The sequence below is a fragment of the Oncorhynchus gorbuscha genome, linkage group LG17 (genome assembly GCF_021184085.1).
Source record: "Oncorhynchus gorbuscha isolate QuinsamMale2020 ecotype Even-year linkage group LG17, OgorEven_v1.0, whole genome shotgun sequence".
NCBI classification, from domain to species: Eukaryota; Metazoa; Chordata; class Actinopteri; order Salmoniformes; family Salmonidae; genus Oncorhynchus; species Oncorhynchus gorbuscha.
Window position 1 is genome coordinate 13874660 of NC_060189.1, and position 56994 is coordinate 13931653.

General features: G+C 43.1%; 1 protein-coding gene across 1 annotated transcript; it reads left to right on the forward strand.

Moving 5' to 3' along the window:
- Positions 1-472: 472 nt before the first annotated feature.
- On the forward strand, positions 473-38800 carry LOC124002300 (GTPase IMAP family member 8-like). Its single transcript, XM_046309684.1, is given in 15 exon segments — positions 473-496; positions 867-934; positions 1283-1375; positions 9514-10107; positions 20864-21278; positions 21280-21569; positions 24450-25145; positions 32604-32696; positions 32855-32987; positions 34852-34954; positions 36783-36847; positions 36937-37061; positions 37219-37437; positions 37568-37631; positions 38075-38800. Coding segments are annotated over 11 exon segments (2727 nt in total). The 5' UTR covers positions 473-496; positions 867-934; positions 1283-1344; the 3' UTR covers positions 37401-37437; positions 37568-37631; positions 38075-38800.
- Positions 38801-56994: the final 18194 nt, after the last annotated feature.

Consider the following 56994-nt stretch of genomic DNA (forward strand, 5'->3'; position numbering starts at 1 on the left):
TGTATTCTTTCTATGAAAGATCCATATGAACAAAGTGATTGTTGTCTTATGTCTTGGTTGTCTGCCTTCTTTAGTATGTTTCTGAGATGTACAGAGTCCATTAGCACTGTGTCATGTTGTAGATAAACAATCTGGTTTAAAAATAATTGTTTCTTGAAAACAAGTATTTAAATAAATTCAGATGATTGTTGATGGATGTGTATGCATCAACTCTCCTACCTGTAGTGAACATGTCATAATGTGAAACCAAAGGCAGAGAGAGCATGTATAGTATTTCCTGAGTTTTAAAAAATGAATGGAAGTATGGAGCCAGTTTTGCGCCTACCTAAAATAATTTCTACAACAACAACACTGATTGTAATGAAAGCAGTCTGAAGTCTGGTCTTCCTGTAGGGAATTGTGTCATAGAGTTGGATGGGAAGGGCCACAGAGGTAAATGTTGTTCCACATCTATTTTACTTTCACTTACTCATTTTGAAGAATGCCTGTAGAGACGGTATGTCATCTATTCTTGATCTTTTTAGAGTTTTTATTTAGTATTTGTTGGGAACCAGTAGGACAATTATGTTTGTCATAAACAATCAAATATATTTTAAACAATTAATTGTAGGCATTAGTCCGCTAGTCCAGTATGTGACAACTATATTATGTTCACTCTACGTAGAGATATGTTCACTCTACGTACAGAGCTATCTCTCCCATAGTTATTATTTTTAGGCCATGAAAATGTTTCTCAACTTTAAATGACTCATTATTTTGTTAAGTGTTTGATTAATAATGATGAGAGGGAAAATTAAGACAAGACAACTTATGTTTATCAAAGTAAGACTATGATAAGAACTGACTAGGGTACTGTGCAACAACAGGAAGTTGGACTCCAGATCATACCTGCTTCTCATTTGCTCATCTACAGAAACTACTTGACCCTCTGTGTGTAAGTTCAGCTATGTATTTTCTTTTTGTTGGTTATTTTGCTCAATAGTTTCTGTGAATTAACAGAAGTATTCGGCCCCTTGAGTCTTAAGTTCCAGTCTGTAAGACAGCCAGGTGGCGCCATTTACCCTTCAGATAGACTCTCCATACAGCACCCAGCCTTGTGTCATATGCCTTCTTTTCTGTCACGTGCTGACAGACGGCAGGTCAAATCTATAGGCTCTCTTTCTGTTTGATAAACCACTGTGTCCTCATGAGGATGTACTGGACACCTACTGTGTCTTTTCAGAAGGGTGTTTTTGACATGAGAAAATACAAATAAATAATTTTCCTATCCGATCTACTTCAGCTGCAGGAGTAAATGATGGTTCCAGGCTGGAGGGAGGCAGAAGGAGAGAAAGAGATGCAAAAATGGCTGCCAGTGGATTACACACACCGTCAGGTAATATCTACAAATTAAACATTATTTATTTTATTTATTTTCTACTCATCAAATGATGAATGGGAAATTCAGATTAGGAGCTAGGGATCACTGGGTGTAGAGACACACGGATGCCGACTATGCCCAATCTTACTGCAAATGATTCCAGAGGACATACAGTAGCTCTTTACTATAATCGTCAAAGGAGAGTAGATGATGAATGGAAAGTGTCTGAGATAGTTAGTTTCCTACAGAGGGAGGTTCAGAGTAGGGAGAGAGTAGGGCTGTTACAGTGACCTTATTACCGCCACACCGGCGGTCACGAATCATGATGGCAGTCAAATTCCATGTGACTGTTTAGTCACGGTAATTAGGCTTCTCTGATGCTGCTCATTAGTAGCCTACCAAACTTGCTAACTGCCTGGTACTCATCACTCTATTGTCCCTCTAATCACTCTGACAACAATGGAAATCTAATTGAAAATCGAATCAAAAACTTAATGAGAGCCCATTTCTATAGACTACGTAATTGTGTGAGAAAACAAAGTTTGATGACCTCTAATAAAAATAGGAGGACCTCATCAGCTTTCTATAGGCTAGGCCTACTACTGTATATTTATTTCTCAACTTTTTAAAATATTAAGCACATTGCTTCGCTTTACAACATTAGTAGAGTCTCCCTGCCTGGCATGAAAATCAACCACGGGAAAAGCGTCCCTCATTCGCTATTTAAGTGCATAGATGACATGCATTTTTCCCCATACCCCTTTTCGGAAACAGGTGCATGAAAATGGTCCATTCTATATCAAAACTTATTTCACAAATATATTACTTAGTATACTCTACCAGTCAAAATATTTAGAACACAACTCATTCAAGGTTTTTTCTTTATTTTTTACTATTTTGTACATTATAGAATAGTAGGGAAGACATCAACACTATGAAATAACACACATGGCATCAAATGTTGAATAAATCAAAACATATTTTATATTTGAGATTCTTCAAATAGCCACATTGATGACAACTTTGCACACTCTTGGCATTCAGCTTCACTTGGAATCCTTTTCCAACCGTCTTGAAAAAGTTCCCACATATGCTGAGCACTGGTTGGATGTTTCTCCTTCACTCTACGGTCCGACTCATCCCAAACCATCTCAATTTGGATGAGTCGGGGGATGAGTAGGTGTTCTAAAACTTTTGACTGGTAGTGTATATAAAGACAACATTAAATTAAGAATAGTCTGATGGGGGACGATATTAGCCTAAGGATGTTTTATCACTTGTGAAGGATGTTTTATCACTTGTGAAGGATGTCCAGCTTGTGCAGTAAGGCAAGAAAAGCCTTTTTTTGCAACTTTTTTACAAATCATGCAAAGAGAAACTGAAGAAGATGGGAAGATGCTTTGTGTGTTTAGTACAGAAACTTATGGCAAAATATAAGTCAAAGAAGGGCCATGTGTAAAATGTGGAAGCAGACAACAGTTTGCTGTGTGACTTGGTAACAAGAGTGAGGTGCAACCTCTCACTGTTTCTGAAGATGATGAGGTTTCCTCACTTATTCCCCATTCAGACACGATGAAACCAGATGGACAGAACACATTGTTGATATAAACTGCAAAGGCATGGGGGAGGGCCCATCAGGTAGGAAGATAGCTCTTGCTTCCTAGATGGGGGCAGTCAGAGAAAATTCCCTGATGAAAAAAAGACCAGCATACATTTCTAGCTGGTGTATGCTGGTCTATGCTGGTCAGTGCAGGTCTGATGCTGGTCAAACCTTTCTGATGCCATTCCATTCGCTCCGTCATGGCTATTATTTTGAGCCGTCCTCCCCTCAGCTATGCTCAGGGGCCTGATTGGTGTAACATTTTTGCCCCAGCCCCAGCTAACACACCTGACTTCAATAATCAACTAATCATGATCATCAGTTGGGGAATACAATTAGTTTAATCTATTGTGTTTCCTAGGGATGGGGGAAAGGTGTGACACCACTCCGTCAACCCGAGAACTGGGCTGCATTCCATACACTTAAAAGACACACCATCTCCCCTCAGCCTCCAAATTAAGTGGACACATCAGATGACGTACCATGACGTCTGACGTGTTTACACTTGCAGGGAAAAATTATTTTGAATTTCGGAAATTCATCACTCATTCCACCTGCGATGATTGTGATTTCAGCCACCGGTAAATTGTGGGTGTTTTATATGTGCTACAGTCAATTATGAGTGCATGTCTACTTATATTAACTACAGTACATGTAACATTTCCACACGCATATTATCTAGAAAGAAAACAATAACTTAACAGTCAAAAGAGTTACGTGCATTATCACGTAGCGCAGCGTGTACTTTGGTCTTGGGGATTTCAAACATGTTCTCAAATGGAATTGAAATGGCAGCAGCGGTATGAGAACCAGCATATTCTTGAGCATGCAATATGGCTTTCCTCAGTACAAAATCCTGGTCGACCCACTGTCCTGTCAGACTCAATGCTCATGGGGCTGACATCGCTGGTCCTAATGTCAGTCGTGAAGCTTAAAGCAGTGATGCCCATAGCAAGTAGCTCATAGATGTGCTTTTCAACAATACAGTGTAACTCCGGAAGGGCAATATCTGAAAAATAGCGCCTTCTTGCTCGACCAGTCGGTGAAAGCCAACATCATCCACGGCAGAGAACAGTTGATTGTCAAGGCCAATGAATTCAATTATCTTGGCATTAATGGATTTCACCTTTGATGATCATGAGGAAGGTGAGGGACACTGTAAAGTCCATGGAGAATAAGAGCACCTCCTCCCAGCTGCTCACTGCACTAGGCTAGGAAACAGTGTCACCACCAATAAAACCATTATAATTGAGAATTTCAGTAAGCATTTTTCTACAGCTGGTCATGCTTTCCACCTGGCTACCCCTACACCGGTCAACAGCCCTGTGCTCCACCCACAGCAACGCACCCAAACCTCCCCCACTACTCCTTCACCCAAATCCAGATAGCTGATGTTCTGAAAGAGCTTCAAAATCTGGACCCCTACAAATCAGTCGGGCTACAAAATCTGGACCCTCTCTTTCTAAAATTATCTGCTGAAATTGTTGCAACCCCAATTACTAGCCTGTTCAACCTCTCTTTCGTATAGTCTGAGATTCCCATAGATTGAAAAGCTGTAAAGCATCATTACTCTGGACGGTTCTGACATAGAATATGTGGAGAACTACAAATACCTAGGTGTCTGGTTAGACTGTAAACTCTCCTTCCAGACTCACATTAAACATATCCAATCCAAAATTAAATCTAGAATTGGCTTCCTATTTCAAAACAAAGCATCCTTCACTCATGCTGCCAAACATACCCTCGTAAAACTGACCATCCTACCAATCCTCGACTTCGGCGATGTCATTTACAAAATAGCCTCCAACACTCTACTCAGCAAATTGGATGCAGTCTATCACAGTGCCATCCGTTTTGTCACCAAAGCCCCATATACTACCCACCACTGCGACCTTTACGCTCTCATTGGCTGGCCCTCGCTTCATACTCGCCGCCAAACCCACTGACTCCAGGTCATTTACAAGTCTCTGCCTTATCAGCTCACTGGTCACCATAGCAGCACCCACACGCAGCATACGCTCCATCAGGTATATCTCACTGGTCACCCCCAAAGCCAATTCTTCCTTCGGCCGCCTCTCCTGCCAGTTCTCTGCTGCCAATGACTGGAACAAACTGCAAAAATCACTCAAGTATCTCAACTTGCACATTCATCTTCTGCACATTCTACCATTCCAGTGTTTAATTGCTATATTGTAATTACTTCGCCACCATGGCCTATTCATTGCCTTACCTCTCTTATCTCACCTCATTTGCACATGCTGTATATAGATTTTTCTACTGTATTATTGATTGTATGTTTGTTTTACTCCATGTGTAACTCTGTGTTGTTGTATGTGTCAAACTGCTTTGCTTTTTCTTGGCCAGGTCGCAGTTGCAAATGAGAACTTGTTCTCACCTAGCCTACCTGGTTAAATACATTTTTAAAAAATGACACAACAGTGGTAGGCCTGATTACCGACAACGATGAGACAGCCTACAGGGAGAGATCAGAGACCTGACTCTGTGGTGCAAGGACAGTTACTTCTCCCTCAACGTGATCAAGTCTAAGGAGATGATTGTGGACTACAGGAAAAGGAGGACCGAGCATGTCCCCTTTCTCATTGACGGGGCTACAGTGGAGCAGGTTGTGAGCTTCAAGTTCCTTGGCGTCCACATCAACAACAAATTAACATGGTCCAAGCACACCAAGACAGTCATGGAGAGGGCACAACAAAACCTATACCCCCTCAGGAGACTGAAAAGATTTGGCATGGGTCCTCAGATCCTCAAAAGGTTCTACAGCTGCACCATTGAGACCATCGTGACAGGTTGCATCACTGACTGGTACGGCAACAGCTCGGCATCCAACCGCAAGGCACTACAGAGGGTAGTGCGACAGCCCAGTACATCACAGGGGCCAAGCTTCCTGCCATCCAGGACCTCTATACCAGGCGGTGTCAGAGGAAGGCCCTAAAAATTGTCAAAGATTCCAGCCACCCTAGTCATAGACTGTTCTCTCTGCTATACCATTGCAAGCGGTGTACCGGAGCGCAAAGTCTAGGTCGAAGAGGCTTCTAAACAGATTCTAACCCCAAGCCATAAGACTCCTGAACATCTAATCAAATGACTACCCAGACTATTTGCATTGCCTCCTCCCCCTCTTCTACGATGCTGCTACTCTCTGATATTATTTATGCACAGCCACTTTAATAACTCTACCTACATGTACATATTACCTCAATTACCTCGACACCGGTGCCCCCGCACATTGACTCTGTACCGGTACCCCCCTGTATATAGCCTCCACATTGACTCTGTACCGGTACCCCCCTGTATATAGCCTCCACATTGACTCTGTACCGGTACCCCCCTGTATATAGCCCCATTATTGTTATTTACTGCAGCTCTTTAATTATATCTTATTCTTATCTCATACTTTTTAGGTATTTTCTTAAAACTGCACTGTTCGTTAAGGGCTTGTAAGTAAGCATTTCACTTTAAGGTCTACAGTTGTATTCGGCGCATGTGACAAATACAATGTGATTCGAATTGAAAATAATGGAATTAAGAAATATATCAATATTAGATCGAGCAACATTGGAGTGACATTGATTAAAATACAGTAGAATATAATACAGTATGAGATGAGTAAAGATGTAAACATGATTAAAGTGACTAGTGTTCCATTTTTAAAGTGACTAGTGTTCCATGATTAAAGTGACTAGTGTTCCATGATTAAAGTGACTAGTGTTCCATTATTAAAGTGACTAGTGTTCCATTATTAAAGTGGCCAATTTAAAGATTCCAAGTCAGTACAGTTGAAGTCAGAAGTTTATTTCAGCTTTTATTTAAATTTAAACTCAGTTTTTCACAATTCCTGACATTTAATCCTGGTATAAATTTCCTATTTTAGGTCAGTTAGGATCACCACTTTAAAGAATGTGCAATGTCAGAATAGTAGTAGAGAGAATGATTTATTTCAGCTTTTACGTCACGACTGTCGTATGAATGATTAGACCAAGGCGCAGCGTGAGTAGAGAGTTACACATTTGTACTATAGTGAAACTTCCAAAAACAACAAAACACGTAGCCCACATAGGCACTCACACAAAACAATATCCCACATCGCAGGTGGGAATAAGGACACACTAAGTATGATCCCCAATTAGAGGTAACAATTATCAGATGCCTCCAATTGGGAACCATACACACACCAACATAGAAATATAATACCTAGAAACCCCCTAGTCACACCCTGACCTAAAACACCATGGAGAACCCAGAGGGCTCTCTATGGTCAGGGCTTGACAGGCCCATTCCTCCTGACCGAGCTGGTGTAAATGAGTCAGGTTTGTAGGCCTCCATGCTCGCACATGCTTTTTCAGTTCAAATCAAATTTATTTATATAGCCCGTCGTACATCAGCTGATATCTCAAAGTGCTGTAGAGAAACCCAGCCTAAAAACCCAAACAGCAAGCAATGCAGGTGTAGAAGCATGGTGGCTAGGGAAAAACTCCCTAGAAAGGCCAAAACCTAGGAAGAAACCTAGAGAGGAACCAGGCTATGTGGGGGGGGCAGTCCTCTTCTGGCTGTGCCGGGTGGAGATTATATCAGAACATGGCCAAGATGTTCAAATGTTCATAAATGACCAGCATGGTCCAATAACAGTTGAAACTGGAGCAGCAGCACGGCCAGGTGGACTGGGGACAGCAAGGAGTCATCATGTCAGGTAGTCCTGAGGCATGGTCTAAGGGCTCAGGTCCTCCGAGAGAGAGAAAGAGAACATGAGAGAGAGCATACATAAAATTCACACAGGACACCGGATAGGACAGGAGAAGTACTCCAGATATAACAAACATTACATTACATTACATTTAAGTCATTTAGCAGACGCTCTTATCACACAAACTGACCCTAGTGCCCCAACACAAACTACTGCAGCATAAATACAGTTCTGCCCAAACATTTTCTATAGGATTTAGGTCAGGGCTTTGTGATGGCCACTCCAATACCTTGACTTTGTTGTCCTTAAGCCATTTTGCTACACCCATTTGATGTACCCAGAAGCTAAAGCCATGACATCTTTTTCACCTTCTGTGATGATACCACTGGAATTGTGGTACAGTGAATTATAAGTGAAATAATCTGTCTGTAAACAACTATTGGCCATGGCTCGAGGGACATTTGTTAAAAATGAGTTTTAATGACTCTTGTGTATGAAACCTCCGACTTTTTAGGCAGCAGCTTTCTGGGTGGAAGCAGTGAAGGCTATTTACCAGTCTGATTGCCTTAAGATAGAAACTGTTTGTCAGTCTCTCATCCCAGCTTTGATGCACCCGTACTGACCTCACCTTCTGGATGATAGCGGTGTGAACAGGCCATGGCTCGAGGGGTTAATGTCCTTGATGATCTTTTTGGCCTTTCTGTGACATCGGGTGCTGTAGGTGTCCTGGAGAGCAGGTAGTTTGCCCCCGGTGATGCGTTGGGCAGACCACACCACCCTCTGGAGAGCCCTGCGGTTGGCGCTGCAGTTGATGTACCAGGTGGTGATACAGCACGACACGATGCTCTCAATTGTGCATCTGTAAAAGTCTGTGAGGGTTTTTGGGGCCAAGCCAAATTTCTTCAGCCTCCTGAGGTTGAAGAGGCGCTGTTGTGCCTTCTTCACCAAACTGTCTGTATAGGTGGACCATTTCAGATCGTCAGTGATGTGTGCGCCGAGGAACTTGAAGCTTTACACCTTCTCCACTGTGGTCCCGTCCATGTGAATAGGGGCATGCTCCCTCTGCTGTTTCCTGAAATCCACAATCAGCTCCTTTGTTTTGTTGACGTTGAGTGAGAGGTTATTTTCCTGACACCACTCTCCCAGGGCTCTCACCTCCTCCCTGTAGGCTGTCTTATCATTGTTGGTAATCAGGCCTACTACTGTTGTCGTCTGCAAACTTGATGATTGAGTTGGAGGCATGCATGGCCACATAGTCACGGGTGAACAGGAAGTACAGGAGGGGCTGAGCACGCACCCTTGTGGGGTCCCTGTGTTGAGGATCAGCGAAGTGGAGGTGTTGTTTCCTACCTTCACCACCTAGGAGTGAATTGTCAGGAAGTCCATGACCCAGTTGCACATCCCAGGGTTCAGACCCAGGGCCCCAAGCTTAATGATGAGCTTAGAGGGTTTTATGGTGTTGAATGCTGAGCTATAGTCACTGAAAAGCATTCTTACATAGGTATCCCTCTTGTTCAGATGGAATAGGGCATGTGCAGTGCCATGGTGATTTTATCGTCTGTAGATCTATTGCAGATGGTAAGCAAATTGAAGAGGGTCTAGGATGTCAGGTAAGAGGGGATTGAGAATACAATCAGAAATACTGTTAGAATGTTTTGAAATTGACTGCCATAGCCCCAATTAAAAAAGTAAACATTTGCTGTTAATTACATAGTTTTTTTCACATGGTTGGGGTCACGAGAATTTTCAGATATCAAAATGGGGTCGTGGGCCAAAATGTTTTGTGATGAACGCTGTATGATTTCATTGTGCTTCAGTTTATTTAACGGTTTTTGTATTCCATAATGCCAGGTGACTACCTCGATCTCTCAGAGCTGAGGATTGTGCTGCTGGGATACAGAGTAGCTGGGAAGACTTCATCAGGAAACACCATCCTGGGCAGAGAGGAGTTTGACCTGAGGACAGCTGTTCAGTGTGTGAAGAGACAGGGAGAAGTAGCAGGGAGGCATCTAACTGTGGTCGACACTCCAGGCTGGTGGGCTAATCACCCCTTAGAGAATACTCATGAGCTGCTTAAACAGGAGATTGTACTCAGTGTGTCTCTGTGTCCCCCAGGACCCCACACGTTCCTCCTTGTCATAGATGTGGATGACTCATTCACTGAGGAATACAGAAAAGCAGTAGAGGAACACCTGGAGCTTCTCAGTGAGAAAGTCTGGAGTCATACAATAGTGCTGTTCACCCATGGGGACTTTCTAGGAGACACAGCCATTGATCAGCACATTGAGAGACAAGGGAAGGCCCTCCAGTGGCTTGTTGAGAAATGTGGAAACAGGTATCATGTCTTCAACAATAAAAGCAGGGGTGACAGCAAGCAGATCACAGAGCTGCTGAATAACATAGAGGAGACGGTGGCAGGAAACAGAGGAGGACATTATGAGATAAAAGGAGAGATATACTGGAGATAGAAGAGAAACGGAAAGCAGAGGAAGAGAGTGCAAAACAGAGACTGATGAAGGTTCAGGAACAGAGAAAGACCCTCAGATCACTAATGGGTGAGATTATTAAATGTTTTATATTTTTTTGTCTCTGCTCAGGGTCTTTGAATTATTCAACTGAAGGCATCTGGTATACACCAGGTACAGTTACCTAAGTTATAATACAGTATGGGGTTACTAAAGCTACAGTCTGCCATTGGTAGTTTATTGTAGTTTTACTAAGTCAAAACTGTTCCCAGGACAGATCTGCTCTAGGGGCAAAATTGATTTGATTGGTTTTTGAAAAATTGCGCACTGAAGCACGAAACTATAGCTACTTCAGAATATCTCCTACATTATACAATGCATTTGGAATGTATTCAGACCCCTTAACGTTTTCCACATTTTGTAACGTTACAGCCTTATTCTAAAATTGATTCAATTGTTTTTTTCCCTCATCAATCTACACACAATACCCTATAATTACAAAGAAGAAACTAAATATACATTTACATAAGTATTCAGACCCTTTAATCAGTACTTTATTCAAGCACCTTTGGCATTGATTACAGCTTCGAGTCTCCTTGGGTATGACGCTACAAGCTTGGCACACCTATATTTGGGGAGTTTCTCCCATTCTTTTCTGCAAATCCTCTCAATCTCTGTCAGGTTGATTGGGGAGTATCGCTGCCCAGCTAATTTCAGGTCACTAGAGATGTTCGTTCGGGTCCAAGTCAAGTCTGGGCTCTGGCTGAGCCTGTCAAGGACATTCAGAGACTTGTCCCGAAGACACTCCTGCATTGTATTGGCTGTGTGTTAGGGTTTTATCCTGTTGGAAGGTGGCCCTGAGCGCTCAGAAGTGGGTTTTCATCAAGGATCTCTCTGTACTTTGCTCCGTTCATCTTTCCATCAATCCTGAATAGTTTCCTGGTCCCTGCAGCTGAAAAATATCTCCACGGCATGATGCTGCCCCCCACGTGACGCTTGGCATTCAGGCCAAAGAAGAAAGATCTTGGTTTCATCAGACCAAAGAATCTTATTTCTCATGGTCTGTGAGTCCTTTAGGTGCCTTTTGGCTAACTCCAAGCAGGTAGTTATGTGCCTTTTACTGAGGCCACTCTACCATAAAATGCCTGATTGGTGGAGTGCTACGGAGATGGTTGTCCTTCTGGAAGGTTCTCCCATCTCCACAGAGAAACTCTGAGGCTCTGTCATAGTGTCCATCGGGTTCTTGGTCATCTCCCTGACCAAGGCCCTTCTTGCCGATTTTGCTCTGACATGCACTGTCAACTGTGGGACCTCATAGAGACAGGTATGTGCCTTTCCAAATCCTCTCCAATCAATTGAATTTACCACAGGTGGACTCCAGTCAAGTTGTAGAAACATCTCAAGCATGATCAATGGAAAGAGGATGCAACTGAGCTCAATTCTGAGTCTCATAGCAAAGGGTCTGAATACTTTAAAAAAAATACCTTACAGCTTTTAGATCTATGCTACTTTGTTAATAATCCATGTTCAACATGAACTAATCCCAAGCTTCTACTGCACTGGAATTGGGAGAATTTGCTTAAAGACCCAGTGCAGTATTTGTATGAATTAATCCCCATTAGCTGCTGCCAAGGCAGGAAATGTAATGTCATGAAGTATTTGAAACGGTATATAACTGCCTTATTGTTGCTGGAGCCCAGGAAGGCAACCTACCTAGGCAAGGCAGCAGCTTCTCTTCCTGGGGTCCAGCAACATTAAGGCAGTTATATAGCGTTTCAAATACTTCATGACATTACATTTTATAACATTTTTCACAACACATTAAGCCACTACTCTACTATCCCATATTTACAATACAAAATCCATGTGCACCCTGTGTAGAGTGCATGCCTTATCATGTGTATGTGCAGTCAAAAACGTGTGTTTTATATATTTAAGCTGATCAATTTCAGCCTTTTATTCTTTATTTCTTTTGCTTGTTTTGGTGGGATGGAGTTTTGGCCTGCCTGGCAACATCACCAGGCGCTATAATCCCTCCCACCAAACAATGTTACGATGAACTGACAACATAAGCTTTCGTAAGATAGTTACAAATCTACAACGTCAAAAACCCATTTTGGTTGGTACAATGTAAGTTGTCATGGTCAAAACATATTTCTCCTCCACATGCTCTGCCAGGCGCCTATCTTCATCAATCAGGTTTGTGCACAGTTTACACTTACAAGACAGAATATTGCATTGAAAATCAGAGCAAGCTAACGTTAGATAGCTAGCTACATACTGTACTCGTTCACTACGTTCCCTCCTACATCCTTCCATCAACCCAAGCTAGATGATTCTTGCAAAGAAGAAAATTGAAAATTGAAAAAGGCAGTTGAGAATGAGACGTAGATGTATTTCTCCATGGTGTGCACAGGCAGTATGGTTGCTGTCCTTTCAGCACCAAAGGCCTGTCACGTTTGATGTGACACTGTTGTTGTTGATAGTGTGATAGTGGTGTTAGGCTGCCATAGGTTGTGTAAACAGTGTGTTGTTTGTTTTGCAGGTCACATTATGTATGCTGTGTGTCACATGTTGTGTCCATGCCGGCGTGGAAGTATATGTGTGTGTAATAGGACTGCTCCTTCTCACTTCATTTGACCTGTCCTCATGATGAATTCCTCGCTCCTCCCTATCCATGACTGGCCTACCTTATCAGTGACTGAAACCAGGCTGTTGCCCTTTGCTTCCCTCCTTAGGATCCATGAGATTTAACAATAACATGTTAGACAGAATGTAGACTTCCTGCACTCCCCCTTGTCTCTCAGTAACTTTCAATACACCTAGTTCTTATCCACCCTCCATTGACCCCAACATTTACATTCCTTATACATTATACATTATACATGGATTTTTCTTTGTTAGTCTCTGGGTAGAAAAATCTAGCTAGGACAGCCTATTGGCTATGCATTCAGAAGCTGGACAGAAGGCCTATGTCATAGAGCTCGCCAGTTTGTAGTCCTAAAACCCAGATATTTGTTACCTCTGGTTCATTCAGGCATTTTTATGGTGAAAATGACTGGGAAAAGAGTAGGATTTTGGGATAAACCCCGAAACTAAGGTCTGAGGGTAACACAGACTTAGGAGATCTTATAAATTGTGTTCTATGAGATAACATCAGTCAGTTACATGACCTTTATAAATTAGGAAGCCTTTATGTGCTTTTTTTAAACATAAATGCTTCAAAATTCACAAAATGTGACGTTAGTTGATGAAGATTATCTCATCGAACAAAACGTATAAAATCTCCTAAGCCTGTGTTTACCACAGACCTTACTTTCAGCATTCATCGAAAAATTCTATAAAAACTAATAAAAAAAACATTAATTTGGCCATAGGCTAAGTCCAAAGAACCATGGCATGGATATTGCCAACAAAAAGACGCCCTTACTATTGCTCTGTATTCAACCGTATTAGAGCAGAATTTTGGAGTGACAGTGGAATAAACCAATCACATTTTGACTTGCAGTGGGTGGCACCATTAAAAACAGTGATGTCTCTCGACAGCTGTTATCAAGTTCAAGGTGGATGTTTTTGCTAATTTGTTAGCATCACCCTTTTCAAGATTAACGTTCAAATTTAGTTTACAAATTATCATAATCTGGTGAGTGGCACAGTTTTTTGCTGCAGCTCGCTTGCTGTTAGCTATCTGTCAGGACCCGGTTACGAACCCGGGTCTCCGGAGTGAGAAACAGTCACTTAACCAACTGATAATAATAATGGGGATCAAGGGAAAACAAAAGGTCAAAAGGCACAATGGGGGCATCTAGTGACCAAAAACCGGAACAACCCTGGCCAAATCCTGACAGAATCGCCCCCCCTAGGAACGGCTCCTGACGTTCCTACCAGCTCTCTCAGGGTGGAGGACCCTGAACTGACGAATGAGGTCAGGGTCCAGTATGTCTTTGGCAGGAACCCAGGAGCGCTCCTCGGGACCGTAGCCTTCCCAGTCCACCAGATACTGCCAGGACCGCTGCACCCGGCGGGAATTCAGTATCCGATGGACGGTATAAGCCGGCTGGCCTCCAATGACACGAGGCGGAGGGGGAGGTCTGTCTGCCGGGACAAGGGGAGAAAAAACAACAGGTTTTAATAAGGAAATGTGAAACGTGGGATTAATCTTAAGGGATCTGGGTAAGTGTAGGCGATAAGAAACTGGGTTAACTCTCCTGGCAACCTTAAAGGGACCGATGTATTTTTGGGACAGCTTGCGAGACTCCACCCATAGTGGTAAGTCTCTTGTGGAGAGCCAGACTCTCTGGCCGGGGCGCAGGGTAGGCCCGGGACGGCGACGTCTGTTGGCTTGTTGTTGGTACCTCTGTGAGGAACGCATAAGATTAAGACGGGTCTTCCTCCACATAAGCCGACAGCGTCTGACGAACTTCAAGGCTGAAGGCACTCTGACTTCTGCCTCCTGGTCCGGGAACAATGGAGGGGCATAGCCAAACTGACACTCGTGCGGGGACATACCAGTGGAGGAGGAGCGCAATGTGTTGTGCGCGTATTCGGCCCAAACAATGAAGGACGACCATGTGGACGGGTTGTTACGAGTCATACATCGGAGGGTGGTTTCCAGCTCTTGATTCATCCTCTCTGTTTGGCCGTTGGACTCCGGATGGTACTCTGAAGATAGATTGGCAGAAGACCCCATGAGTTGGCAGAAGGCCTTCCAAAACCTAGAGGCGAACTGGGGACCTCTGTCAGAAACCATATCTTGAGGAATGCCGAAGACTCGGAACACATGATTAATTACCAACTCAGCCGTTTCCTTGGCAGAAGGTAACTTAGTCAGAGGGACGAACCTGGCCGCCTTTGAAAACCTGTCGATTATGACTAGGATAGTAGTATTGCCATGGGATGGAGGAAGGCCAGTAATAAAGTCCAACGACATATGGGACCAGGGTCTGTGGGGAACAGGTAAAGGGTGAAGGAGTCCTTGCAGGCGGAGGTGAGAAGATTTGCCCTGGCAGCACACGGGGCAGGCATTGACGAAAGTGGCAACGTCTTCTCTTATGGTAGGCCACCAGAACTTACGCTGGATGAACTCCAAGGTGCGACCTATGCCCGGGTGACAGGTGAGGCGAGAAGATTGCCCCCACAGAAGGACCTGAGTCCTCACTGCCTTGGGGACAAACAACCGATTGGCAGGACCTCCTTTCGGGTCCGGTTCAATAGCTTGAGCTCGTCTCACGGTATCCTCAACTTGCCACGAGATCGGAGCCACGATCTTAGCAGCAGGAAGGACAGGCATGTCCGTGTCATCTCGAATGGCAGGAGCGTAGACTCGGGACAGGGCATCCGGTTTGAGATTCTTCGACCCGGGCCGATAGGTGAGGATAAACTGGAATCGATTGAAGAAAAGAGACCATCTAGCTTGTCTAGAGTTCAACCGCTTCGCCTGCTGGATATACTCCAGATTTTTGTGGTCCGTAAGCACTTGAAACGGGTGAGAAGCCCCCTCGAGCCAGTGTCTCGATTCCTTCAATGCCATCTTAACCGCTAGGAGTTCACGATCCCCCACATCGTAGTTCCTCTCAGCCAGGGTAAGCCGGTGTGAGAAGAAAGCGCACGGATGAAGCTTCTTGTCTTCACCCCTCTGAGACAGGACAGCTCCAACACCAACCTCTGAGGCGTCTACCTCCATCACAAACGGTTCATCCGTAGTCGGTAGTATCAGGATGGGAGCAGAGAGGACGCGCTGCTTGAGTCCTTGGAAGGCCGTGTCAGCTTCTCTTCCCCACAAAACCTTGCATTGCCACCCTTGGTTAAAGCTGAGAGAGGGGCTGCCACCAAGCTGAAGTTCTTGATGAACTTGCGGTAAAAGTTAGTGAAGCCCAGGAAACGCTGAACTTCCTTAACGGATTTGGGGGTGGGCCAATCCGCTACCGCCCCTACCTTCCTGGGGTCCATTTGGACTCGACCGGGTTCCACTACAAATCCCAGGAATTGTACTCGGGATGAATGGAATTCACATTTTTCCGGCTTAACGTACAGATGGCTGTCTAGGAGGCGTTTGAGTACTTGTCTGACATGCTTTGTGTGTTCTTGAAGAGAGCTCGAAAAGATGAGGATGTCATCCAAGTAAACGAACACAAATATGTTAAACATATTCCTAAGCACATCGTTTATGAGCGCTTGGAACACCGCTGGGGCGTTGGTCAGGCCGAAGGGCATCACCAAGTATTCATAGTGACCAGTAGGTGTGTTGAAAGCGGTCTTCCACTCGTCACCAGGTCTGATCCGCACAAGATGGTATGCGTTCCGCAGGTCAAGCTTAGTGAAAACAACTGCTTCCTGGAGCAGCTCGAAGGCTGTGGCCATAAGGGGTAGCGGGTAACGGTTACGGACGGTTATGGCATTGAGTCCCCGGTAGTCGATGCAAGGACGTAATCCACCGTCTTTCTTGGCCACAAAGAAAAACCCTGCTCCCGCCGGGGAGGTGGATGGACGCATGAGGCCTGCTTCCAGAGCGTCCTTGATGTAGGTATCCATAGCAGCTCGTTCGGGTGGAGATAGGGAAAAGATCCGACCCCTGGGGGGGCAAGTGCCCGGAAACAGTTCGATGGGGCAATCATAAGGTCTATGGGGTGGTAGCATGGTGGCCCTCTGTTTGCTAAATACCAGTTTGAGGTCATGGTAACACTCGGGAACTCGAGTCAGGTCGATGGATTCTAAAGACTCGGGAGTAGAACTCGGGGGAATTCGGGAAAATACAAGTAGCTTGGCACGTAGGACCCCACTGCTTGATAGTGCCCACAGACCAGTCGATGTGAGGGTTATGGCTGTGAAGCCAGGGGTATCCAAGGACGAGAGGGAACTCGGAACAGGAGATCAAATGAAAGTTAATCAATTCCTGGTGTTGTGAAACTGAAAGTCGCAAGGAGGTAGTGACATGAGTGACAAGTCCAGATCCCAAAGGGTTTCCATCCAATGTAGTAACCCTCATGGGGTCACTTAGAGGTTCAGAGGGAACGCCATTCTCCTTCGCCCAGACACCATCCATGAAGTTACCTGCGGCTCCAGAGTCTACCAAGGCTTGAAGGTGAAGCTTGTGGTTGTCCCAGGAAAGGGTGACTGGAATGAGCAGACGGGAGTTGGACGGATGGGAGGAGGTTATGTTTCCCGTTACAGTTCCCCCCGGTCTGTACGGGACAGAGCGTTTCCCTGGAGCCCGGGACACGTGGAACGGAAATGGCCCGGTTTGTCGCAATATAGACAGCGTCGCTCCCTCATCCGGCGGTCTCTCTCAGCCTGGGAGATGCGTCCAATCTGCATGGGTTCCGGTGGAGCCAGCGAGGATAAAGGTGGGGACTCGGAGCTGGGTCTGATAGGGGCTAGAGGTCTACGGTTGAGTTCTCTCTCTCTCAGACGCTGGTCAATGCGTGAGGCCAACTTGATCAGGGACTCGAGATTGTCCGGTGGTTCCCGAGTGGCCAGTCCATCTTGGATAGTGTCGGAAAGGCCTTTCAGAAAGCACACCGTGAGCGCCTCGTTGTTCCAGCCACTCGCTGCTGCCACCGTGCGGAACTGGTTGGCATAGTCCGTCACACTGCGCCGACCTTGGTGGAGAGTCAGGAGCTGTTTGGCTGAGTCAGGACCACTGCTTGGGCCTTGAAACACTCGTTTGAATTCCTCAGCAAAGGCAGAGTAGCTGGCACAGCAGGAACTATGGGCATCCCACACAGCAGTAGCCCAGGCCAGGGCTTTTTCCGACAGCAGGGTGATGATATATGCGATCTTAGACCGGTCGGTGGGGAACGACGAGGGTTGCAGCTCGAAGGAGAGATAACATTGGGTGAGAAACCCTTTACAAGCACTTGGATCACCTGAGAACCGTTGGGGAGGTGGAAGACGAGGTTCAGCCAGGGGGTTAACTGCCATGGGTACGTGAATCTGAGGTACTGGGACGGGAACTGTTGCCGGGGTAAGTCGATCAGATATCTGCTTTATGGAAGTCAGCATCTCCGACAGAAGATGAGAATGTCTAGCCATTAAGGCCTCTTGCTGAACCAGGGCGGCTTCATGGCGTTGGACAGTCTCCTGGTGGTGGGACAGCATGGCAACAAGGTCCTGGGAACTGGCTGCCTCTGGGTTCATTTTTGGCTCTGTGTTTCTGTCAGGACCCGGTTACGAACCCGGGTCTCCAGAGTGAGAAACAGTCACTTAACCAACTGAGCCACGAATAGTCGGCAGAACCCAGAAGATGAGGCAGACACAGCAGTACTTGAGACGGTGTATTTAATGAAGTAAAAAGTGAAGTTCTTCAGGAAAACATGTAACTCCACAACCTCAAAAGGAATTCCACAAGAACAAAGGTAATCCTCCAAGACAAAAAGGTAAATCCACAAGGTGGAAGGTATAGCACAAAAAGCCTCAAAAGATACTCAAAAACAAACAAACAAGAACAAAAAACAGAATTCCACAAGAGAGTCCACCAGGATCAACAAGAGTTCACAGAGTACTAGGGCTGGGTGCTAACATACAAACACAGAGCAAAGGACTGAGGAAAACAAAGGGTTTAAATACAATCAGGGGAAACGAGGCACAGGTGCAAATAATAATGGGGATCAAGGGAAAACAAAAGGTCAAAAGGCACAATGGGGGCATCTAGTGACCAAAAACCGGAACAACCCAGGCCAAATCCTGACACTATCTCTTAGAAAAACAATGACTGTGAAACATCGTTGCATTTACACTAGATCACCGGTTAGTGTGATGATCATGATCAAATATATTTGCAATGGGAAGTAATAGCTGGTTTGTTAATTTCATTTTGGAAATGAAATGGTTGTGCTTTTGTATTGTTCTGATTTCATGGGGCCTACTGGAGTGAATCGGCTGCTTATTCCTTATATTTAATGCTGTACGTGACTGCTGTCGCCTGTGTATCAGCTGTGTCTATGTGTTTGACCAAAACTGGCTCTCCTTTAGCACAATGGAGTGCACAGGTAGTACGAAGCCTGTCACCTTTGATGTGACACTGTTGTTGTTGATAGTGGTGTTAGGCTACCATATGTTGTGTAAACAGTGTGTTTTTTGTTTTTGCTGGTCGCATTATTTTATGCTGTGCGTCACATGTTGTGTCCATGCCGGTTCTGTTTCTATGTGTTCGGCAGCCAGTAGCACAGCCAGGTCTGTTTGTTTCATTCATAATGCAATTTAAAAACTATTGCTCCTCCTTCACTAGAACTAGAATGGTCTGAAAACAAAAGATATGTTGGGTGCATTAAGTGATGATATGCTTTCTGTTGTTTTCTTGTTTGATACAATGTGTTGGAAAATTTCTGGTCCATCTGAAGGCATAGTCACATTTCGCCACTGCATACCACAGTGCCTTGCGAAAGTATTCACCCACCTTGGCATTCTTCCTATTTTGTTGCCTTACAACCTTTTAAAATATATATTTTTTTAGGGGGTTTGTATCATTTGATTTACACAACATGCCTACCACTTTGAAGATGCAAAATATTTTTGGTGTGTGAAACAAACAAGAAATAAGACAAAACAGAACTTGAGCGTGCACAATTACACCCCCAAAGTCAATACTTTGTAGAGCCGCCTTTGCAGCAATTACAGCAAATATGTCTCTATGAGCGTGGCACATCTAGCCATTTGGATTTTTGCCCATTCTTCAAGGCAAAACTGCTCCAGCTCTTTCAAGTTGGGTTCTGCTGGTGTACAGCAATTTTGAAGACATACTACAGATTCTCTTTTTTTTACCCCCTTTTTCTCCCCATTTTCGTGGTATCCAATTGTTAGTAATTACTATCTTGTCTCATCGCTACAACTCCCGTACGGGCTCGGGAGAGACGAAGGTCGAAAGCCGTGCGTCCTCCGAAACACAACCCAAAAAAGCCACACTGCTTCTTAACACAGCTGCTATGAAAGTGAACTGTATCTGTTGAAAAACTTTTTAAACGGAGCAAACGGAATGAAATGGGGATAAACATACCTTGATTTGTCCAATAGAAACTCTTCTTTGCAACAGTTGGACTAATGATTACACCCTAGATGCAGGCAAGAGTGTCTAAGGCTGTATTGAATGTGTCACTGTCATTAATTCAGTGGATCCTGTTATAAGTGTACAGGCTGGCAGACCTTGGGAGGATTGGAGCAGTGGCCGTGGCATAATCCCAATTCTACTGGAGCTGAATATTCAGTCTATGGCAAGAAGTTCCTCTCCACTGGCAGCTGTTCTCCTCCCTTGACATGCTTTCCTCAGTATTATTTGATTGGTATGCCTTTATAGGCCAGAGATTATAGGAATGTGAATATTATGTGATACGTTGATGTGATTATGAGTACTTGTGCTAATGATAAAACTGAGATGATGTAACCATGGTGTGCTTGTTGTCAGCAGTGATTGTCCAGAGCGCATGGAGCTGAAGATGTCTCGAATGTACCTATAAATCTGTTATAGAAAATACAATGTATTTTGGTATCTGATATCTGACTGATCATTCTCACGCTCCACTCCTTGATGTAAATAACCTGTGCATTGTTAGTTTACTTCCGAGGACCTCACCTATGAAAAGGTGATGTAGTATCGGCTACAGGAATCTTTATTTGTGGTTAAATCCTCCATGTTACAATGGCATATGAGGAATATTATAATGGACACTTTATACAGAGTAAAAATGTACGTCTTTCATTGTGAACAGGAGAAAATAATCTCTCCCGCTCTCTCTCTTTGTCAGGTGACTCCCTCCATCTCTCAGAGTTAAGGATTGTGCTGCTGGGGTACAGAGGAGGATCTGGGAAGAGTTCAGCAGGAAACACCATACTGGGCAGAGAGGCATTTGACCTGAAGACAACTGCTCAGTGTGTGAAGAGACAGGGAGAAGTAGCAGGGAGGCAGGTCACTGTCATCGACACTCCTGGCTGGTGGAAGAATCTTCCTGTAGAAAGGACTCCTGAGCTGGTTAAACAGGAGATCTTGCTCAGTGTGTCTCTGTGTCCCCCAGGACCCCACACATTCCTCCTTGTCATATCGGTGGGGTTTTTATACACTGAGGAAGACAGAAGAGCAGTAGAGGAACACTTGACCCTTCTCTGTGAGACGGTCTGGAGTCACACTATAGTGCTGTTTACCCGTGGGGACTGTCGGGTAAACAACCATTGAGCAGCACATCGAGAGTGAAGGGGAGGCCCTCAAGTGGCTTGTTGATAAATGTGGGAACAGGTATCATATCCTCAACAATGAGAACAGAGGGGATGTCACTCAGGTCACAGAACTGCTGGAGAAGATAGAAGAGATGGTGGCAGGAAACAGAGGAGGACATTTTGAGATAAAGAGGGAGCTACTAGAGAAGATAGAAGTTTGGAGGAGAAAAAAGGAAGACAAAGCTAAAGAGCTGTGCATGAGGGTAAAGAAACAGAGAGAGATCCATAGAACATTTATAGGTGAGTTTTCTGTTCATGGTTTATTTTTCAAACTGCTTGGCAGGAATAAAAGCACCAGACAATTGTAATTGACAGTATACATTTTAATTCTCAGCAGGACACATATTTTCCTAATTATAGATGGACCCAGTCTCCATGACTTTTTCCAAATTTGTGGGGTTAAAATTAAAATGAATTTAATTGTAATTAGAAACACCTTACAGCAGTCAGTCTTTTTGGGTATGTCTAAGAGCTGTGCACACCTGGATTGTGCAATATTTGCCCCTTATTCATTTTTAAATGATTCAAGCTTTGTGAAGTTTGTTGTGGATCATTGCTAGACAACCATTTTCTTGCCATAGGTTTTAAAGCAAATTTAAGTCAAAACTGTAAATAGGAAACTCAGGAACATTCAATGTCGTCTTTGTAATTAACTCCAGTGTAAATTTGGCCTTGTGTTTTAGGGTTATTGTTCTCCTGAAAGGTAAATTTGTCTCCCAGTGCCTGTTGGAAAGCAGACTGAACCAGGTTTTCCTATAGGATTTTGCCTGTGCTTAGCTACATTCTGTTTTCTTTTTATCCTGAAAAACTCCCCAGTCCTTGCCGATGATAAGCATACCCATAACATAATACAGCCACCACCATGCTTGAAAATATGGAGAGTGGTACGCAGTAATGTGTTGTGCTGGATTTGCCCCAAACATAACACTTTTGTATTCAGGACAAAATGTTAATTCCTTTGCCAAATTCTATTGCTTTAGTGTCTTGTTGCAAACTGGATGCAATGTTTTGGAATATGTTTTATTCTGTACAGGCTTCCTTCTATTCACGCCATTATTTAACTCAATATTTTGGAGTAACTACAATGTTTTTGATTAATCTTCAGTTTTCTCTTATCACAGCCATTAAACTGTGCAACTGTTTTAAAAGCACCATTATGGTGAAATTCCTAAGCAGTTTCCTTCCTCTCTGGCAACTGACTTAGGAAAGACACCTATATCTTTGTATTGATACACCATCCAAAGCTAACTTCATACTCAAAGAGATATTCAGTGTCAGCTCTTTTTTATTTATATATGTTTTTATCTACCTATCGGTGCCCTTTTTGTGGGGCATTGTAAAACCTCCCTGGTCTTTAAATCTGTGTTTGAATTCATTACTCAATTGAAGAACCTTACAGGTAATTGTGTATTTATTTATATTTAACTAGGCAAATCAGTTAAGAACAAATTCTCATTTTCAATGACGGCCTAGGAACAGTGGGTTAATTATGGTATAGGGGATGCTTGCGTCCCACTTGGCCAAAAGCCAGGAAAAATGCAGCACGGCAAATTCAAATAAAATGATATAAAAATCAAACTTTCATTAAATCACACATGTAAGATACTAAATTAAAGCTACACTCGTTGTGAATCCAACCAACATGTCAGATTTTAAAAAGGCTTTTCGGTGAAAGCATAAGAAGCTATTATCTGATGATGGCACAACAGTAAACAAAGAGGGTAGCATATTTCAACCCTGCAGGCGCTACACAAAATGCAGAAATAAAATATAAAACATGCCTTACCTTTGACGAGCGTCTTTTGTTGGCACTCCAATATGTCCCATAAACATCGCAATTGTTCCTTTTGTTAGATTAATTCCGTCCATATATATCCAAAATGTCAATTTATTTGGCACGTTTGATCCAGAAAAAAACAGCTTCCAAATTGCGCAACGTCACTACTTTGCCAAAACATTTTTAAACGTTAATAATCGATCAAATTGAAGACGGGGCTATCTGTGTTCAATACAGGAAGACGACAAACCAAGCTAATTTTCAAGTCTTGCGCAACTCTCAACAGTGTTACGCCGTTCCTAGATGGCCGTACTTCTTCATTGCACAAATGAATAACCTCAACCAAATTGCAAAGACTGGTGACATCCAGTGGAAGCGGTAGGAACTGAAAATAAGTTCATAAGAAGTATCGTTTTCCAATGAGAACTCAGTGAACAGACAGAGACCTCAAAAAAAAAATCTGAACGGTTAGTCCTCAGGGTTTTGCCTGCTACATAAGTTCTGTTATACTCACAGACATGATTCAAACAGTTTTAGAAACGTCAGAGTGCTTTCTATCCAAATCTACTAATATGCATGTCTTATATTCTTGGCATGAGTATCAGGAAGTTGAAATTGGGCACGCTATTTATCCAAAAGTGAAAATGCTGCCCCCTATGCCTTAAGAAGTTAACTGTCTGTGAGTCCATGCAACTTATTATTTTTTTTACTCGTGAACTTATTTATGACTTGCCATAAAAAAAGTGGTTGAACAATTTTTGACTGAAGACATTTCAGCTTTTAATTTTTAATTAATTTGTAAAAATGTCTAAAAACAAAATTCCACTTTGACATTATGTGGTATTGTGTAGATCTTGCTATTATGTGGGGCTCCCGTGTGGAACAGTGGTCTAAGGCACAGCATTTCAGTGCTAGAGGTGTCACTACAGACCCAAGTTCAATTCCAGACTGTGTCACAACCAGCTGTGATCCAGCACAATTGGCCCAGCGTTGATAGGGTTAGGCCGTCATTGTAAATAACTATTTGTTCTTAACTGACTTGCCTAGTTAAATATATATATTTTAAAGATCAGTGACAATACATCTCAATTTAATACATGTTATATTCAGGCTTTAAAGAAGTGATGTAAATACTTTCTGAAGGCACTGAACATGCATCAACCGCTGACATTATTTTTAAGTTAATACGAGTAACCCAATTTTTGAAACTTCAGATTAGCTGTGTTAAAATGGATATGTTTTGAAAATTATTTTGAAAATTGCATCCTACAATGTCTTCTATGTTATCATAATGCTCCCAAATCACATGTTCAGATAAATAAAAACTATGTTCTCTCTGACAGGTGACTCACTCCATCTCTCAGAGCTGAGGATTGTGCTGCTGGGATCCAGAGATGCTGGGAAGACTTCATCAGGAAACACCATCCTGGGCAGAGAGGAGTTTGACCTGAGGACAGCTGTTCAGTGTGTGAAGAGACAGGGAGAAGTAGCAGGGAGGCAGGTCACTGTGGTTGACACTCCTGGCTGGTGGAAGAATCTCCCTGTGGAGTACACTCCTGAGCTGGTTAAACAGGAGATTGTGTTCAGTGCGTCTTTGTGTCCCCCAGGACCCCACACTCTCTTCCTGGTCGTTCGGGTGGACGTTTCGTTCAAAGAAGAAGAGACAAATGCTGCAGAGGACCACCTGGAGCTTCTCAGTGAGAGAGTCTGGAGTCACACTATAGTGCTGTTCACCCATGGGGACTGTCTGGGAGACACAACCATTGAGCATCATATTCAGAGAGAAGGGAAGGCCCTCCAGTGGCTTGTTGAGAAATGTGGGAACAGATTTCATGTCCTCAACAATAACAACAGTGGTGATGCCACTCAGGTCACAGAGCTGCTGGAGAAGATAGATGAGTTGGTGGCAGCCAACAGTGGAGATGTGTTTTACCCTGAAAGAGATTGTAAAGAAGGAATGAATTTGATACCTGAGGAGATGTTTGAGAAACCATCTTTGCCATTAAAGGGAGCTCACAGCATATACCCTCTTCTGAGTAGTAAGTATGGTACTCTGAAAGTACCTTTAAATCTCAAGCGTGCTACAATGTTCTTGTTTGGCTACCCTCAATTTAAAAAGGTTAGTTTACCAACTTAGAGGTGCAGATATGTTTACAAAAGGATCATGATTTTTGTTTTTTATTAATCAAGATTCCAGTCACACTAGAAAAATAAATAAAATTTAAACAAAATAAGACAAAGTAAATGTTACAGTCCACTTTCCTTCTGTTATTAACATTATTCATAAACCTGAACCAAACACCATCATAGTGTAGATATCAGTATAGCTTATTTCTTTAGTCTAAAACGTTGGGGGAGGGGTGCCGGGGCTGCTAACCTGACATTGTTATGCAGGTGAATGAGGACCCAAAAGCGACTTGGCGAAAACAGAGTCTTTAATCCAGTAAAGTAAATATACAATCATAAAGCACAATTCCACTCGTAATGACGAGAACAGACTGGAGACTCGATCATGAACTGCAGGTTGCCTCGGGAAGGCACTTGAACGTAGCAGACTCAGACACCTGCTCACCACGCAGCATCTGAGGGAAACACGACACGACAGGGCGATACACAGACACAGCACGGTGAACAATAGACAAGGATCCGACAGGGCAGAAACGGAAAACAAGGGGAGAAATAGGGACTCTAATCAGGGAAAAAGATAGGGAACAGGTGTGGGAAGACTAAATGATTGATTAGGGGAATAGGAACAGCTGGGAGCAGGAACGGAACGATAGAGAGAAGAGAGAGAGGAAGGGAGAGAGAAAAAGGGGAACGAACCTAAAAAGACCAGCAGGGGGAAAACGAACAGAGGGAAACCAAAATGACAAGACAATATAAGACAAAACATGACAGTACCCCCCACTCACCGAGCGCCTCCTGACGCACTCGAGGAGGAATCCTGGCGGCAACGGAGGAAATCATCAATAAGTGAACGGTCCAGCACGTCCCGAGACGGAACCCAACTCCTCTCCTCAGGACCGTAACCCTCCCAATCCACTAAGTATTGGTGACCCCGTCCCCGAGAACGCATGTCCATGATCCTACGTACCTTGTAAATAGGTGCGCTCTCGACAAGGACGGGAGGGGGGAGGGAAGACGAACGGGGTGCGAAGAAAGGGCTTGACACAGGAGACATGGAAGACAGGATGGACGCGACGAAGATGTCGCGGAAGAAGCAGTCGCACAGCGACAGGATTGACGACCTGGGAGACACGGAACGGACCAATGAACCGCGGAGTCAACTTACGAGAAGCTGTCGTAAGAGGAAGGTTGCGAGTGGAAAGCCACACTCTCTGGCCGCAACAATACCTTGGACTCTTAATCCTACGTTTATTGGCGGCTCTCACAGTCTGTGCCCTGTAACGGCAAAGTGCAGACCTCACCCTCCTCCAGGTGCGCTCACAACGTTGGACAAACGCTTGAGCGGAGGGAACGCTGGACTCGGCAAGCTGGGATGAGAACAGAGGAGGCTGGTAACCCAGACTACTCTGAAACGGAGATAACCCGGTAGCAGACGAAGGAAGCGAGTTGTGAGCGTATTCTGCCCAGGGGAGCTGTTCTGCCCAAGACGCAGGGTTTCTGAAAGAAAGGCTGCGTAGTATGCGACCAATCGTCTGATTGGCCCTCTCTGCTTGACCGTTAGACTGGGGATGAAACCCGGAAGAGAGACTGACGGACGCACCAATCAAACGACAGAACTCCCTCCAAAACTGTGACGTGAATTGCGGGCCTCTGTCTGAAACGGCGTCTAACGGGAGGCCATGAATTCTGAACACATTCTCGATGATGATTTGTGCCGTCTCCTTAGCGGAAGGAAGTTTAGCGAGGGGAATGAAATGTGCCGCCTTAGAGAACCTATCGACAACCGTAAGAATCACAGTCTTCCCCGCAGACAAAGGCAGACCGGTAATGAAGTCTAGGGCGATGTGAGACCATGGTCGAGAAGGAATGGGGAGCGGTCTGAGACGACCGGCAGGAGGAGAGTTACCTGACTTAGTCTGCGCGCAGTCCGAACAAGCAGCCACGAAACGGCGCGTGTCACGCTCCTGAGTCGGCCACCAAAAGCGCTGGCGAATAGACGCAAGAGTGCCTCGAACACCGGGATGACCAGCTAACTTGGCAGAGTGAGCCCACTGAAGAACAGCCAAACGAGTGGAAACAGGAACGAAAAGAAGGTTACTAGGACAAGCGCGCGGCGACGCAGTGTGCGTGAGTGCTTGCTTAACCTGTCTTTCAATTCCCCAGACTGTCAACCCGACAACACGCCCATAAGGAAGAATCCCCTCGGGATCAGTAGAAGCCACAGAAGAACTAAAAAGACGGGATAAGGCATCAGGCTTGGTGTTCTTGCTACGCGGACGGTAAGAAATCACAAACTCGAAACGAGCGAAAAACAACGCCCAACAAGCTTGACGAGCATTAAGTCGTTTGGCAGAACGGATGTACTCAAGGTTCTTATGGTCTGTCCAAACGACAAAAGGAACGGTCGCCCCCTCCAACCACTGTCGCCATTCGCCTAGGGCTAAGCGGATGGCGAGCAGTTCGCGGTTACCCACATCATAGTTGCGTTCAGATGGCGACAGGCGATGAGAAAAATAAGCGCAAGGATGAACCTTATCGTCAGACTGGAAGCGCTGGGATAGAATGGCTCCCACGCCTACCTCTGAAGCGTCAACCTCGACAATGAATTGTCTAGTGACGTCAGGAGTAACGAGGATAGGAGCGGACGTAAAACGTTCTTTTAGAAGATCAAAAGCTCCCTGGGCGGTACCGGACCACTTAAAACACGTCTTGACAGAAGTAAGAGCTGTGAGAGGGGCAGCAACTTGACCGAAATTACGAATGAAACGCCGATAGAAATTAGCGAAACCTAGAAAGCGCTGCAACTCGACACGTGACCTTGGAACGGGCCAATCACTGACAGCTTGGACCTTAGCGGAATCCATCTGAATGCCTTCAGCGGAAATAACGGAACCGAGAAAAGTAACGGAGGAGACATGAAAAGAGCACTTCTCAGCCTTTACGTAGAGACAATTCTCTAAAAGGCGCTGTAGAACACGTCGAACGTGCTGAACATGAATCTCGAGTGACGGTGAAAAAATCAGGATATCGTCAAGATAGACAAAAACAAAGATGTTCAGCATGTCTCTCAGAACATCATTAACTAATGCCTGAAAAACAGCTGGCGCATTGGTGAGACCAAACGGCAGAACCCGGTACTCAAAATGCCCTAACGGAGTGTTAAACGCCGTCTTCCACTCGTCCCCCTCTCTGATGCGCACGAGATGGTAAGCGTTACGAAGGTCCAACTTAGTAAAGCACCTGGCTCCCTGCAGAATCTCGAAGGCTGATGACATAAGGGGAAGCGGATAACGATTCTTAACCGTTATGTCATTCAGCCCTCGATAATCCACGCAGGGGCGCAGAGTACCGTCCTTCTTCTTAACAAAAAAACCCCGCCCCGGCCGGAGAGGAAGAAGGCACTATGGTACCGGCGTCAAGAGACACAGACAAATAATCCTCGAGAGCCTTACGTTCGGGAGCCGACAGAGAGTATAGTCTACCCCGAGGAGGAGTGGTCCCCGGAAGGAGATCAATACTACAATCATACGACCGGTGAGGGGGAAGGGAGTTGGCTCGGGACCGATTGAAGACCGTGCGCAGATCATGATATTCCTCCGGCACTCCTGTCAAATCGCCAGGTTCCTCCTGAGAAGTGGGGACAGAAGAAACGGGAGGGATGGCAGACATTAAACACTTCACATGACAAGAAACGTTCCAGGATAGGATATAATTACTAGACCAATTAATAGAAGGATTATGACATACTAGCCAGGGATGACCCAAAACAACAGGTGTAAAAGGTGAACGAAAAATCAAAAAAGAAATAGTCTCACTGTGGTTACCAGATACTGTGAGGGTTAAAGGTAGTGTCTCAAATCTGATACTGGGAAGATGACTACCATCTAAGGCGAACATGGGCGTAGGCTTGTCTAACTCTCTGAAAGGAATGTCATGTTTCCGAGCCCATGCTTCGTCCATGAAACAACCCTCAGCCCCAGAGTCTATCAAGGCACTGCATGTAGCACCCGAACCGGTCCAGCGTAGATGGACCGACAAAGTAGTACAGGATCTAGATGGAGAGACCTGAGTAGTAGCGCTCACCAGTAGCCCTCCGCTTACTGATGAGCTCTGGCTTTTACTGGACATGAATTAACAAAATGTCCAGCAAGTCCGCAATAGAGGCACAGGCGGTTGGTGATCCTCCGTTCCCTCTCCTTAGTCGAGATGCGAATACCTCCCAGCTGCATGGGCTCAGTCTCTGAGCCAGAGGAGGGAGATGGTTGCGATGCGGAGCAGGGAAACACCGTTGACGCGAGCTCTCTACCACGAGCCTGGTGACGAAGATCTACCCGTCGTTCTATGCGGATGGCGAGAGCAATCAAAGAGTCCACACTTGAAGGAACCTCCCGGGAGAGAATCTCATCTTTAACCACTGCGTGGAGTCCCTCCAGAAAACGAGCGAGCAGCGCCGGCTCTTTCCACTCACTAGAGGCAGCAAGAGTGCGAAACTCAATAGAGTAATCCGTTATGGATCGATCACCTTGGCATAGGGAAGCCAGGGCCCTAGAAGCCTCCCTACCAAAAACTGAACGGTCAAAAACCCGAATCATCTCCTCTTTAAAGTTCTGGTAATTGTTAGAGCAATCAGCCCTTGCCTCCCAGATAACTGTGCCCCACTCTCGAGCCCGGCCAGTAAGGAGTGAAATGACGTAAGCAACCCGAGCTCTCTCTCTAGAGTATGTGTTGGGTTGGAGAGAGAACACAATATCACACTGGGTGAGAAAGGAGCGGCACTCCGTGGGCTGCCCGGAGTAGCAAGGTGGGTTATTAACCCTAGGTTCCGGAGGCTCGGCAGGCCAGGAAGTAACAGGTGGCACGAGACGAAGACTCTGGAACTGTCCAGAGAGGTCGGAAACCTGAGCGGCCAGGTTCTCCACGGCATGGCGAGCAGCAGACAATTCCTGCTCGTGTCTGCCGAGCATGGCTCCTTGGATCTCGACGGCAGTGTTACGAGCGTCTGTAGTCGCTGGGTCCATTCTTTGGTCGGATCCTTCTGTTATGCAGGTGAATGAGGACCCAAAAGCGACTTGGCGAAAACAGAGTCTTTAATCCAGTAAAGTAAATATACAATCATAAAGCACAATTCCACTCGTAATGACGAGAACAGACTGGAGACTCGATCATGAACTGCAGGTTGCCTCGGGAAGGCACTTGAACGTAGCAGATTCAGACACCTGCTCACCACGCAGCATCTGAGGGAAACACGACACGACAGGGCGATACACAGACACAGCACGGTGAACAATAGACAAGGATCCGACAGGGCAGAAACGGAAAACAAGGGGAGAAATAGGGACTCTAATCAGGGAAAAAGATAGGGAACAGGTGTGGGAAGACTAAATGATTGATTAGGGGAATAGGAACAGCTGGGAGCAGGAACGGAACGATAGAGAGAAGAGAGAGAGGAAGGGAGAGAGAAAAAGGGGAACGAACCTAAAAAGACCAGCAGGGGGAAAACGAACAGAGGGAAAAGCAAAATGACAAGACAATATAAGACAAAACATGACAGACATATGGAATTGTTTTAAGATGGTCATACTATGGATCATTTAACTATTTGATTTAGAATTTTAGGACCCCTTTAGGTATTAAATAAAAACAATATATTATTTTTGGCTATAAAATATAGATTTTTGCCTTTATTACTAAAGCCCATAGAAACACATTGAAAAACACAATAATAAATGGCAAAAAGGACAGTAAAAAAATACAATCATAAGAAACAAGATGTTGAAATGTCTGTCCTAAATCTAGAAGATATAAAAAAACTCCAAAATTTACTTTTTGTACACATATTTAACCCCTTTTTATGGGTAGGCACGAAATTACCTTCATACTTCCATTAGTTTTTTAAAACGGGTACCGGTTACCTTCAGACAAGTCCGTCACACTTGTGGGGGTCGTAGCGCAAAACAGAGAACAGCATAATGTTTGTTAGAATCTCCACTTTCCACAGTGGGGTCCCAGTTTGTAGCCCAAACGGTTTGGACACTACCAAACAGAAGTTGGTACATCGACGGTACCGACTTCAAATGATTCTCCTGATATTTGTTGGGGTCAAAACGGTTGGTAGGAAGTCTCATGGTCTGACAAACACCGCTCTCTAGCTCTGCCACCTTTCACCACAGATGCGGAAGTGCGACACTGGTGGATGCAGTGGATTGAGACGCATCCAACGCAAAAACATATCTCTGGAGATTCACTACCATTCAAAAGTTTGGGTTCACTTAGAAATGTCCTTGTTTTTTAGAAAGAAAGGCACTTTTTTTGTCCATTAAAATACATTAAATTGATCATAAATACAGTGTAGACATTGTTAATGTTGTAAATGAGTATTGTAGCTGGAAACAGTTGATTTTATGGGAATACCTACATAGGTGTACAGAGGCCCATTATCAGCAACAATCACTCCTGTGTTCTAATGGCACGTTGTGTTAGCTAATCCAAGTTGATCATTTTAAAAGACTAATGGATCATGGTAAAACCATTTTGCAATTATGTTAGCACAGCTGAAAACTGTTGTACTGATTTAAGAAGCAATACAACTGGCCTTTTTTAGACTAGTTGAGTATCTGGAGCATTAGCATTTGTGGGTTCGATTACAGAAATTGCCAAGAAACTGAAGATCTCGTACAGCGCTGTGTACTACTCCCTTCACAGAACAGCGCAAACTAGCTCTAACCAGATTAGAAAGAGGAGTGGGAGACCCCAGTGCACAACTGAGCAAGAGGACAAGTACATTAGAGTGTCTATTTTGAGAAACAGACGCCTCACAAGTCCTCAACTGGCAGCTTCATTAAATAGTACCCGCAAAACACCAGTATCAACGTCAACAGTGAAGAGGCGACTCCGGGATGCTGGCCTTCTAGGCAGAGTTCCTCTGTCCAGTGTCTGTGTTCTTTTGCCCATCTTAATCTTTTATTTTTATTGGCCAGTCTGAGATAGGGCTTTTTTCTTTGCAACTCTGCGTAGAAGGCCAGCATCGCGGAGTCTCCTATTCACTGTTGACGTTGAGACTGGTGTTGACTTTTGAACAGTATTGTATCTAGCTTAAACTGATGAATTATGATGGGGATTGTTTTGTTATGTAATTTATATTACAAGATAACATTTAAGCAAAATTAAACAAAATCCTAGACTACTTTCCTTCTGTTAACATTAGTCATGAAACTGAACCAACCACCATCATAGTGTAGATATCAGCATTGCTTATTTATTTTGAATCTAAGACATTTGGAGAGAGGAAATTGATGGGGATTTGTTTATGTAATTTAGCAATCGACTCTAGGAGGTTATCTACATGATGCAAGCATTGTTTTGTTCTACAGTGAGTGGAGGCAGCAGACCCGAGACTGGATATGATGGTTCAGACCAGATGTCTGGGATTGGATCTGTAGCTGAATCTCTGCTGAGGCTAGTGGGTAGGATGTTACAGTTCTTCCCTGAGAATACAGTTTTATCTAAATACAAATAAAGTGTTGAATGCGTTTATCATTCACCAAGCAAGGAAAAGTAATGGATTGTAGTGTACTTAAGCCTAATCTAAGTATTATAGTTCTCTTGTTGTGATGTTGTCCAGTACCTGGAGATGACATATCTGACACCCAGTCTCTGAGAAGCTCTGTGTACAGCTCCCAGACATCAGAACCAGTATGTGAGCACAACTCTGGATCAAAGAGTTCTAGAGAAAAATCCAGCTTGGATGTCATGAGGTAGGCACTGTTGTCTGAGGCTCCGCTTCTCCCTCACAAAACATTTTCTATAATAATCAGATCTACTGAGGATGTAACAAGCTGTACACATTCACACATTATTGCACATACACACTAGTAGCATGTCAATGTACACTACCGGTGAGAAGTTTTAGAAGACCTACTCATTCAAGGGTTTTTCTTTATTTTGACTATTTTCTACATTTTAGAATAATAGCGAAGACTTAAACTATGAAATAACATATGTAGTAAGAAAAAGCATTAAACAAATCAAAATATATTTTATATTTGAGATTCTTCATATAGCCACACTTTGCCTTGATGACAGCTTTGCACACTCTTGGCATTCTCTCAACCAGCTTCACCTGGAATACTTTAACAACAGTCTTGAAGGAGTTCCCATATACACTGAGCACTTGTTGGCTGCTTTTCCTTCACGCTGTGGTCCGACTCATCCCAAACCATCTCAATTGGGTAGAGGTCGGGGGATTGTGGAGGCCAGGTCATTTGATGCAGCACTCCATCACTCTCCTTCTTGGTCAAGTAGCCCTTACACAGCCTGGAGGTGTGTTGGGTCATTGTCCTGTTGAAAAACAGATGATAGTCCCACTAAGCACAAACCAGATGGGATGGTGTATCACTGCACTATGCTGTGGTAGCCATGTGGGTTAAGTGTGCCTTGAATTCTAAATAAATCACTGACAGTGTCACCAGCAAAGCATCCCCACACCATCACACCTCCTCCTCCATGCTTTATGGTGGGAAAAACACGGAAGATCATCCATTCACCCGCACCATGTCTCACAAAGACACGGCGGTTGGAACCAAAAATCGCCAATTTGGACTCATCAGACCAAAGGACAAATTTCATCCGGTCTAATGTCCATTGCTCGTGTTTCTTGGCCCAATGAAGTCTTTTCTTCTAATCGGTGTCCTTTAGTAGCGGTTTCTTTGCAGCATTTCGACCATGAAGGCCTGATTCACACAGTCTCCTCTGAACAGTTGTTGTTGAGATGTGTCTGTTACTTGAACTCTGTGAAGCATTTATTTGGGCTGCAATTTCTGAGGTTGGTAACTCTAATGAACTTATCCTCTGCAGCAGAGGTAACTCAGGGTCTTCCTTTCCTGTGGTGGTCCTCATGGGAGCCAGTTTCATCATAGCGCTTTATGGTTTTTGCGACTGCACTTGAAGACACTGACTGACCTTCATGTCTTAAAGTAATGATGGACTGTCGTTTCTCTTTGCTTACTTGAGCTGCTCTTGCCATAATATGGACTTGGTCTTTTACCAAATAGGGCTTTCTTCTGTATACCCCCCCTTACCTTTTCATCACATCTGATTGGCTCAAACACATCAAGAGGGAAATAAATTCCACAAATTAACTTTAGAAGGCAAACCTGTGAATTTATATGCGTTCCAGGTACCTACTTCATGAAGCTGGTTGAGAGAATGGCAAGAGTGTGCAAAGCTGTCATCAATGCAACTGGTGTCTATTTGAAGAATCTCAAATATAAAATATATTTTAATTGGCTTAACACTTTTTTGGTTACTACATGATTCCATATCAGTTATTTCATAGTTTTGACGTCTTCACTATTGTTCGAAAATAGTATAAATAAATAAATAAAAACCTTGGAATGAGAAGGTGTTCTGAAACTTTTGACCGGTAGTGAATAGTAACAAAAATGCTGAACAATGTACTGAAGATGCCAGAGTGGGGAGGTTGACATCAAGGCTACTGTTGCACTAGTGGAAACCTTCAGAGCTTTCTTCATCTCTGTCAGTTTTCTATTGTAGCATGCAACAATGGATACACTCATTCTCTATTTCCCTGCCCTAACTTACCCTGTTATCTGAATATAGTTTTGTACTCAGAAGAATCTTTTGTAGTCAGAAGAATCCAAGCACCAGTGATGCATCAAACCATGAATCTGAACACAGCTCTACATCTACACCAGCGGAACGTGTAAGTAGACTAATCCATCATTGCCTCAGTGTTTCAGTTCAACTCTATTAAAGATTCTCAATACTCACAGTTTGAATATTGTAGGACAGTCAGTATTTTAAAGTACTTCAATGTTTTCTCTCCTCAAATGTTGTGTAAGGACAAGTTTGTATCCTTCAGTTGTGTAGAATTGATCCAGCTATATGCCTCAATAATTAATAATAATAAAATAAGCCACTGTCTTAATTCATAACTACAGAAGTCTATTCCTTTCATATGGTATTCAGGCATGTAGTTGGATCTGCGCAAGTTAATTTATTTTTTAAATGTTTTTATTTAACCCTAACTACGCTGGGCCAATTGTGTGCCCCCTATGGGGCTCTCAATCATGGCCGGTTGTGATACAGCCTGGAAACAAACCAAGGTCTGTAGTGACACCTCAAGCACTGAGATGCAGTGCCTTAGACCGCTGCGCCAGTCGGGAGCCCTTAAAACTATCATCATGTTGATATTAGACCACGTTTCAGGTCCTGAGCGACCCTCGGGACCACTCACAACTATCATCATGTTGACATTAGACCACGTTTCAGGTCCTGAGAGCCACTCGGGACCACTCACAACTATCATCATGTTGATATTAGACCACGTTTCAGGTCCTGAGCGACCCTCGGGACCACTCACAACTATCATCATGTTGATATTAGACCACGTTTCAGGTCCTGAGCGACTCTCGGGACCACTCACAACTATCATCATGTTGATATTAGACCACGTTTCAGGTCCTGAGCGACCCTCGGGACCACTCACAACTATCATCATGTTGATATTAGACCACGTTTCAGGTCCTGAGCGACTCTCGGGACCACTCACAACTATCATCATGTTGATATTAGACCACGTTTCAGGTCCTGAGCGACTCTCGGGACCACTCACAACTATCATCATGTTGATATTAGACCACGTTTCAGGTCCTGAGCGACCCTCGGGACCACTCACAACTATCATCATGTTGACATTAGACCACGTTTCAGGTCCTGAGAGCCACTCGGGACCACTCACAACTATCATCATGTTGATATTAGACCACGTTTCAGGTCCTGAGCGACCCTCGGACCACTCACAACTATCATCATGTTGACATTAGACCACGTTTCAGGTCCTGAGAGCCACTCGGGACCACTCACAACTATCATCATGTTGACATTAGACCACGTTTCAGGTCCTGAGAGCCACTCGGGACCACTCACAACTATCATCATGTTGACATTAGACCACGTTTCAGGTCCTGAGCGACCCTCGGGACCACTCACAACTATCATCATGTTGACATTAGACCACGTTTCAGATCTTGAAATATCGGACAAACATTTTGTAGTGAACTATCACAAAGGGTTCATCTGCAGATGCTACAGTACATAGATTTGTTTTTTACATACTATAAATGAATGATATGTACCCATTGTGTCTTAACGAATATAACTTAGAAAGGCCTCATGAGCTTAGATCTGTAATCCTCCATCAGAACCCAAAATATAAGCTTGTTTTACTCCAATGTTTATAAACAAAATAAATGTAAACAAACACTGTATAGCCTCAAAACATGGTTGAAACAATAATTTTGATATCATGGATGGTCAGTCCTTGCATCCATAGCTCTGTCTATGAATTAAAGAGTGGTTACATTTCTCCAGCCTCGTCCCTTAGCTTTTTACCGAAACAGTGGTGGGGAAAGAGATTTGTTATTATTTCAACTGCAGATTGCGCCTTTAAGAGGACTGCAGGGCAGGTCGAAGGTTGTCTAGTTGTTTCTATAGGACTGCTGATTTGGAGTTTTCAATCTGCATTTCAGACACTTGCTGTTGTGACAAAATTAACACCTGAAACATCCAAAGGATTTACAGAAACGTCATGCAGGTAACGATGTATTGCTGATAACATTAATATATTTGATTCAGAGAATTTGTGTTAATTATTGTAACTAATAATTGTCCTATGTGCTCCAGGCTCCAGTGCTCCCATGCAGGTCTGTTCCAGTGCAGTTTGACAGGGCTGGTGTTTCTGATGAAGAGGGAGGGGGAAGTGCTGTACAGAACTGTCCAATGGGATGAGAATCTCCTGCACTCCACAGGTCAGTATTGAGTGTCTTCAGGGGTCTGTCTGTCAGCTACATCTCCCACACTGTGAGATTCTCTCTGGTGAGTTACACACCACTCACAACTATCATCACGATGACCAATACAACAGCCAATACAACAGTGGATGAGTCAAATATATTTGTTTTGCAGGAGAGGGTCTTGATTCCCTGTCTGTGGCCCATGTTACTGGTGACAGTGTGGAGGTTTTACCACCACTGAGGGTGACTGACACACACGTAGTGGTGAACATCACAGACCTCTCCTTGTGGGGCCTGGTCAGAATGTTTAGACCCTTCCTCTCCAATCATTCGGCCATCCTCAGTCAGTTCTGAATGTAATCGTCCTGCCATCAAATGTGCCCTCAATGAGGTACAGACCAAATCCACGCGCTAACCAGAACATGTCTTGTCATGTATTTTAGAACTGTTGTGCTTACCTAAAGAAGTCTGCAAAAATAACTAAATATTTTTGTACAAATTTATACTTGGCCTTCCTTTAGGCAGGAAAGGGCCTGAGAGGGGCTGATGGAGATGAGGTGTGGGCAGGACGTGTCCTTCTGCAAGGTAAAACCATACAATTCTTCTATTATTTCACTCAGTCGGTAGTAGGTAAACTCCATTAAAAATAAATAAATGTGCAACTGAATGCCCAACTGAATATGGTTGAGGTATCTAATATCTGAATGAATCCCTGATTCAATGGGAAGGATGCGATCCAGCAGGGTTTTGGACCTCAACGCCTGTATTTGAGCAGAGGGTCTCTAAATCTAACCAACCACCATTCCGACCTTACTGTGGCCTTACAGTATCTGTAATGTGAATTAGCTGGTGGTGGAATTATAGAAGGGTTTGCAGCTGCACCCCTAACGTAAATACTGGTTTGGCACAGCGTTTATTCGGACCTAGGTCAAACACATATGTGAAATACTTGAGCTGTGCTTGATTTAGTTTGCGTAGATAACTGTATTATACACAGCTGAATGTCTTTTTTTTATTCTATTGGACAGACTTCTGCAACAGAAAGTCTGCAGTAAACTTGAAATGGAGAAAGGGAAGGTGATTCTTGAGAGGGCAGTGAAGGCACATGAAGTCATTGACAATCCTGTCCAATAATGAAAAGCCTTCTGGTTGAACTGGACCCCTTCGTTTGCATAACACTTGGCTTCCACTGAAACATGTTGGAGTATGAGGCATTGATGATCATGGCCAATGATGTCTGTGTTCAATGATACAATTGGTCTGTAGTTTGCATATTGAGTGAAATCTATTGCCAATTCACCTTATTAACACTGCGTCCATTAATCATTTAACAACGTTAATTTTACAACGTTAAAATGTTCTAACGTGATAAGATGTTGAAACCAATGCAAAAACCTTTGTAAAGTGTGACCTGTAGATAAAACAAATGATTCACACCTACACATGATTTGGGATAGTGAGAAGAACAATGCAATCACATTGTCATTGTCATGTGTGCTGATATTAACTGATATGTCAATGTATTATTTAACCTGCACTGCAGCTGTCTATGTTAGAACATTAAGATGTGAATAAGGCCTATCCCGTAGTCACATCATATTCTGTTTGACATGAACATCCCCTCCATGATTTGTTACGACGCAATTTAAAAAAAATATTTTTTATATTTATTTTACTAGGCAGGTCAGTTAAGAACAAATTCTTATTTTCAATGACTGCCTAGGAACAGTGGGTTAACTGCCTGTTCAGGGGCAGAACGACAGATTTGTACCTTGTCAGCTCGGGGATTTGAACTCGCAACCTTCCGGTTAATAGTCCAACGCTCTAACCACTAGGCTACCCTGCCGCCCCACAATTTAAGTTCCATTCATTTAATTTGTATTTTTCACCTTTATTTAACCAGGTAGGCCAGTTGAGAACAAATTCTCATTTACAACTGTGACCTGGCCAAGATAAAGCAAAGAAGTGCGACACAAACAACAACACAGAGTTACACATGGAATAAACAAAACATACAGTCAATAATACAATAGAAAAAAAGTCTATACTAATAATAGCTAATCAGTTTGATTGGGTATAGTATTTTAGTCAAATACAAAAATGAATTTATTTTTGTTAACATGATAAGGTGCTTTATTTTAATTTGTATCAACGACAATGATTAGATTGTCGTTGATTGATCATCTCTTAATTAATTTTGTTTAATTTTTCTCTCAAAACTACAATAAAGAGGATAAGATAAAACATTTCCTGAGGAGAAGCTTATGACAATAGGTGAAGAGAACATGGACATGTACAGGAGATGAATGCATGTAGATTTACTGTACATCAGTCCAAACCAAACACATCTTTTTCTTCTTGTTGCATATCCTTTTACACAGATTATGCAACTACGACCCCTGGTGTCCATCATATGTCACTACTCCTCTATTAGGCTTGTTCCTTTCAATCTGTAGTATATATACATTGGTCTATAGACTACTTAACTGCAGTTCACTTGTTATCTCATCCGGTCATTGGATTAATCAATTAATACATTTTTTAAGGGGTCAAGCACTATTACGTGGAATTACCCTATTGTTATAGGACTCCTAGTTTGGGGACCACCGATTTAGAATTGGCACTTGGAACTGGCTTAATCTAAACAAGTTAACCATCTTTTTGAGGGACCAGTCAGCAACATTCCAGGGACCAATACCAGTCCATGTACCAGGGGTTGAAGACCACTGAATGAAGATAGTACTTCACTTGGAATTGGTGGCAGTTGGACTAACCTCTACCTTTGTGAAGTGCAGGGATTTCTATCAGCCAGGGATGGGACGAAGCCTAGCTGTCTGTCAGGGTTAACCTACTACAGGTATTACAGGTGCAGCTCTGTTAAATACAGACTCTAACCCAAGGATAGAGACACTCATTAATAACATTTTACTGCAGCGGGCTAAATCAGAGTGTTTCTTGGTAGTCTTAAACAAATCTAGCCTACCTGGTTACTTTGAAACAAAAGTATACACCTCCCACACATGGAGGACCCTGCTAGGTAAAGTCCCCCCTTATCTCAGCTCGCTGGTCACCATAGCATCTCCCACCTGTAGCACACGCTCCAGCAGGTATATCTCTCTAGTCACCCCCAAAACCAATTCTTTCTTTGGCCGCCTCTCCTTCCAGTTCTCTGCTGCCAATGACTGGAACGAACTACAAAAATCTCTGAAACTGGAAACACTTATCTCCCTCACTAGCTTTAAGCACCAACTGTCAGAGCATCTTACAGATTACTGCACCTGTACATAGCCCACCTATAATTTAGCCCAAACAACTACCTCTTTCCCAACTGTATATAATTTATTTATTTATTTTGCTCCTTTGCACCCCATTATTTTTATTTCTACTTTGCACATTCTTCCATTGCAAAACTACCATTCCAGTGTTTTACTTGCTATATTGTATTTACTTTGCCACCATGGCCTTTTTTTGCCTTTACCTCCCTTCTCACCTAATTTGCTCACATTGTATATAGACTTGTTTATACTGTATTATTGACTGTATGTTTGTTTTACTCCATGTGTAACTCTGTGTCATTGTATCTGTCGAACTGCTTTGCTTTATCTTGGCCAGGTCGCAATTGTAAATGAGAACGTGTTCTCAACTTGCCTACCTGGTTAAATAAAGGTGAAATAAAATAAATAAATATAAATGGTTATGGACTTAAAAACAAGAAGACAACTGTACTGAGTCAGATAGAGTTGAAATGTATTACATTTTGAGTTTGTATTCCAATATTACACTTTACAGACATCACAGAAGACTGAAATATAGAAACACCAGATTTTTGGCGTTTTTTCTATTTTTATTATGTTTTTTAATTATTTAATAACATTCCACCCATGTGGCCACTAAATGGTGATTGGGTCATTTGTCTCTTAATGAGAATGTTATTACAGCATTCTAACAAAGATAGGTTTGTTGAGTTCATTAGTTAAGTGTTTACACGCACGCGCGCGTGCGCGCACACACACACACACACACACACACACACACACACACACACACACACACACACACACACACGCACACACACACACGCACACACACACACACACACAATCCACTGTAACCATCTGTAACACACCCTTATGTCTGCATCAGCCCTGCAGGGTTAGAGGCCTGGCTCATGTTCAAGTCATACTCATGTTTCTCTCTGTCTGTTGCCTCGCGCTAAGTGAATGTGTTGTCCTGACATTTCTATCCAAACCTTTTTCACTTCAGATTAGCACAACATGGCGGTGGCATTAAATCTAATCCCTTATAAAGGTCCTATGTGCCAGAGGGATTTCAGGCCAGTTTGACAGGAGTTAATTAGATGACAGTGCAGGAACAGTAAAATATATTATTAAATCAAAATTTAAAAAATCGAATCACATTTTATTTGTCACATTCGCCGAACACAACCCAGTACGCACTACACTCTGTAGTGTCTTGAGGTCTGAGGCTGAGCAGTTGCCATACCTGGCTGTGATGCTCTCGATGATGCAACTGTAGAAATGTTTGAGGATCCGAAGACCCATGCCAAATCTTTTCAGTCTCCTGTCTTGGTGTGTTTTGACCATGGTAGTTTGTTGGTGATGAGGACACCAAGGAACTGGAAGCTCTCAGACCTGCTCCACTACAGCCCCGTCGATGAGAATGGGGACGCGCTCGATGGGAGGAGAAAAAAGAAAGCAGTTGAACTTGATAAGTCATCAAAAAGTCACACAAGCTGTTTGTTTGTCTAAACACAATCAATATGAAAGGTCAAAGGTCATCTTCCTGGTTCATTATTAGGGCCTGGGGTTCTTCCTTGTTCCATGGACTCTAGTCTAGTTCCTAGTTTTTCAGAGGATTGGGAAAATGATGATGCAATATGGACAAGGCTATGTCTCATCTTAGGAATTCTTCCTAGTAATTCTGCCTCGTCCTAGAATTCCCAGGGATTGTGGAAAAAATTCCCAAACTGACATAATGCCATGAGACATGGGCTGTTGATAGTTATGTAAGGATAATACCTGACTTCACTGAAACTTTTAGTCTGTTGAGAACCAAGTGACACCTCGTCCTCAATCGGTCTAAACCACACTATTATGTTAAGGGATGAGTGGTTAGGGCCGCTATATAAGCCCTTAATGAGGATGTGATTTAGCTCTCTGCCCTTTTGACAGTTGCTTTCTTCACTGTGTTACACCCAAATGGGAGGCAATAGACAGAGAGAAAAGGATAGATAACTTTTGGAGAGCTGTTGTGGTTCCTTTCTCTCTATGTGTAGATGACAGTAATCAACCTGCTGAGTTTGGCTGTGGTACAACAGAAACTTAGCTAGGCTTGTTCCTACCTGCCCAGAGAGCCTATGCTGACTGGATCTAGTGTGTTCTCTCTCTCCTGCATCCCGCCCCTCTCCAGACACACTCACAGACACACACACTCTGCAGACACGCTCACACGCTCACACATACACGCATGCAAACGAACAAGGAAGTACAAACATGCATCTGTGATCAGGCCTCCAGTGTGTGTGTGTGTGTGTGTGTGTGTGTGGGGGGGGGGGGGGGGTAATGGGGTTAATGGTATTGGGGGGGTACATTGTAGGACAGGGAACAACCAAAGTCCCCATCCTCTATCACACCCTCTCAGTGAAATGAATAAGGACTGCTTCTGGCAACAACAACAAAAAATGTCTCTCTCCTTGTCGGCTTCTGCTGCTGTTACCTTTCATTCACCTCAGCCCAGACTCTGTGGCGTTAACTGACTGACTGACCAAAGTGTGATTCCCATTGAGACGTAGACCTGGGAATGGTTCTCTTCTTGATTTGATTGGCATGTGAGCCCCACAATGAAAGTGGATGTAAAGCAGAGGTAAAGTCTGTAAAGTAACTTTGGAAGCAGGAAACATGTTGATTGCAGACATATTAGACTTCATTAATTGGTTCGACGTTGTTCAAATGTCTTATGTTTCAGCTGTAAACTAAAAAGGCTTCAATGGTTCTTAAAATGGTTTCTGAGAAAACAGTCACAGAGTGAATCTGCATAGGACTCTCTGAAAGCAAAAGAGAAATGTTGCAACACCTACACCAACAGTTGGAGATTGAAATCCCAGGCCAATCACAGTCAAAGGTAAGAGAATGACTTCCTCTAAGATAATTTCAGGTTTCCTCACAAATACATGCACAGCACACACACACAAATGTATTTGACAAAACGTGATTGGTGTGAAAAAGAGGGCTAACCGGACGAGACAGGGTGAACGTGTTTGGTGGCCTCCCACGCTTACCTGACACAAACTTCCCCGAACACAAACATTCCCTAACACAAACATTCACTTACACAAACCTTCCTTTACACAAACATTCCCTAACACAAACATTCCCTAACACAAACCTTCCTTTACACAAACATTCCTTTACACAAACATTCCCTTACACAAACCTTCCTTTACACAAACATTCACTTACACAAACCTTCCTTTACACAAACATTCACTTACACAAACCTTCCTTTACACAAACATTCACTTACACAAACCTTCCTTTACACAAACATTCAATTACACAAACCTTCCTTTACACAAACATTCACTTACACAAACCTTCCTTTACACAAACATTCCCTTACACAAACCTTCCTTTACACAAACATTCACTTACACAAACCTTCCTTTACACAAACATTCACTTACACAAACCTTCCTTTACACAAACATTCACTTACACAAACCTTCCTTTACACAAACATTCCCTAACACAAACCTTCCTTTACACAAACCTTCCCTAACACAAACCTTCCTTTACACAAACCTTCCTTTACACAAACCTTACTTTACACAAACCTTCCCTAACACAAACCTTCCTTTACACAAACCTTCCTTTACACAAACCTTCCTTTACACAAACCTTCCTTTACACAAACATTCCCTAACACAAACCTTCTTGAACACAAACCTTCCTGAACACAAACCTTCCTGAACACAAACCTTCCTGAACACAATCCTTTCCTAACACAAACATTCCCTAACTCAAACCTCACCTCAGTAAAGCATTTTTGTATTAATATATACAGTAGGCATACAGTACCAGTCATAAGTTTGTACACATCTACTCATTCAAGGGTGTTTCTTTATTTTTACTATTTTCTACATTGTAGAATAGTAGTGAAGACCTCAAAACTATGAAATAACACATATGGAATCATGTAATAACCAAAAAAGTGTTAAACAAATCAAAATATATTTGTGATGTTAGATTCTTTGAAGTAGCCACCCTTTTCCTTGATGACAGCCTTGCACACTCTTGGCATTCTCTCAACCAGCTTCACCTGGAATGATTTTCCAACAGTCTTGAAGGAGTTCCCACATATGCTGAGCACTTGTTGGCTGCTTTTCCTTCACTTTGCAGTCCAACTCATCCCAAATCATCTAAATTGAGTGAGGTTGGGTGATTGTGGAGGCCAGATCATCTGATGCAGCACTCCATCACTCTCTTTCTTGGTCAAATAGCCCGTACAAAGCCTGGAGATGTGATGGGTAATTTTCCTGTTGAAAAACAAATGATAGTCCCACTAAGCGCAAACCAGATGGGATGGCATATCGCTGCAGAATGCTGGGGTAGCCATGCTGGGTAAGTGTGCCTTGAATTCTAAATAAATCACAGACCGTGTCACCAGCAAAGCCCCCAACAACATCACACCCCGTCCTCCATGCTTCACGGTGGCAACCACACATGCAGTCATCATCCGTTCACCTACTCGTTGTCTCACAAAGACATGGCAGTTGGAACCAAAATCTCAAATTTGGACTCATCTCATTAAAGGACAGATTTCCACCGCTCTAATGTCCATTGCTCGTGTTTCTTGGTCCAAACACGTCTTTTCTTCTTATTGGTGTCCTTTAGAAGTGGTTTCTTTGCAGCAATCGACCATGAAGGCCTGATTCACGCAGTCTCCTCTGAACAGTTGATGTTGAGATGTGTCTGTTACTTGAACTCTGTGAAGCATTTATTTGGGCTGAAATCTGAGGCTGCTAACTCTAATGAACTTATCCTCTGCAGCAGAGGTAACTCGGGGTCTTCCTTTCCTGTGGCGGTCCTCATGAGAGTCAGTTTCATCATAGTGCTTGATGGTGTTTGCGACTGCACTTGAAGAAACTTTCAAAGTTCTTGAAATGTTCCGTATTGACTGACCTTTATGTTTTAAAGTAATGATGGACTGTTGTTTCTCTTTGCTTATTTGAGCTGTTCTTTACATAGCATGGACTTGGTCTTTTACCAAGCAGCTTCATCTTCTGTATACCACCTCTACCTTGATAAAAACACAACTGACAGGCTCAAATGCATTAAGAAGGAATTAAATTACACAAATGATCTTTTAACAAGGCCCATCTGTTAATTGTTCTGCATTCCAGGTGACTACCTCGTGAAGCTTGTTGAGAGAAAGTCAAACAAGGGCACTGCGTTCATCCACCTCTGGCCTGCTCGCCTCCCTACCACTGAGGAAGTACAGTTCCCGCTCAGCCCAGTCAAAACTGTTCGCTGCTCTGGCCCCCCAATGGTGGAACAAACTCCCTCACGACGCCAGGACAGCGGAGTCAATCACCACCTTCCGGAGACACCTGAAACCCCACCTCTTTAAGGAATACCTAGGATAGGATAAGTAATCCTTCTCACCCCCCCCCCTTTAAGATTTAGATGCACTATTGTAAAGTGACTGTTCTACTGGATGTCATAAGGTGAATGCACCAATTTGTAAGTCGCTCTGGATAAGAGCGTCTGCGTAATGACTTAAATGTAAATGTAAATGTAAGAGTGTGCAAGCTGTCATCAAGGCTAAGGGTGGCTACACAAACATAAAATATGTTTTGATTTGTTTAACACTTTTTTGGTTACTACATGATTCCATATGTGTAATTTCATAGTTTTGATGTGTTCACTATTATTCTACAATGTAGAAAATAGTACAAATAAAGGTGTGCCCAAACCTTTGTCTGGTACTGCATATATATACTACATGACCAAAGTATGTGGATACCTGCTCGTCGAACATCTCATTCCAAAATCATGGGAATTAATATGGAGTTGGTCCCCCCTTTGCTGCTATAACAGCCTCCACTCTTCTGGGAATACTTTCCACTAGATGTTGGAACATTGCTGCGGGGACTTGCTTCCATTCAGCCATAAGAGCATTAGTGAGGTCGGGCACTGATGTTGGGCAATTAGGCCTGGCTCTCAGTCGGCGTTCCAATTCATTTCAACAGTGTTCGATGGGGTTGAGATCAGGACTCTGTGCAGGCCAGTCAATGCAGGCCACACTGATCTCGACAAACCCTTTCTGTATGAACCTCACTTTGTGCCCGGGGGCATTGTCATGCTGAAACAGGAAAGGGTCTTCTCCAAACTGTTGCCACCAAAGTTGGAAGCACATCATTGTATGCTGTAGCGTTAAGATTTCCCTTCATTCAATCTAAGGGGCCTATACCGAACCATGAAAAAACAGCCTCAGACCATTATTCCTTCTCCACCAAACTTTACAGTTGGCACTATGCATTGACACAGGTAGCGTTTTCCTGGCATCCGCCAATCCCAGATTTGTCCGTCGGACTACCAGATGGTGAAGTGTGATTCATCACTCCAGAGAACGTGTTTCCACAGCTCCAGAGTCAAATGGCGGCAAGCTTTACATCACTCCAGCTGACGCTTGGCATTGCGCATGATGATCCTAGGCTTATGTGCGGCTGCTTGGCAATGGAAACCCAATTAATGAAGCTCCCGACGAACAGGTATTATGCTGACGTTGCTTCCAGAGGCCGTTTGGAACTCTGTAGTAAGTGTTGCAACTGAGGACAGGCGATTTTTACCCGGTACGCGCTTCAGCATTCAGTGGTCCCATTTTGTGAGCTTGTGCGGCCTACCACTTCGCGGCTGAGCCGTTGTTGCTCCTAGATGTTTCCACTTCACAATAACAGCACTTACAGTCTACTGCCAATGTTTGTCTATGGAGATTGCATGACTGTGTTCTTGATTTTATACACCTGTCAGCAACGGGTCGAATCCACTCATTTGAAGGGGTGTCCACATACTTTTTTATGTATAGTGTATATATGTTATTTTCTATATACTTTTCCGCCCATACCCTACCATCCCTAGCCTGATTGGGGTAAACTAACGAACAACAATAATTCTACTGCTACTTACAGCTATTTCGCTCACATCATCGGTACATGTAGTTAAATAATTATACATATATTCCTATTTTCCTCTTTCTGCAAGTGCTGGATTTTCACCCACAGTGGCCAATCCACCATTAATTGTGATTTTAACACCAACCCTCCGGTGTCCACAGATTAACCCATCTTTCCCAGTATAACGCCAATCCCCCCCATGTCCACAGATTAACCCATCTTTCACAGTATAACTCCAGCCCTCCCGTGTCCACAGATTAACCCATCTTTCACAGAATAACTCCAGCCCTCCCGTGTCCACAGATTAACCCATCTTTCACAGTATAACTCCAATCCCCCCATGTCCACAGATTAACCCATCTTTCCCAGTATAACTCCAGCCCTCCCATGTCCACAGATTAACCCATCTTTCACAGTATAACTCCAACCCTCCCATATCCACAGATGAACCCATCTTTCCCAGTATAACTCCAATCCCCCCATGTCCACAGATTAACCCATCTTTCACAGTATAACTCCAACCCTCCCATGTCCACAGATTAACCCATCTCTCACAGTATAACTCCAATCCCCCCATGTCCACAGATTAACCCATCTTTCACAGTATAACTCCAACCCTCCCATGTCCACAGATTAACCCATCTTTCACAGTATAACTCCAACCCTCCCATGTCCACAGATTAACCCATCTTTCACAGTATAACGCCATTTAGCAATTTCCTTTTGCAATACATACCTCCATTTTACTGCGATGTCTTACGAGAGTATTGTGATATGTCCTATTTCACCCTCTAACTGTTTGGATGCTTTGTCTTTCAAAGTTAATCTCACATGCTGAAAATTGTTGTATGTAATATATAATAATTATACAGTAAATGCCATTTAGCTGACACTTTTATCCAAAGCGATTTACAGTCATGAATTTATATTTTTGGGTAGGACTAGGCACAGACAAGTCAAATACAAGTACTGCTGTAATAGTATCCCAAACATACTTATGTTTATATTGTAATGACCTATGGTTAACTGGACTGTAGCTAACTTATTAAATAGAGTTACTGTTGTCACTGTGTATAACAGACTTTCACAGTTTGATTATATTGTGTAAAATCCTGCATGTGTCAATATTTGACGAGTTTACGTTCTCATAGTATTGTTTAGCCTTCTACATGCTTGTAAAAAAAGGGTTCCAAAAGGTATCTTCGGTTGTCCACATAGGAGAATCCTTTTGGTTCCAGATAGAACCCTTTTGGGTTCCATGTAGAACCCTCTATGGATAGGGTTCTACATGGATAGGGTTCTACATGGATCTCAAAAAGGTTCTACCTGCAACCAAAAAGAGTTCTTCAAAGGGTTCTCCTATGGGAACAGCCGGAGATCCCTTTTAGGTTCTAGATAGCACCTTTTTTTCCTAAGAGTCTAGTCCCTGAATAAACAATGTAATCCATTGGTGGTGTGGAACGGCACTCTGAACCATAGCGTTATAAAGTCTTGGTAAACGGCCCTTCCAACAGGATTCTGATCAACATAACCATCACAATATCATACTGGTCCAATGGGATCTGTGCCAGATTTAAGATGACTCCATAGAGGTTGGTAACGTCCTTTTAGTCAGTTGAGTGCAACATTAGCTTCCACACAGGGTACAATGAAGAGCTGGTCTGGGGTGGGTGATGATGGTGGTGGGGTTAGTATACAGGCCTGTCTCCCAGTATTTGCACTGTAAGCATAGAGAGCAGTGTGATAACATCTAAACAGAGCCTCAGCAAAACACCTCCTCAACTCATCCTGATCCATGTGCCCTGGCCTAGTCATCATGTTTGTATGCTGCAACTCTCTGTGTTATGTCCCCCTGGCAAAACATATGGTTCACTTGAACAGCTTTTCCTCCCTGTGTTTTATCTAATTCTACCTGCATGTGTTTCCACCCTGTGTTTTATCTAATTCTACATGCATGTGTTTCCACCCTGTGTTTTATCTAATTCTACATGCATGTGTTTCCACCCTGTGTTTTATCTAATTCTATGTGGATGTGTTTCCACCCTGTGTTTTATCTAATTCTATGTGCATGTGTTTCCTCCTGTGTTTTATCTAATTCTATGTGCATGTGTTTCCTCCCTGTGTTTTATCTAATTCTATGTGCATGTGTTTCCACCCTGTGTTTTATCTAATTCTATGTGCATGTGTTTCCACCCTGTGTTTTATCTAATTCTATGTGCATGTGTTTCCACCCTGTGTTTTATCTAATTCTACCTGCATGTGTTTCCACCCTGTGTTTTATCTAATTCTATGTGCATGTGTTTCCACCCTGTGTTTTATCTAATTCTACGTGCATGTGTTTCCACCCTGTGTTTTATCTAATTCTATGTGCATGTGTTTCCACCCTGTGTTTTATCTAATTCTATGTGCATGTGTTTCCACCCTGTGTTTTATCTAATTCTATGTGTTTCACCCTGTGTTTTATCTAATTCTATGTGCATGTGTTTCCCCTGTGTTTTATCTAATTCTACCTGCATGTGTTTCCACCCTGTGTTTTATCTAATTCTATGTGCATGTGTTTCCACCCTGTGTTTTATTTAATTCTATGTGCATGTGTTTCCACCCTGTGTTTTATCTAATTCTACCTGCATGTGTTTCCACCCTGTGTTTTATCTAATTCTATGTGCATGTGTTTCCACCCTGTGTTTTATTTAATTCTATGTGCATGTGTTTCCACCCTGTGTTTTATCTAATTCTACGTGGATGTGTTTCCTCCCTGTGTTTTATCTAATTCTACGTGGATGTGTTTCCTCCCTGTGTTTTATCTAATTCAACGTGCATGTGTTTCCACCCTGTGTTTTATCTAATTCAACGTGGATGTGTTTCCTCCCTGTGTTTTATCTAATTCAACGTGCATGTGTTTCCACCCTGTGTTTTATCTAATTCAACGTGCATGTGCTTGGCGTTCCTTTATGCCTTTCCTATCTATTATCGGCTACCCTCTCAGTCTTCAGGCTATTGGATACATACCATGTGCCATTATTTGTGTGTGTTTGTCTTAAGAATAAAGTATGTTAACAAAAAAGTCATTTTTGGAAGAGAGTGTTTTAAATTTGTCATCTTTACCTTACTACTCTGTCATCTTGACCTCGCTTGACTGTTTCTATGAGGACTACTGGTCTGATAGAAACCTTCAAATAGGCATACCGTTGCTTGGTTCAAATAGGATATAAAGGATACCTCTTCAAACAGTATCTCCTCCTCACCTCGAAAAAACCCCACTTCACCAGCACTTGCACTTGTAAATAAGCATTTTCTATGCCTGTGATATGTGGTTGTTCCATCTTCAGATGAATGCAGTAACTGTAAGTTGCTTTGGATAGAGCGTCTGCTAAGTGACTCAAATGTACAATGTAAGAAACTCCATTAAATACTCATATTCATGTTTACTTAGTTTCATCAAGGTATTACAAGAAAAGTGACATCCACAATCAGGTGCGCGGGACAACATAACATAATTCACTCACCACGGAATAAGGCTCAGCTGAGACATGCGCTAACAAGCCTGGATAAGAGGATTCATTTGCATGTCATTTTCATGAGATCCTGGTTAGTTGGAGAGTGCCTGGAGTGTAGAGCAGGCTGTTAGTACCAACTGTCAGGGATTCCAGGATGAACCAACGGAAAAGGGGATGTGAGAGTGAACAGGATAAGAGGCTTTCCCAGCACATAACAGACATATTATTCCAAACCCACTAAATATATAGACAGTTTGGAACAGTTAGAGATCTGGAGATCACGAAGAGTTGCTAACCTGTTGGAAACCACAGACAAATTCTTGAGGAGCTGATGTTATTGCTGATGTCACAAAGACCACACTGACTGAGCTTTGTTGCTTAGACAGACTCAAGTCCAGACAATTCCCAATGAGACACTGAAAGCTTCTAATCTTATGTCAATGCTTTATGTTTTAAGCAAAACTATATGTTCCTAATTGAAGCTTTGAATGGATTGTAAGTTATCCTCAGTATTTAGAGCTCTTTTAGAATGCATGGTAATATAATACAGAAATTAATATCAGGTTGATTTGGTAGTGGTCATAAAACAAGCAATCAGCCACAGATCTGGTGATTTTGATTTGGTCTGTATGTTCAACATACATTATGTACTGTAATCATAGGAAACAGAAAAAGAGCCTTGTAGCTCACCACGTGTCTCTCTTCACCAAACAAGATGGCATCATACATCCTGATGCTTCAGTTGTTTTGTTCAAAGCAAGCTTTATCAAAGCTTGCCAAGACTTAGTCCTTGGAAACTATTTGAAAGTCTTGAAAAGAAAGAGCCAACCAGTTGAACGCTCTCTGTCACTTCCTGGTTATAGCCTAGTAACTAGTAGTACTATATACTAAGCAATATTCAGGGAGACGTGAGTTGTTCCTCACCACAGTCATGTCATTTTGGGGAAAACTCCGGTGCCCAAGTTCTAATGAAAGCATTGTGTCTGATGCTCAACGGAATTTAGGCTAAGATATGTCATCGAAATCATTCTTCATTGGTGTTGGTCTTCATTGGTGTTGGAAACAGTAGAGTAATAGTCGGATTCTATATTTCAAATATAATGTCGCAAGGTAAGATCACCTTATAGGTAACCACACTCTCTTGAAGAGTCCTATAGGTTGATCCCATGGGTTTGTCCTGCCTATTTGCTGCATACGTACTTCCAGTCTGGTCTACATGCTATACTATTTAGTCAACACCCAGTGTATTTCCGGCCTAATCTCCAGACCTGGCTGCATGGCGAGTACTCCCAACTCCCTCCCTGCCTGTATCCCTACCCTCTGGCTCTGCATGTCCCGAGTGCAAACAAAAACACGTCTCTCAGGAGAAGCAGGCCAGGTGCCCTTCCAACGGGATAGATCAACAATAAAACAGGACGTGTGTGTGCTTGTGGGTGTTGGTGTGTGGGTGTGTGTGTGCATGTGTGTGTGTGTGGGGGGGGGGGGGGGGGGTGCCTCTATCAGCACGTTTTGATAAACTTTGCATCTTGCTGATAGCATCTCCAAAGCTCCTCAGACTCAGAACTGCTGTTTATTTTCCCCCTGTGTGTTTCTTTTTCATTTGATCTGTGTTAAAGCTGGGTATTAAAGATTAGTGGTCCATGTAAATGCCATACTGCATGAAGCCAACTGCATGGACTTGGTCTTTTACCAAATAGGGCTCTCCTCTGTATACCAACCCTACCTTGTCACAATGCAACTGATTGGCTCAAACGCATTAAAAATGAAATACATTTCACAAATGAACTTTTAACATGGCCCACCTGTTAATTGAAATGCATTCCAGGTGACTACCTCATAATGCTGGTTGAGAGTGTGCAAAGCTGTCATCAAGGAAAAGGGTGCTACTAAGAAGAATCTAAAATCTAAATAAAATCTCTATTAAATAAAGCCCTGAGTGATTACTTCTACCAGGTTTCATTGAGTAGGCCTAAGAAACGGAATGATATTTACATTTGCTAAATCAAAAATATCCTCCTGCCAACGCTACTATGACCTCAATGAAGACAATAGTTTAAACAATTCTTTCATTATTGTGTCATAATTTATCCCATGATGACGTCACTCCCGCACCCCTCCAGCCATATGAAAGGGACGCTTCTAAAAGTCATTCATAGTCCGCAGGAGGGGTTAGACTGGCCGGGTAACATACCTGACCTAACTGCCCAGTTTCGGTTCTCCAGACCCCTGTTAGTGTTAAAGTCTGCTTAAATAAAAGATGGCCTTTCAACTAAAACTGTTATGACTTTGACTTTTTATTATTAGATGTTTTATAAGAGTTTCAGGCAGTTGAGTTAATAATAAATAAGTAGATAATAGCCTAATCGGTTAGGGACATACATTTACAATTTTAAATAATGAATAATTGTATGCCTATCTATTCCTTACAAATAAATAAATACATTAAAACAATTTTATATTGAAAACATTGACACATTCAATCATCAACAGTCAAGTCAGATGGATTGCACTATAATGATTTAGTTTGCGCTCATTTACAGTATAAGTCCATCATTTGGGGCGGCAGGGTGGTTAGAGCATTGGACAAGTAACTGGAAGGTTGCATGTTCAAATCCCAGAGTTGACAAGGTACAAAACTGTTGTTCTGCCTCTGAACAGGCAGTTAACCCACTGTTCCTAGGCTGTCATTGAAAATAAGAATTTGTTCTCAACTGACTTGCCTAGTTAAAAAAGGTGAAATAAAAAATTATTGGTCCAACCATTATAGGCAAATCACTATAGCTATAATATTGCACAACATTAACAGACACGGAAATATAAATTAAATAGGCTATTAGTTGATAGAGGATAATTTCAAGATCCAACCATTATAAATAGTAAATCATCTATATTCTAATACAGTGAGGCTCTCAGCTGCTGTTACAGATGAGGCCTAAATGACATACCTTACAGGAAATACAGACATCAAAATAAATACAAAAGAAAAACTAGGTCAGAAAAACCAAACACATTCATCAGTAGTAAGGTCCTCAGTCAGCTGTCTGAATTGACCTAGAAGCACCAAAACATCACATTCATCAGTAGTAAGGTCCTCAGTCAGCTGTCTGAATTGACCTAGAAGCACCAAACATCACATTCATCAGTAGTAAGGTCCTCAGTCAGCTGTCTGAATTGACCTAGAAGCACCAAAACATCACATTCATCAGTAGTAAGGTCCTCAGTCAGCTGTCTGAATTGACCTAGAAGCACCAAAACATCACATTCATCAGTAGTAAGGTCCTCAGTCAGCTGTCTGAATTGACCTAGAAGCACCAAAACATCACATTCATCAGTAGTAAGGTCCTCAGTCAGCTGTCTGAATCTAGAATCACATTCATCAGTAGTAAGGTCCTCAGAAGCTGTCTGAATTGACCAAAACCAAAACATCACATTCATCAGTAGTAAGGTCCTCAGTCAGCTGTCTGAATTGACCTAGAAGCACCAAAACATCACATTCATCAGTAGTAAGGTCCTCAGTCAGCTGTCTGAATTGACCTAGAAGCACCATAACATCACATTCATCAGTAGTAAGGTCCTCAGTCAGCTGTCTGAATTGACCTCCTCAGTCATCAGCTGTCTGTCTGAATTGACCTAGAAGCACCAAAACATCACATTCATCAGTAGTAAGGTCCTCAGTCAGCTGTCTGAATTGACCTAGAAGCACCAAAACATCACATTCATCAGTAGTTGAGCTGTCTAATTGACCTAGCACCAAAACATCACATTCATCAGTAGTAAGGTCCTCAGTCAGCTCAGACCTCAGCTGTCTGTCTGAATTGACCTAGAAGCACCAAAACATCACATTCATCAGTCAGTCAGCTGTCTGAATTGACCTAGAAGCACCAAAACATCACATTCATCAGTCCCTCAGTCAGCTGTCTGAATTGACCTAGAAGCACCAAAACATCACATTCATCAGTAGTAAGGTCCTCAGTCAGCTGTCTGAATTGACCTAGAAGCACCAAAACATCACATTCATCAGTAGTAAGGTCCTCAGTCAGCTGTCTGAATTGACCTAGAAGCACCAAAACATCACATTCATCAGTAGTAAGGTCCTCAGTCAGCTGTCTGAATTGACCTAGAAGCACCAAAATCATCACATTCATCAGTAGTAAGGTCCTCAGTCAGCTGTCTGAATTGACCTAGAAGCACCAAAACATCACATTCATCAGTAGTAAGGTCCTCAGTCAGCTGTCTGAATTGACCTAGAAGCACCAAAACATCACATTCATCAGTAGTAAGGTCAGTCAGCTGTCTGAATTGACCTAGTCACATTCATCAGTCCTCAGCTGTCTGAATTGACCTAGAAGCACCAAAACATCACATTCATCAGTAGTAAGGTCCTCAGTCAGCTGTCTGAATTGACCTAGAAGCACCAAAACATCACATTCATCAGTAGTAAGGTCCTCAGTCAGCTGTCTGAATTGACCTAGAAGCACCAAAACATCACATTCATCAGTAGTAAGGTCCTCAGTCAGCTGTCTGAATTGACCTAGAAGCACCAAAACATCACATTCATCAGTAGTAAGGTCCTCAGTCAGCTGTCTGAATTGACCTAGAAGCACCAAAATCACATTCATCAGTAGTCATCACATCAGTCTGTCAGCTGTCTGAATTGACCTAGAAGCACCATAACATCACATTCATCAGTAGTAAGGTCCTCAGTCAGCTGTCTGAATTGACCTAGAAGCACCAAAACATCACATTCATCAGTAGTAAGGTCCTCAGTCAGCTGTCTGAATTGACCTAGAAGCACCAAAACATCACATTCATCAGTAGTAAGGTCCTCAGTCAGCTGTCTGAATTGACCTAGAAGCACCAAAACATCAGTAGTAAGGTCATCAGCTGTCTGATCAGTAGTAAGGTCCTCAGTCAGCTGTCTGAATTGACCTAGAAGCACCAAAACATCACATTCATCAGTAGTAAGGTCCTCAGTCAGCTGTCTGAATTGACCTAGAAGCACCAAAACATCACATTCATCAGTAGTAAGGTCCTCAGTCAGGTCTGAATTGACTCAGTCAGCTCAGTCAGCTGTCTGAATTGACCTAGAAGCACCAAAACATCACATTCATCAGTAGTAAGGTCCTCAGTCAGCTGTCTGAATTGACCTAGAAGCACCAAAACATCACATTCATCAGTAGTAGAGCTGTCTGAATTGACCTAGTCACATTCAAAACATCATCAGTAGTATTGTCAGCCTGACAAAAACATCACATTCATCAGTAGTAAGGTCCTCAGTCAGCTGTCTGAAACCTACACCAAAACATCAAAACCTCAGTCAGCTTCTGAATTGACCTAGAAGCTCACATTCATCAGTAGTAAGGTCCTCAGTCAAATTGACCTTCACATTCATCAGTAGTAAGGTCCTCAGTCAGCTGTCTGAATTGACCTAGAAGCACCAAAACATCACATTCATCAGAAGTAAGGTCCTCAGTCAGCTGTCTGAATTGACCTAGAAGCACCATAACATCACATTCATCAGTAGTAAGGTCCTCAGTTTCTGAGACCTAGTAACATCACATTCATCAGTAGTAAGAGTCTTGTTGAATTGACCTAGAAGCACCATAACATCACATTCATCAGTAGTAAGGTCCTCAGTCAGCTGTCTGAATTGACCTGAAAACATCATTCATCAGGCAAGCTTTGAACCTAGTAACATGAAAGAATTGACCTAGGCCAACTCAACATCAGTTCTGCTAGACCTAGAAGCACCATAACATCACATTCATCAGTAGTAAGGTCCTCAGTCAGCTGTCTGAATTGACCTAGAAGCACCAAAACATCACATTCATCAGTAGTAAGGTCCTCAGTCAGCTGTCTGAATTGACCTAGAAGCACCAAACATCACATTCATCAGTAGTAAGGTCCTCAGTCAGCTGTCTGAATTGACCTAGAAGCACCAAAACATCACATTCATCAGTAGTAAGGTCCTCAGTCAGCTGTCTGCCGCTTGACCACTTTATATTCTGCTGTGTTTTGTATATTTGTTCATTTTCCCAGTTTTTCAGTTTTTGACCTAAAATCACATTCATCAGTAGCCTCAGTCAGCTTTGAATTGACTGTCACATTCATCAGTAGTAAGGTCCTCAGTCAGCTGTCTGAATTGACCTAGTCACATTCATCATAGTAAGGTCCTCAGTCAGCTGTCTGAATTGACCTAGAAGCACCAAAACATCACATTCATCAGTAGTAAGGTCCTCAGTCAGCTGTCTGAATT